Here is a 72,089-nt window from a genome sequence, read left to right on the forward strand (position 1 = left end):
ACATAATAAGAATAAGCCTGTAAACCCTAACACTATAATCAGATTTTCTCAAATGGAAAATAATGCTGTGCTGAAGACCCAAGCTTTTAGAGAACTGGGAAATCTGCAGTCAGGAGGCCACAGTAAACACAGGCCTGTCATGCCCTATCTGCTACAGAGCTGTTGCTAAAATGGCCTCTGTTGCAATTAAGGAAACGAAACGCTCAGGCTCAACGTAGCACTGATGACCTTTGGCATTCTCACCAATATACTGTGCCTAACTGATTTTAACAGAAGTAGACAATGGCATTCAAAGCGCCAGCAGTTTATCAGCAGCAAATAGCAAACACTCCTGCCACCATCAGCTCTGCATTAATGGTCTCTCCCTCTTGTTCCAACCAGTTCATCTCTACTGATAATAACTACAATAGGAAGTACTTGGGGGAAAAAGTACACACTGCCATAGGAGCCGAAAGCAAAATTCCTCTAATCCCAACCACGTGGCTAATGCCTAAAATTAGCACACAAAAGCTACATTAGTGAACACAGAACTGCTTAAAGGGCCCCTGCACAAGAAAGTGAGATCCCTGTCAGTATTATTTAAATATGGCACCAAATTGGTGAGTAAATTTCATGTGTGTGGGGTTTTTTTTGTTTGGGTAATAATACAGTAAGAGGTAGCCAGTGAATCTGACTCTCACATTACCAATTACTATGGTCACCTGACCGCTTGCAATCACTAAAGGCTAAAAGACATAATGTTTAATTTTGAGTGGAACATCGGTAGAGCATAAATGACATATTTTATTAAAATAGCATAAAAAAATAAAGAGGTATGTGGACATATACACACACAAGACTAAATTAGGTAAGAAGGACTAATTTACAGCTTATTTGAGAGAGGTAGGGTGTTAGTGAAAAGTAAAAAGAAACTTGTGCTGTGACAAAGAGTGTCTAAATATTAGGTGAAAAATTAAGCAGCTGTTAATTCATTTCAAGCTATCTTCACCATATAAGTTTTCAAAAAGTACTTTTTTTTCTGTTTTTTAAAGACACTTGGTAGAAAGAAGTTTCTTGGCTGTAAATGAAACACACCTGAAAGCTGTTTGCTTTGGGAAAATTATGAGATTTGTAGTTATATCAGTCAGGATACAAGTAATGGAGGCAGGGAACAGATATTCTTCAAGGAGAAAACAGTGTTAATACAGCCTGCATAGGAAAAATCTGCATCTTATCAAGTAATAGAAACAGATTCCTCTACATAAACCTCAGCCCTATAGTCTAATTTTGTGACAGCATTAGTTTGTTGTACTGGCTCATCAGTCCTCAACTGCTCTGCAGGGATATTCAGATTTCAGCTTTGGTAAAAGCAGTAAGACGCACGAAAAAGCAAAGAACAGTTAAATGTTTGTCAAAGCAGGTCACAGAGATTCATCTGTCTTCTTTAAGGTAGGAATGGAGCTAAGAAAGTGTAGGAAATTAGTTCAAATTGGAAAGTTAGAAAGTTGACATTGATGTGTAGTCACCTTAGTAGATCCTAAAATGCTCCAGGTTCTTGTGCAGTGGTTCAGCATTGCAACATAAGGCCTGAAAAGGAGAGCAAGTAATCCTCAACTTGCAATATCCTACCTCACAAAGAATTTTTTTTAATGAAATAGGTAGAGAGAGAAGTACAATGAGGTATTTTCCAAAACTGCTGCTCAACAAACCACTTAGAAAACTTTCCAAGCCCACTGGTTAAACTCTATGATCCTGAATCTCCCAGGACAACGATGAGATGACCAAAGTCCCAGAATTATTGGTTTCTTCCCAAAAAAAGACATAAGGGTTTCCTTGCTTCCAGCCTGGCTGCTCTTTCACTTGAAATCTTAATTCTAACAAATCTTACATGGTATTGATCACTTATGTTTACATTTCAATTAAGGTACTGTATATGGCCATAGTTTTCAAAAAAAACTGTCCACCACTGCTATCCAAATGTAATGCAGCTTTTAATCACAGAAAGCTGCAACACTCATCAATAGTACATTGAAATGACGATATTTTTTTTCCTGGTTCTAGTCACTGGTAAGACAAATGAAGCTTCTCTAGTCTTCAGCCTTCCTTCAAATGATAACAGTCTACTTAAAAAGAAAATATTAAACCTTGTGCAGAAAGTCTTCTGATTCAGATTAAAGAAGCATTTAATAGCTTACCCTGCCAATAGCAAAGACCTCTGGAGGAAAGGGGGAGAAAAAAAAAAGAGTGTAACGAGACAAAAATTAGTTTTCATTGGCTTTTAAGCTGCTGAATGTAACAAGGCTCTGTAACACTTTCATCAGCCATCAACAGCTTGGCCCTGGGGTAAAAGACGTTTGATAAAGAGAGATTTCTCCCCAGTCACATAAAATCAGAAAAATGCTAAGGAAAGTTCACTTCAAAGATAATCTGCTGTTGTTGAATTTTAAGGAAACTGTCTTGTAATTTATCACTGTTTTCCAGAACTTTTACTCATCATGGTAGAGGGGTTGATAGATAATCCATCAGTGGCTTCACAACATGAGCCATTGTTTAAAAACAGAAAACATTTCAGAAACATATGCTAAGATACCAGTGCAGTCTCCAGCTACTTTTTGCTGGCATCTCAGTTCACTGTGCTGAAATATCTACCCTTGTGAAAGACTGTATCATAAATCTCAACTATTCTTTGTCCTAATGGGAAAATATGGTGAGCTGCTGGCTTTCCTAAATCTGTGGAGCTGGATCTATGATTAATTCACTTCAGTATTCCAGAATGTGGGTTTTTTTTTCCCCTGGACATATACAGAAGAGTAATACACGCATAGAAATGTTTGCATAAATTAGCAACTTAGGTTAATATAGTTTAAAAAAAAAACCACAAAAAAAACCCACCCAAAAAACCATAACTTGTTACAAATTAATGATACAAAATGTAAGACTTCAATTCACAGTTCAGATCTGATCCATGTCAGTAATATTCAAAAGCCATCACCAACTGATGGCTTTTTACTGTTTCTATGACAGCTATATCCCCAGGACAGGCTGAACGTCACCAGTTCCATCTGGTGGAAGCAACATTGGATGAACAAATTTTAATTTAGTTCTCACATGCACTGACACTAGCATGAACTAGGATGAAAACCACATTTTAAAATTTTAGTAAATCAAAGGCAAGATCAAAAATACATTGCTAGCCTCCAGGGCTACCACCAGAAGTACTCATTAATTCTGTATGTTTCCAGAATTAGGCTTCTGTGGGACTCCCTGCTTATACCTAGCATAAACAGGGATGTGGGCCCACATTGATGATGCAACTTATATGATGAAATCTCGTCTTGTTCAACAAACCACTGAAGCAAATTCATACTTAGGAATTTGTATTAGTTCATCTTATAATCTTTTCTGACATAATTTTAAATGAGGACTTCCTTCTCTTTTATATTCAGCCCTCTTTGTTAAGAGAGATTCTGCATTGAAAAGTACCTCTATTTATCATTTTGCTATAAATAGATATGGTGACTCACCACCACACTTTAACAGGAATCTATTGTAAAATTACCCTTGTCAAACATTCTTTCACTTGACTCATCACCCAAAGAACAAATAAAAATACTAAAAGGGAAGTATTTGATCCCTCCTCTCTAAGTTGCCCAAGGGCTCTCAGCTTGGACTGAAGCTCATAGTGTCTACGAGTGCATGCGAAGCCCTGCTTTCTGACCAGATCCCTATTCAAGCAGTTCCAAAATATGGGCTGAGACACCTAAGCAAGTAGCTGCTCCTCAGTTTTCTCTGGATATGCAGCCACATAAACACACACATAGTCCAGCCTATAAATAACAAAACAGAAAGATAAGGTGCCTTTAAACAGTGCATAAGTCAAGGCATTGTGTGCCAAACCTCCCTAGGTTGCATATTTGCATAATGTGGTATTAGCTATATAATCAGCCTCTTTTAATTATTTATTTTTTTCCCCCAGAGAGCCAAAGCAATTCTTTCTCACAGCAAGCCTTATTAAATGTACAGAGATTCACATAGTTATGCCACAAAGTTATTTTCTCATACAAAGTGGTTCTTTGTTTTTCTACAACATACTATGGTCGTCAAAAAAAGAAAAGTGTTCAACAATAAACATATATATCATTTCATATGTTTGTACTCCCTAGAGACATAAAACATACAACAGACATGCCTTTCCTGTTACAGGTGTATAAAATCTGTCTGCTAACCATACATTAACATTTTCAAAATGTGCTTTGGTCCAAAGGTACCTGGACTCATCCTGTTTCTGGTTTCACTTCTGCTCACTTAATAGTTCCAAAGGATATAGAAACCATCCTGTCTTTCTGAGGGGTACCTCATAGCCATCGTTTCAGGACAAAGGTGAAACACTTTGACTGAATAGCTTTGAATTACCAGCCTTCCTATTCCTTATAGGTGGGTAAGGAAATTTACCACCAGCTGTGAAAACCAGGTGACTGCTGATTGCTTTCAGCTGTAATTAGAATTGAATGTACAAGATTGCCATGATCACCCAAGGGCTGACAGAGTGCATGTTCCTCAATTCATCATGTTTGAGGGATTTTTTCCCAGTTGGGTCATCACAATCTTGTGTAGGGCAAGAAAGGTACAATCCATTCCTTTTTTTCTCTTCCTTCCCCCCCCCCCCCCTTTTTTTTTTCCACCTTCAGAACTCTGCAGTTTCTCAGATTTAACAGGTGATGGAACTTCCTCTTGTAAGTTGAACACCAAAGTTGAGCACCAATGTTGTGCTAAATAAGGAGTCTTAGTAATTGTATTGGTAATCAGACCAGGAAACAGATAGATGTATATCCAGTATCTTCTAGACGGCATCCACAGATTCAATCAATAACAAAACCATTCTGTCAAAGTGGCTTTTTTTGTAATGGATACTGAGGCTTGGCAAATATAATGTGTTTACAGCATTTACTTCATTATTCACAAAATTTGGGGAAAAGAACTTGCCCTTCCTACTAGACCAGTTTCTCAGTGAGCCAGAACAAACCATGAAAAGAAGAGTGGCCTTCCTTATATCACAGGTGCAACCTACTGTGTTTTCCTTCTTCTTGAGCATGTGTAGAGTGGAAACAAAAGGTATAGCTCAATAAGTCATAACACCAAGCTATCAAAACAGAAGACAACTTTGCCCATTAACAAAGCATGTTGTACCACCACTGGCACACCCTTCTCTTTTGCAGTACTCCCTCCTTTCCTGCTACCTCTAAAATTCTTTTGTGTCGGAAGTATTAATCATGTGAATATGTACTAGTGTATAATATCCTGTTAACTTTGCTTAGCAAAAAATTCTGCTGGGAGTTTTGCTCGAGAAAGGAATGCAAAACCCAGCCTTCAGTGATGATACTTCCTACTAAAATGAAGTGTTGGAGCCAGTTAACAGATGACCTTCAGAATAAGATTAACAGCTTGGTGTGTTGGCAGTTCCAGGAAACTGCAAGTGTATGAATCTGACTGCACAGCCTAATGTATTTATTTTTCATAAGAAGTATTTGTCCCAAGAGATTCTGTTTCTATTTCAGTATTTTGTTGTATTTCACTCAAGTGAACACACCTTTCTAAGACTTCAGCTGCCTGGTTGTCCTTAGGAAGGCAAGTACATTTCCCACATAAACGAATAGGTACTTACCCCAGAGATGCACGTAAAGAAAAGAAAGATATACTTCTGCCTGATGTGGAAGCTCAGGACATACTGTTTAAAGATCTGAAAACACTAAGGTGGAATGTATTTTTATTTTTAGTTGAATGTGACCTTTCAAAGTACCAGTTATTTCTGCAGATAGCGTCAAAATCTGACAACTCTATTATATAAGTACTCTTCAAGAATCCAGAGATTCTCCATGGCTCTACTTGGGGGGGGGGGGGGGGGGGGGGGGGGGGAGGGAAGGGGGGGGGGGGGGGCGGGTGCGGAGCAGGAAAGAAAACAATTATTGTGAAATATCGCATAAAAATGAGAACAAAGACATATGACAGAATATTTTAAAAGTTTCTGGAATATACTTTAACATCATTAAATATTTCTGAACCACATAGATGTGTCTACCTACTCTAAACTAAAACATAAGCCACAAGATTATGAAGAGGGCATGATTACTTTTTAAACAAGTCAGTGTGGTATAGGCAAAGTTGAGTTTTTATTTGTATAAAATCATCTTTTCTAAGCACAGTGTTTAATAAATACAGAGAGTCGACCAATTATTTCACATGCAAAAATAAACAGATAGCTATTAAATAGATCAAATATTTGGTTTAAAAAAAGAAAATATTTAAAAATATTGCATATATTTGCAAATGTTGTACATATTTACTTATCATTGTTTATCTAGATTATGACCAAATTTAAAATTGCCCACATTCAATTTAATTTCTTGTTTTAAATTCAGATAAGCAACATTGAATTTTCCTAATGTGTTTACAGCTGCTGCTTTGCTTAACTGACATAATACAGTAACCAGCTCGTAACCATCTCCACACTGCAAAGGTATTAAGGAGCTGAGGATGCCAGTGAAAATCTGGAAGAACAGCATATCTTTTCTATGCTCTCAAGTTATGTTGTAACAGGAAGGTCAAGCTGTAATAGTTTTTTTTCCTGTCCCATGCACTGATTTCTCTTGAAGATTTTCTCTGTTGTATACCCCAATTTGCAGGTTCCAGTGCAAGACTAACCTGATGGAAATTCATTAAGGATGATCTATGTGAAGTGGAAAATTTCTTGTCCTTTTTATTAGTATATTCATAATAGTTGGGGTTTTCATTCATTAGTATTTGTACCATCATAGCAGTGATCCTATGCAGGGTCTTGCCAGGTAAAGAAAGACAAACCTTGTCCTTCAGACATCTTTCATAGAAAGTTCATTGGTGATTGGAGAAAAGGAAAGAAGGCAAAGTATCAGAGCAAACTATTTCCCAAAATAAAAAACAAAAAATAACAGAATATAAGATTTAGTATATCGGTTATGCCATAATCAAAAAATACCACTATAATCACAGTTGAGATTAGCAAGATAACATTTTCTAACTCACTGAAGTTAGTCAAGTCATCAAAATGGAAGCATCAACAATAGCTTTACAATCAAAAGCAAACCAAGAAAGCTGATGCATGAGAGAAATAAACTTTGTTCATCATGTGCAATAGTATAGATGTACTTCCATGGATAGTGGTTTCAGTTATGGACAAGTATCCAAATTGCATAAATCATTTAACTTTTTAACTCCTGTTTAGTAGTTGATCTGCTAGAATTTTTTAGAAGTGTGAAGTTAATACCAAGAGGAAGTCCGGACATAGATATGATAAGGCAAATTCCTGCTTCCTACTCCAGAAATCTTAGCACTGAAATGACTGCAAAGCAGTCTAAAGTTAAGAAATAGAAATGCAAGAGGGAGGTAACAAGGAACTGAACAGGTTAGTAAGACAACCAAACAATGAAACAAAACAGATCCAGGTCAGTTGAGATAGTCTTTAAGTCAACCTAAAGCAAAACATCTTCTGTAAGAGAAATTTATCCTCAGTTTGATCTGCTCCTTCTAAAACATTATCAGAACTAAATTTTATTCTAAGATGGAACAGCTGAACTGATACCTGCCCTCCTGAATTTCACATTTGTATTTAGTAATTCATCATTGTACACATGATGCTGAGACTGTTAAATACTATCACACACCAATGGAGATTTTTCTGCCAACTAAAAATTATTAAAGAAGATGCTTTTAACAGTATTGCTATGGTAGGAGACTTAAGAATGCAACTGTGAAGTAGATGATCAGCTACTGATGATTTTCAGATAAATTTTTGCTAGTTGTTTCTCTGTGTGCCTTCAGGAACCATCACTGAAAAACAAAACTCTAGGTTGCAAGATTAGATAGCAGATGGTTTCTGTTAATATAATCAATACAATCAGTAAATCACATGCATTTTTATTTTTCTGATAAGAAAGTATTGACCATTCCTCAAATAATCCAGCTGAATTTCTATTAAACCTTAATACAGTTCATTTTTTTCTAATGACTTTATTGATTTCTTTGTTGGGGGTTGGGGAAGGGGGTGGGGTTTCTGTTTGTTTCTTTTTTAAAGGAACAGCATAGGAAAAGTGCTAGTTCAATATTTCTATGCTGAGTCAAAATTTATTACATTTTCTTGTCTGTTTTATTTCCTGTATATATTTGTGTCATAAGTTTTCAATTAGAGTTCATAGGCACAGTCCTTTCAAACCAAAGAGATAAAGCTGGTACTAACCTGGTTGCAAATCCATGTTCTGCAACAGATTTCCTATTATACTTGACATCTAAACATTATAGTGGATCCGGGTTGAATTGACTTGTCTCTTCAGCTCATAAAAATTTAATACACATCAAACTAATTGCAATGTGTCAAGGAAGAATAGGGGAATTACTTGGGATAGCTCAAAGATATTTTCTTCTCATCATAAGAAGCATGAAAGAAATGGACCCAAAATTAATGTTGAAATACTAACTATTGAAAATCAAAAGAGTAAATTTGTACACAAAAAAAGGAAAATATACTTAATACATTTCTATATACATAAAATTTACATATTTACACAAATACATGTACATAATGTACAAATTAATTTTAACATAATTATATACCATTGTCTCTTCTTCCTCTAGTTTATGGGGTTTAATCCCTTTTCATAAGTGGAATTGTAACTCAGGGGTTTCCAAATACAGAAAACAAGAAGACTATTTAGCCACCAGAAAAATGTCTACATAGATTCACTAAAAAGCCTTAGCTAGAAAGAAAATGAATGAAAGACCATGATAAATATATTAATACAAGCTATAGTATAAACACTCCTAGTAGTCCTTTCTCATAAAGCAGTCCGCTAAACAGCAATGAAGCATCCAGTGAAACTGGAGAGAGAGCATTTTTTAGATGTTGAAAGGAAATCCCCTATGTACACAAAACTCACCTGTAGAAGTCTTTGCCACAAGGGTGGCATTGAGGTCAATATCTTAGAGCAACCCAGCATAGGACCGAGCATTAATAAGATGACAATGAACAGCCGCACTTCCAGTTAATTTAGACTAACATAGCTACCTTGTTAGTAATCCTCAGGCTTCTAAGTACTAATTGTCACCTGAGTGGTTAGGATCAAGAAATAAACTTTCCCTGTAAGGCGGTTATTGACCATTGCAAGTTCTTAGACCTGTCTCAAACACCTGATAGTGTCCAGTTTGTAGTATGGACTGGTTTGAGCAAGTATAGCATGTCCAAAATTATTTTATTTGGAAGTAGGGTATGTATTTAACTTCAGATTACAACCTTCATTATTTAATTGTTGCTGAAACTCATGTCTTTTACTTTCAAAACCCAATACAAAATTCAATGTCTTTTTATCTACCGCTTTAATTACGATAGGCTTCTTATCAGAAACATTTTTTATGGTATGGCTTTAATCTCCTCTAGTAGTATTACATATTCAGATTAAATCTCATTTTATATTTACCCACCTGGATTAATTTAGTATACATCTGTACTAAATATATAGGAGAAATAAATGTAAGGAACTTAGTTATTATATATCCATTTCTTACAGTACCCTCTTGGTCAGAACAATTTCCATTAGTATTTTCAAGGGGAAAAAAATATAAATAAAAGTCAAAACATGTTTCTACCATGATTTTCCAAAGATTCAAAGTTAATGAAAAAGTACTGATTTCTCTATCAAGTATTTTAAAAATTTCCCCATTTAACAATTATACTAATAGAATTTAGGATGGTTAGCATCTAAACTCTTCTAGACTAACTTTGAGCCTGACAGCGATTTCCTTCTCCTACACATTCTCATATTACACCACTTCCTCTATTTTTTTGAGCCTAACCTGTATATTTAAGTAGTACAACAGATCCTGGCCACTAATAATTGCAACCTATCTGTGGCTGCATTTACTGACAGCCTCTGGCCCCAGGGGATGACTGAAACTTTACCACCAAAACCACAATACCCATCTCTTACCAGTTGAATTAAAGAATATCGTTAGATATGAAAAAGTAGTAGATTACATTTAATGTAGAAAGCAAGTCACGGTCATGTGAACAAGGTCAGTATCTTGCATTTCCCATGACTTAGTACATTCTCGTTAGCATGTCCTAACTGTCTCTGTGTTCTTTAAGAGCTCATGTCACTTCCTGAGACCAACTTTATGAAGTGCAGCTTGGAAAGTGTGGCACTATGGAAGCCATTAGTTACGGTAGAATGGCATTGCCCATCTTCTGACCAGTGCTTTAGCTCCTCTCATTCTTTCACTGGCTGCCGTTCAGTGCCAATGAGATTTCCTATTGCTTCCTATGTGCCTGAGGAAGAAAGTTATCTTAAAATGACTGCAGAGCTTCTCCTGAGCTGGGCCAGGCCACAGAGCAGCTTGAAGCAAAGGTCAAGAATTGAAACATGGCTTGTTGTTCTGTGAAAAGCTGGTCTCAATATATGGAAACGTTTCATTTTTCTTGAAACTTGAGCTGTTGAAGAAAGACAGGGATTTACTCCCTGATGACTAGGTTTTCCTGAAAGCTGACAGCTTCATCATAGGCTCCTCCATGCTTTGGAGCTGGTTCCCACTGAGGAACCTATTTCTCGCTCTGTGTTCCCCCAGACACTGCATGTTCCAAGAGACTCTTCAGGGATTGCTGTAATGGCCCTGCAATTTGTCATGAGATGGTTTTAAATCAAATAACATTTTTTTGGCAATTCCATAACAAAAGAGAGAAAAGAATAAAATACCAGACAAAAATAATCTTGTCTGAGTGCATACTGTGAAAAACATTGCTAGGCAATGCATGCTATGGAAAACTCACCTACCCGGTGCTGACATATGCACTTGGACGTGCAGCATGCCATAAGCCAGTGCTTTTCTCAGAATCTTGTCAAAGCAGCATGACATTGTCTGAAGCAAAACCAATCACATGGTTTGCCTTCAATATCACCTGTGCTAACAGATGTTTGGGGCTTTCGAAGTTCTCACGGCATTTTGGAGTTCTCACAGCATTTTAGAGTTGCAAGTGGGTTAGCCAGGTTAATTCCTTTGGACCACATCATTCATAAAGAAAAATGACATTCCTAATCAAACAGCTGAGGTCTTGATTGTTTTGGGGTTTTTTTTTTAAGTCCCTTAAATGTACAGGCGTGGATACATCTCTTTTTTATGAGCCTTCTGGGTTTCACAGTAATACTATTACAATGTTCTTTGACAACTGACATTACTAGCATACCCAGCTCATCGTTGTTACCTTATGAGTTTTCCAAAGTGACATTAACCAACTAGCTGGACAAAGTGCACAATGCAATTAATTACATAAAACTTTTATATCTGTATGAAGATAGACTGTGAATCACAATGCCATAAATACTGTCACTTATGTTTAAATACCTTTGACTCTTAGACATAATCACAATGGACATTCAGTTTCATGACCCTGAAATATAGCTATGATATTTACAGAAACTGTTGATAGACTTCCACAGTTCCCTTCTGGTTTGTTTGTAATAGTGGCAAGGTGCTTGCTCAAGGGCTGCTCAGATCCCTATCCCTAACATAAAATGTACCGGGTTCGCATAAGTGGCTTGCCAGAATGGGAAAAAATGTCTTTCTGGTAGTGTCCTATCGTGTGCCAACCATGCCACATTGGTGCCACATGCCTGTTTTCAAAGGAATATATCAGTCCATATTTAGCTACAGAAAATAGCTTACATATTTCTTGTAAACAGCATATTTTCAAACCAGAAGTGTTGTGTATAGCTGGTTAACACATAATAATAAGAATGGCAACTCCTAAATAAACAGCATATGAGTATTTACCCTCTACCCCAATCAAAAAACAAATAAGACCTGAGAAAATGTAGGTGCAGAGATTAAAACCTGTGTCAATAATTGTAAAGTCTACCACTATCCCACATCTTGTGGTTAACTTGCATCTTCACTTGCCTGTAGTTTTGATGTGGTATTCAAATTGATCATTCATGATCCTTTTATGCCTTCCTCTCCTTGTGCAAGGTACATCCTTCAACCATTTCTCATATTCTTAGATGAAAAAATGAACAATTAACAACACCTGTACTATTGAAGAAGGTGAAGGTGAATGTGAATGTGTATGAGGAAGGAACCTTCTTTAATCAAAACATTACGAAAGCAAAATTGCAATTGCTCACAGTCTGTTCTTGGGAAGAAAACAAGAAAAAAAAAATTAACTACAGCACAAGGTAGTCACCCAGCTTGATGGAATACTGGATAGTATTCAAATATTTGGTGATGAGCGTAATTGCAGAACTTATATAACAAAATTGAGCAGGTCTCTTCATCCCTGGACAAAAGGAGCTGACCAGAGCTATGCCAACATACAGCATCGATGTAAGGCACTAGCCTTGATCTCAAGTGTTATCTGCACATTATTTATGCAAATTATATGAGTGTACATTTATATTTGGAACAAACACAGTCTTGAGGCAGGTGAATGAATATCTGAATGGAAGAATGAGTTATATAAACATTTACATCAAAATCCAAACTTCCTGCATAAAAGGCAGAGCATTTGACTCTTGGTTTTGAGAAAAGTCCTGTCTACTTTAACGCAGTACAAATTTTGGCTGGGATCAGGAAAAAATTGTTGCATTGAAGTCTACAACAAATTCATGTTGGTCAGATGCTTCCAGAGGAAGGAAGTAGTTTGTCCCCAGACAGCTCAATGTTTCACCAGTCCAACATCACTGTAATGATATCATTTCCTTTATAGCATTGCAGCTGTAACTGCAAGAAGATAAAGTATTTGTTTACTGAATAGTCATATAAATGCTGACTACTGCTTTACATCTTTAGTCTTTAGACCTTTTTGTTCCTTCTCTGGCAGATTTCCAGAATATCCCATACAGTATCTTCCAAAATGTCATCTGGCCTAAAACAAAGTTCAGTTGTCCATCTTTTCTCCAGAACTTATTAAACTATTTGTCCAGTATAGATATCTCACTAACGCCCAAGTGTTTTAAGAGTTAAGAATGAGGTCTCTAAAAGGCGCCACTATTTTTAGATATTACAAACTCCTATTACACAGTTTCAGAAGTATTAGCCTTATCAGCTGTTCTTTAATGGAAGCAGCACTTATACAATTATGTCTGCCTTCTCCTAAAAGCTTGCAATCTGTATGAAGGAAAAAAAACAACCCTGAAATGCTTGCTTTTTTTTTCTGTCCACCATTCTTATTTCAGTAAAACTGCATTGTACATTAAATTGCAACAATTACCACACGCCACTGAAAGGCCAGACTGTAACCGTTATTTTTTCAGCTTGCATTAAAATTTTAGCACAGGTACCTGAGCAAAACATAGGTTTGCAACTGTTACAACAGGTGCACTGGGTGCAATGGTCTATTAAACGAATAAAGATTACTAAAGTAGGTGCAAAATTGTATAATGCTGTAGGGCTAGTAAAATGTCTTCTAAAAGTATAGTACTTACGATGCTGTCAGCCTGTTGACTGGTGTGAGATAATCACTACTTTTCCCGAAAGCTGAAAGTACGCAGCTTCTCCAAAGTCCCAGATCTTGGTGAGACAAATGACAAACATCTGGATTCAATAGCAACTCTCTTCTCCCTGAGCATCTGAGACATTAGTGCAGGGACTCCAGAAAATGGAGAAAGGGATGCTGGTTTTTGGTTTTCTTTTCCCCACACAGAAAGGCACATGCTAGGCATGGCTGAAAGCAAGTCATATTAAAATAATGGGCATCTTTTGCTGTGCTTACAGCTAAGTAGGAAACCCAGAAGATATATTCCTAGTGTAGAAGATAGCAGTCATATTGTAAAACTTCCACCAGTACTTTCTACTGCAAATAATCTTGCCATGGGTATATTTACTAGAGTGTTATTTTATTGTAAAAATTATACATGTTTCTCTTTAGAAGTGTAATGTTCTTTCTAAATGTGAGATTATTTAAATTATCTTAGTTTGCCTTAAACTTTGCTTAGGAAGGAGGCGCTGCATTTTTTTAGCAAGTCTGCTTCTTCTCCTGTTCCTCCTTATCTGATTACTAACCTCTCTGGTACGGTCACTTCAAGTGGTAGCCCCTCATTATTACAGTTATATCTTGAGGCGAGCAGGAACAAGGAGCAGACAGAAACAGCACATAAGGCACCTGTGAAAGATAGGCCTTTTACTAGGGATCAGAGGACTTAAGAGGGTCCATGCCGGAACAGCAACACCTGTGACATGTAATTGCCTCCAGCACAGACAGCAGACTGTGAGAGACATTCACCTTACGCTCTCCCTGCTCCTTTGGAGCAACCACATCATCAGCCTAAAGCCAGTAAAATAGCTGAGATAACCCACAGGTTCTGGTTGTGTCTTTTCTTATTATTGCACCTATTCAGTCTGAAATTGCAGTCACAGTTGAGTATGGAACAACGTATAGAAAGCCAAGTCTCATAAAGACAAACCAGTAGACCTTCAACAAGCTGACAATAAGCTCACTTCATTGGAGCTCAGCACTGAACTGGGGCTTTTTCAAACCATCTGCAACTCATTTCTGCAGTCACCTAGTTTCAAAGTGTTTGCTTCTCTGTTTATACCAGCCTTACCAGAGCACCAAACAGATGTGAGACAGCTGTGGGCCAAGCTGTCGAACGGCTGCCACCTGTTTCTATGCCGTGCATGCGACTATATGTCCCAGAACAGGTTAGTCACTAAATTTCAGAGCCCTCTTTATGGCATAAACAGAGTAATGGGCATTATTCTGGTACAAAAGTACCAGATATTATAAAAAAAGTAATGGCAAATGTTTCTTGAAGCTGCCTTTAAAATTGTGTCCTGCATTAACTTAGTAGTTAATTGCTTTGTATAATATGGATGTACATGCGGCTAGGCACACAGTCCAAATTTCAGAGGAAAAGCTGACATGAGTTACTATCCTAATGTTCAATCTATCATTCATGGAGCAGAACTCTGTGCGCTAAAAACACCTTTCACACTTAAGGAAAGCAATAGCAATTTGGCTGATTAGCATAAATGTTCAACTGTGTTCTCTCTTAAGAGTTATTATCATGGTTTCCAAATGTAGTTTTTTCAGTTGTTAAATTTATGAATTCTCCTGATTTTTTATATATAAATCTTGGCATCTCTATCACGCATGCTATGATTCCCAGTAGGCAGAAAAGCCCTGAGCAAATATAAAATGAACTTTTAAAAAACCCTATTAATCTGGGGGAAAAAAATACGGCAACCCAGAAGTGCAATTAGTGTTGGTAACAGTCTCAAATAAACTTTGGATTGGGAAATTCACATAATTTAATCCAGTGAGATTTTGTTATGCCTTGGTACAAACTACATAAAGCAAATAATAAATTAGTCTCTCCAGTCTTTCAATTCTAAAATAAAATAGTGTCCCACTTCTGGTATAGAATGACAAAAAAAAAATTATATTGATGTTCATAAGATTATTCCACTTCTAAAAAAGCCTAATAAATAATCAGACTGTTATCACTGAAATTCAAATGCACCAATCAGCTGAATTCAAGAGGTCCTTTCCCATGAAAAGGCAAAGAAGCCTGGGCACAAGTAATTGAATTGACTTAAATAGAACCACTTGAACAGTGAGAATCTCCCAACTGGGCTAGAGCTTTCTCAGCACTACATTGTAAATTATAAAAAGATACACTGTACTGTATCTGTGCCATTAGGCATAGTTCAGCTGTTGAAAATTGTACTGTTGGTAACTCTTTTATCATCCAGGGAGAATGTATCTAAGATAATGAAATCGTACATTACCCTTTGAGACTTACAAATGTGACACCGCGTGCAATATCTGCTCTCCCTTCTTTGAATTAATATATAGGGAGACATCTTTTTGTATGCTGAAAATTTTTTCTCTCAGCTCTCCATAATTTTAGAGGTCATTTAATGAACAGAGTCATGGTTTGATAGAATCTTTCTCCCATTGTAACTAATCTAATAAGTATCTAACATTTTAGGTAGTACTGTGCTATCTGTATTACTGCTCAATGAGGCTGCTGCTTATCCTGAAGACAAAAACCAAGACTGGCAGGGAAGCAGCAGTTTGGCTTAACTTCACATACTCACCTGTTGGAGAATTTCAAATCACTCTTCATATCTTTAGTGAGCTCATTCATTCAGGAGAAACAGCCTGGGTTTGGCAACTGATTTGGGGAGTATATATTTCTCTGATGATCTAGGGAGTACTAATTTGTGCCTTGTAAATTATGCAAAGTACCTATCAAGCAGTAAATAGGTAAATGGAGGAGAAGGTCAACAGTGTTTGAATGAATGTGCTGATGAAGTTTTCTCCTCTGATATTTTAATTGCTCCCCTCCGATGCATTCAAAAGGCATGACTTTTTTAAAGTAATGCTGAAAATATAGACCCTTTTTTAGCTCCCTCTGCTTGATCAACCAAATCAAGTTCAAATTTTGTGTATTTACCTGTAAGACTCTTCGTAGCTCTGTCCTGCAGTACTAACTTATTTCTTCTCTCTCTCCTCTCCTTCCCCTTCAGACCCATCAAGCTGCTGGGTTTTTTTTCCTGATCTTCTCCCATTTTCCATAACCAGCACTGTATAATTTTTCAGTTTGCAGAACAGTATTTTTAGCAGTATTCTTACTTTAGTCATAATAATTTGCCTGGTCATTTACATGATATACACATGAGGCTCTGTTATTGGATATGTTTTGCCCAGCAGACTAATGTTACCTATTGTTTCCACTGCTTACAGAAACCCTTTGTCAAGGCTTGATCCTATTTGCAGGGCAAAGCAGCATTTTTTTTAATGACAAGGGAACGAAAGGAATAAGTTAGCAACTGTGTCCATCTTGCAGCTCTGCAAATCCACTTGTACAGTTTACAACAGAAGGCTGGAGTGTTTCAGAGTGGTTTGAATCACAGCTCATGGCTCTGGGGTTTTTATAAGAAGTTTTGAGGAAGAAACTACAGAATTTTTTTCTGGAGGACGTTCACAGCCACCTCTGTGTGGGGATCAGTCTTAGGATGGAGTGAATTTTGTTTAGGTTCACAGCAGTAGTCCACTTTAAACAGCTTATGGAGCCCTAGGGAAAGACCTGGAACTCCACAGGTCACTTTACTACTGCTACAGAGAGTAGTGACTGAACCCCCCTCCCTGGAAACCTTGAAGACATTTGTTTTGAAATTTCTGATTTTTAGTTTTTAAGAGGCTACTAGTTGGGTAAGGACAATGAGTTCTGTCCTTCCACCTGTTTTATAGATGCAGGTTTCTTTTCAGTAGGTTGTAAATTAAATTCCCTGACACAGACAGACTATTCAGTAATTCACCACAGCTTTTTAATCATAACTCACAGTATGTGAAGTAGTTCTCCACAGGAATGAAGGATTTTCAGAAAACAAAGTACAGATACAGTTTGTTCTACTCTTGAGCAAAGGCTGGACATGATGGCCTCTTGAAGGCAAACTTTTTACGATTTGTTTAAAATATTTACTCATTTTCCATCCAGTATATTTTGCAAATACAGGACTTCAAAGACTACGGTTTCCCAATAGTAAAAATATTCATCAGGCAGCTTCCTTTCAGAGTAGAAGATGTTACCCAATTATCACACTCATCAGGACACCTAACCAGAGGTTTGAAGCCTGTAATAAAGATAATCTGCAAGACAAACCCTCACGCATTCACCACTCACTGTAGACGACTTCTGCTGTGAGCCACTTCTTTTTCTTTTGATACAAAACTTCCCTGGGAGACAAAATAACCGGTACACCTACTTACATGATGATTGCCTACATCAGCTCATTGATACCTGTGGGAGCAGCACAAAAAAATTGCTTACAACAAACAAGCTTGTTAAAGAAGTCTGCATAACTTCCCTCTTATTTCTCACCCACTTCCCCACATACTCCTCTCCAGTATGTAAGTGGAGCCACTAGATTACAGGGAAGGAGGCCAGGGAAAGTTTAACAAAGTCCAGGATTGTAAAACTCTGGATTTCTAAATTGTCCGCTCTTGAAGATTCAATACAGACAACAGCCAGCTCAAACTCAAAATTCACCCACAGATACTATTATCAGTGCACAAGTTGAAAGGGAACATGGAGATAACCTGCTTTAGACAGACAGCGGAATGAGTAGCAGAAGACAAGAAATGAAGTGCACCTTCAGGAAATACCCACTGGTGGCCACTGCCTTCCCTGCGCCTGGTGGCAAAGTTATTTATTCCCAACCCGATTCAAAAAATGTAATATAAATTAGAGGATTGAAATCAGTACCACAATTAGAAAAAGAGGGGAAGAAAAGCATTGTATTATGCAGACTGGACTGCTATAATTTAGTCAAATCAAGGCAATCCAGATGGTTTCATATTGAGGGGAGGACTGCTGGTTTGTTTAAAGAAGAGAATGAGTTCTCAGCATTTTTTATTTACTTTGTACTTTATTTACATCGATATGCACGAATTATTACATGAAAATCTTGTACCTGCAGTGCTGAAGATCCTTTGCCTGGGATAGTTAAAGAATGAAGTTAAACCCAAATAGCTTTTTCTTTTATTAATCTTAAAATAAAAATTCACTAAAACATTCTGTGTTTACCTTAAGATAATGCTGTATAAAGACTATTTAAAATGACATAGGCAGTCTTTCCTGGAGATCTCCTGATGGCTCCTGACATTTCAACCCCATAACGTATGAGGCCAGTTTATTTTGTTTGTGCAATTAGTCATGTTACTCAGCAGTACAAAAAGTGCTTTTTACACTAAACTCTAGGGAATAAAATATGCAGAATTCATGAGATACAAAACACATATAAATTCATTTCCTGGGCAGAAGCACTGCAAAATTGTGTAGCAAAAACTATTACTTTTTTCATTGTGTTTGTAATAAAGAACTCAAGCAACCATGCCCTTCAGGGCTGGGCTCCTCACCACTTCACTTGAACTCAGCCTCAGCATTCAGGCATGGCATGTGAAGTTAATTACTCTGGGCATTGGGGCTCTGAACAGAAGAATGACCCTATTTGCAGCTCCGTGTACTATGTACCACGCTACAGTGAATTCTTTCAGTACCTACACATTGCACACTCAGTGACTCTGAATGGAGTAATAATTCTAGCACTCTGGAGGAAAGCTCAACTGTCATCTTATTTTCGCAGGGACACTTGTCTTCCCAGGTAACCATTTAATGGGGTCTGACATCAGTCCACATTCAGTCACTGTCACCCTCCCAGTTCAAAAGGCATGAAAATGCAAAGGTTACAGCTTTCAGAAACCATCATGCAAGAGGGCAGGCTTGAAACAATGTCTGAGCCTAGATCTGATGATCCTGAGGCCTTTCTACCAGCTTTCATTATAAGGACATCACAATTATGTAGATTCAAAAATCTCTGTTTGTAAGTGACTTCTCATCTAGAGAACCAAACACTGTATGCAAGAGATCTGGTTTACATAATTTGGCAAGATGGCTGACTCACCGAGGAACTTAACATTTTCATAGAAATTGCATAGCTGGGGAAAAAATAAAGTAATTTAATAAAAAAGGCCCATTAGTCAGGATTGCTTGCCAAATAACTAACTATTCTCAGTTACTGTTGAGGTGAGAAGTTTCAGCAGCCTTGAAAAATACATGAAGAAATAAACTGACATTCTACAACTGAAAAGAAAATAACCTACATGTGCTGAGGTGGCTGGCTTTATCTGACATAATCAAAAAATATGTCAGATTGTGTGATGTATGTCTGGTACACAGTAATATTAATTGGAAGGGGAATAAAATAAGTGAGGAAAGATCTCTGCATGATAAAAACCTGTTGCAAATCTGACTCAAAGAGTAAAAGCGTTTAGTTTCTTTAGCACGATTTGTACTATATTATTTGTTAACATCATGATACACCTTCAGCTTGAAGTGAAGTTCTATCACCCAGCATTTTGAACAGTAGTTGTAGGAAACTGAATTGTCACCTTGAGGCAGAAGATGGGAGCTGGGCAGTTATTTCTTGAGGTATTCTTTCACTTTATACAAATGTAAGGCAATATTTTTGCAGATTCTTTTCCTTTACCCCAATCCTTCTTGGCTTCTTTTTTTATTTCCTGATGTTGATTCATTATTTGATTTGTTCATTCATTTACTTATGTCTAACCTAAAATAGGTTCTTTTGCAGCTTCTAACTTCAATTAATCAGATACCAACTTTGCATAATCATGTAGAGAGAACAGAGCAAAGATAAACTATTAATTTGCTTTTGAATATTGCCTTAATTCTATATAAGATAATAAAATAAATTATAGATTCCATATTTAACTGATGAGGTCTGGACTAGTCATCTAAGTCATTTTTAGGCATGGCTACCATCTACTAATATTCATTTGCCAATATTCATACAAGACTTTTGCTAATATAATATCCAACTCTAACAGAAGAAAAGGGATTTGACTGGGTCCAGACAAAACCACGCTTGATCTCTTACTGATACATATGTATGTGCTGGGATGTGTTGCATTCAGAAGTGAATTAGGTGAATCTAAAATGAAGAACATTAAATGTTCTTCTACCCTTTGGAAACTTCCTGCTTTTGTACTGCCCATATGAATTAACTGCCTATGACTTCCAACAGTATAAGGATGTTCTTGATATGCTCATTTGGGTAACCATGTGCTCAACAGCTGAAGAGAAGTAGATCAGTTTGTTGCAATTAAAGGGCGCTTCTTTTCTGATTGTTAACTCAGCTATATCACCATTTATTTCTATTATAATTTTCTGGGGGTATTGCGTTCTTATCAGCAAATATTTTGCCTGAAACTTTCAAAAATTCTAAAAATCGTCTCCCAGATCTCCTGGAGTATCAGCAGGGACAGAATACTCCTCTTTCCTTTGTGCATTCATTTGTTCTTTTATTCTCAAGCTCTCAGCCACTTTTTATTCCCCAGTGCAAAATCTGAAGCTTCAAAACAGAGAGCCATGAAGGTGTCGCTAAAAAAACTAGAGTAGGTGAGATCTGGAATGGTTTTGCTTGAATTTACAGTTCTATGTGCAGAACTTTCATGTGACTCAGACACAAAAGGAAATGCTGAGTTTTTCCTGACATGTTCTGTGAAGTCACTAGAAGGTTTATAAGGGGATAATTTGCCTACTGAGACACATGTGCTTCCATAAAATATTACTCAATTGCTGCAGTATTAAAAGAACTGAAGTATACAATGGGAATTGTGGTCTCACTCTTTTTCTCTCTGAAGCATAAAGCTCCTGTAATTTTTTTTCTGCTTTACTAAGGAATTGCTACAACAATCCAGATTACAAAGTATCAAATTAATCTCTGTAATTTTATATCTGGTTTAGTCATGAATTGTTATAATCAGTGCTGATCGCAATAAGTACACTTTTGAGATAAACAGTGTTGAATATGTCTCTTTAAGATGTATTCTTTTTGATTATTTAGTGGTTGTTATAGTGCATAGTATATAGTTTCACCTGCATGACTAAAACATTAAAGCTAGAGAATAAAGACTAGAGGGTTGCAATTTACAGCATATGCTACTTCTAGGAGAATTTTTAAGATTAATACTGATTTGTGAATACACTCCTGGAAGTTTTGTATCTTTGCACATTTCCAAAACTGGCAGGCAGTTGTCTGAATAATCATCAATACTATTGAACCGGTTGCATCATCTGACTGATTCTAGCTTTCCCTATTTCTGTTGGAAATTGACCTTTATTTCTAATGTATTTCTAACTGTCCTAGTTTACTTGTAAGAAGCCAAGAATTTTTTTCTTACGAAATCAAATCTGATCACATAAATAAGTATCATAGTCTGTCAGGCATAAACCATATTACTCATTAATTAATACGAATATTCTAGCCATTCCAAAGTTTTTCAGTGCTCCAATTAAGATATGTAATCATTTGGTGGATTTAGAATGTGTTTAGGATACTTAAATTAATGAATTTGCTGTGTCACTTATCAGCAAATTTTCAGGGAAAAGTCATCTCATGGGATCTAATTACAAAGAAAATCATTCTAAGTACATTGAGATGAAGTGTTTGAAAACTGATCAATAACTTCCAGAATTAAATTCAGGTTATTTCACACTGTGTGTGACAAGCTCACCGGATCTTGAACTCTGCAGAGTTTTGAAACATTGAAAGGTTAACTTTAAAGAAAACACACTTGCAAGCTTCCCAGATTATAGGAGAAAATCAAATGCCATCTCTCCATAATATCACAGAGCAGCTACTGTATCCAAATGAAAGGCAAATTTACTGGTTTAAGAAGCAGATGATTTGTAAGTGTGTTCTGCAGCAGTACAGCAATCGCTGATGGAAAGATACTTTGTAGTTTTGCTCCTCTGAAACAGCAGTAATTGACCTTCAGAAAACCAAATTCTGGTTAATATTCTGAAATCTTTTCATTTCCACTAAAATAAAATCAAATTCTTAAGAAGCAAGTGTAGAGAAAGAAGGAACTCACAAAGCAGAGTCCCTGCTAGGGCTCTGAACTAAGATTGTGAAAGTCCCCTCAGAGCACCATATGGACATGCAGTATCCCGTTCCCAGTATCCTATGGACTGTTTACCCACTTGAACTTCTTTCTCCCTTCTGTTCTCATGAACTTTGCTGATGAAAGGCAAGGAAGGAGCATTCCACTTTAATACGCCATTCACACAGCTTTAACTTCCCAGGTGTAGAAGTTTGTAAATAGAGACAGAAGGCCTCTCTTTCTAATATGTGTTAAAACATGCATTAAGCCTAATGACTCTGCTCCCAGTGAGAAACCTAGACACAAGGGATCAATTCCCAAGAGAGTAGTGGAGACTCACTCTTAGATCAGATCTGCAGAATTTGTTCCCCCAGTTTCAATATTTTAATACCCACACAAAGTGTAAATATGGTAGCATTAAAAGTTGTATAATGACAAATCTTTATTGAAGTATACAAATCTACCACTGATTCATGGAATGCGCTATTTCTGCTAGGAAGGAAAATGATGTGTTGATTTCAATTGAACTATTCTTACTTGCACCAGCTGCAGACCAGGTTCAGGATATGTAGAAGTGCCATTATTAGGCATAGTGTTTGCTTATGACATGTTTTGATTATTGCTTATCACTGATGCATATACCCTTTCCTTCTCTACTGCTGTGTGTTTACAAAGATGAAAAATTAAAACAAGTAGCCGTTTTACTGTTGTTACTCCTTTCTCTCTTTGTTCTTAAGAATAGTGAGCAAAATGCTTTTTTCTACATGCTTTTCAACTACTATCTGTAGAGCATTAAGTTATATTCACAGAAATTATAGTCAAAGAGACAGAAATAAAGTCACTAGATGTCAATAGCTCGGCCTGTCTCTGAAAAAAATGTACATCAAAACATCAAAACAAAAAAGAAAAAAGAAAAAAAAATAAAGAAAAGAAGCTGTTGACAGGTGACTGGAGAAAATAACTCGTTGTAGGAAGGTTTTAAGCCCTCAGGATTTATTTGTACCTGCTGGGTTAGAGAAGGCCAAAGAGCAGAAATAATGATCAGACAGGCAAATACACAACCACAAATAAGCCTGTGTCATTGCTCCCGGCAACTGTTCATTATTTAAAACAGTGCTGCTTTGAAGAGAAGCAAAATGCTTGAGACCTGTTCTTTGTATAAAGGTAATGGAAAGTTCCTTTTAAAGACTGAGCATCCTGAGAGATCTTTGAAGGTAAAAGGCTGTATTCCAGAAACATCTCGCCACAGGTATTTGGAAACAGGATGTGATCTGTTTGAAAGTAATTGAGAAATGTTCAAAAAACTGTAGGTCCCTATCTATAGCAGTTCACAAGGGGTTATAGGTATCCATGTCATTTTGGTGCCATTGACTGAACCTAACCATTCAGTTTAAATATTGGTATGATTTACATACTCCGTGGGCCAAGTTTATTGAAAGGATGTAAGCAGTCTGTTAAGTGCTGCACTTTGTTAGAACGGAGGGGGGAAATGGCATACATGCAAGCTTTTCATCATATCCACCACAGAATGAATCAGAAGCAATAGGGACAACCTTGTTGTGGGGTATGTGACCCTTCATACATTCAAAAAGGTTGTTTGAATATTCCACAGGCACAAACATAACTAGCCTGTTCACTCAGGGAGTAAATAGTTTTTGTGGTGTCATTTGAGCTGCTAGTCACCTGTTTTCCACCATCAAAAAAAGCACAGAGAGCTATTAGATTTGTTTAATCTTTTTATTCTGGCTACTCTCTATTTATGTTAATTCAATGTGCTTGCTTGAAGAACAATAAACTGCCCAAATACAAGAAAGGATCTTGATGCAAAGAGATAGGGCAACAACATTTGCTACCTTCTTCCTTTTCTTATTCCTTTTAACTTTTGAACAACCACAATGTAACCCAACAGTTTATAGACTGACACATCTAGTTGTGTTACTGCCTGATGTGATGTGGCACAGCCCATTAGGTACTTGAGAATCAAGTTCTGCTTCCCCATTTTGACAGCAGCCACTCAGCCTCAGCACAGGTTGCTTTCAGTCTCTTTGTTTGCTTTGCTTGGTTGGTATTACACTAATACTTATTTGAGTGTGAAATAGCACAAGCAGAGCCAAAGTCACAAGCTTGTGATGACACTTCCAGTACCCTCTGTTCTCTCTCAGTGCTACATGACTACACTAATTTCTGTATGGTTTAGTTAGACCCTTCTTTTTAAAGAATAACAGAAGAACCATAGATTTATATTTTTTCACAATACCGTATCATGCTTAATAATGTGTGTCAATTGCACTGTCATCTCCAGGCAAGTGCATATACAGAATTTAGGTTAGCAAAAACAGCAGGTCTGCAGCTCCCACAAGAGCATTCCCTTCCAGTTTCTTTGTTCAGCATAAGTCACTAGCCATACACTTCCACCCCAGACTTATCAATGAGATGCTCTGCAACATTACAATGGTCTTATTACACACAATGACCAGCACTTTTCCCATAACATGAATGTCTATTTAAAACTCATTTCCTCCAGGTGATACTGAATTTACAGTCACAAAAACTTGTGCAGTTGAAGAGATGGAACTCCTCTCTCCTGTTGTTTGTAGTTTTCAGTTTTAAGTGAATAAAAAGTCTGTGTAGTTTGAAGTCCCTAGGAATTCTCTCAACTGCAAAGAAAGAAGCTCATGTTGCTTAGGTGACAGCATACAGATAAAACCTGTATTCAAGAGAAAAAATGCCAGAAGAACCTCAAATCGTTCAATTTGTTATATTATTTTTATTATTTGCAGCTAAGAATGGTGTTACATAAATCATTTATACCTAGTATTTTTAACTGTAGTTTGTATCTGGTCCCAATCTTGGGTCAATGTCCGTCAAAGTATCACTTTTGGCATATGGTCTAAAGGTTTCTTTTGAGTGAATAAAAATATATATCCAAGCAGTATTTCTCCCATTAAAAACAAATATTTAAATGATTTTGACCTTCTCTTTTACAACGTATAACAGTGCCCACTTTCATCCTCAGACAAGCCCATACTTCGAAGATCAGCTTTGTACAAAGTCTGCAGGCAATTCTGAGCAACTGTTTGAAGACCCCTGAAAATGGGCCTAACATTACTTGCCTCCAGGGTGGTTATCACAGTTACACTCTCATCTAGTGCTTTTGCTAAATAATCAACTCTATAATCGTACAGCAATGACTTCTGAGTGGCTGCAGCTGAATCAAAAGAACCAAGGGAGCTGGATTTTATAAGCTTTGTCAGGAATTTTAGTGAGTCAAATGTGGGGGCGCGGGGGGGAGGCACTGATATAATGGCATAGATCAGTTGTGTAAATAAGGGAGCATAGCAGGTTACTTGTTTCCAAATGTAATTGCCTCACTCTGGGAAAAGAAGTTAGAGTAATGGTTGCAATGGAAGCATTTTTTAGTGAAATCCTTTCCCATCCATCAGTCTTTTCCTCAATAATATGGGGAGTTTGTTTTTATGAGCTCCAAAACCTGTTGTAAAATCATAAAATCATAGAATCATAGAATGGTTTGAGTTGGAAGGGACCTTAAAGATTATCTAATTCCAATCCCCCTGCCATGGGCAGGGACACCTTCCACTAGACCAGGTTACTTAAAGCTCCATCCAGCCTGGCCTTGAACACTTCCAGGGATGGGGCATCCACAGATTCTCTGGGCAACCAGTGTCAGTGTCTCGCCATCCTCACCATAAAGAATTCCTTCCTAATAGCTAACCTAACTCTACCCTCTTTCAGTTTGAAGCCATTACCCCTTGTCCTACCGCTACATGCCCTTGTAAAAAGTCCCTCTCCAGCTTTCTTGCAGGACCCCTTTAGGTACTGAGAGGCTGCTGTAAGGTCTCCCTGGAGCCTTCTCTTCTCCAGGTTGGACAACTCCAACTCTTTCAGCCTGTCTTCATAGAAGAGGTGGTCCAGCCCTCTGATCAACTTTGTGGCCCTCCTCTGGACTCGCTTCAATAGGTCCACATCCTTGTTATGGGACCGCAGAGCCAAACACAGCACTCCGGGTGGGTCTCATCAGAGCAGAAAAGAGGGGGATAATCACCCTTTTTAACCTGCTTGCTGGTCACACTTCTTTTGATGCACCCCAGGTTATGGTTGTTTCTGGGCTGCAAGTGCACGTTGGTGGGTCATGTTGAGCTTCTAATCCATCAACATCGCCAAGTCTTTCTCCTCAGGGCTGCTTTCAATCCATTTTCTACCCAGCCTCTATTTGTGCTTGTGCTGAAATGTAGAAGCAAGGCTTACTTAGAGTATGTTTTCATTTGGTTTGATGTGTGGGTTTATTTTTTTTAAAGAAACAAACACTTCAGCCTTTCTTTGCCTCGAGATTGCCTAACTTAACTGAGGTCACAAGGACAAATTGAGATTTAAGAAGGAAATGTATGTAGTTCTGAGGATCTGAGCACTGCTGTGCAGCTGCATGATCTCATCATCCACAACCTCATCCTTTCCCACAGCCCTTCACTGACTTTGCCACTTCCTCCCGCTGCCCTTGTCAAGGAGGGTGTAAGAAGAGGACAGGCTCACATTCATCCCACACTCATCCCACAAAGCACAGGGACCATCTCCAGTACCATGTGCATCATGTAACAAAAAGGATCCTTCTTTTCTCTTCCTCTCTTCCTTCTGCCATTTAATTATTAAACTAATATGAATAAATCAAGCAATAAGTACAGCAGGAGTAACTGGAATCAGGTTATTCCGTGTGCCTTCATCAAACTTAAGTTATATGAGGAATGAAAGCAGAAGTAGACCCATGTAATAAGAGTAGTTCAATTGACTTCTGGCTCAAGATGTGGCTCTACTGCAATTTCATTGTGCTTTTGCGGTGTTACCCCACAATGAATATGGTCTTTAGAGAGATTAGTCCTCTAGGAGAAAGCACCATCTACTCAATAGCCCCTATGTTGCTTTCTGGAAAAGAGGCTATGGCTTGGAGCATGGAACAGGGCATGAAAGAAAAGGAAAAAGAGCAATTACCAGTCAAGGTGGATATAATTAGGCCTAAATCAATGTGATAGAAATTAAGTGCCTCTTTTTTCTAAGATAGGAAACTGTGCAAGACATAAACAAATTAAATTATTTTTTTTTACAGTAATAGAGGCTCCTCGGAAAGTAAACAAACCTAGGAAGGTTTATGTCACAGCACTAATTAGAATCCCAGCCAAGAAAGAGAAAAATACCTCAGATTTAACAAGAGCAATAAAAACATTTTTAAAAGGACATATGGACAAACCTTCTGACTAAATGCTTAGTTTATTACAGGAAAAATATGGAATAAATATGTGTGTGCAGATGAAGGAAAATAAGTCCTAAATGAGAACTTAGAATTGAGGAACAAAGATGCCAGGACAGTTTTAGCAAATGCAATAACCAAGGATCTTTTTAAAGATTTGACTCTTCCTAGTCACAGTCTTGGAAACACTCTCATGGCTCCAGTACAGACCATTAATGGGTCAGATTCTCCATCTTTACTGACTACATCTGGAGCTGTCAGCCTGTGACTTCTCCAGGGGACAAAGAAGGAAAAAACATCACAACTCTCAGTAGACCTAAAACAGTAGAAGCCTTTAACATACATTTGTTAGCTAAACTGGAACAAGGGAGGTGCAGACAACTATTATCTACTCCAGCTGTGCAAGAGAGGTGCTACTGTCCAGTAGGAGGACAGCAGCAGCTACCTGGCAGGGTTTGAGGCAGGTTAAACTTTTCCACCATCTCAGCTCATTGCAAGGATTAACTTCAGGTGCTAAGGTGGCATAAAACTGATTAAACAGTCACTCATTTGAACCCAAAGTCCCCACAGTTTTTCTGAGGCTAAATCTAAACCAAGCCTTTACCACTGAAAAGAAAAAAAATTGTCAAAAAAGAAGCATGATATTGGTAGTCATGAAATTCGTTAAAAGGCATGATTTCATTAATGAATAGCATTTCTTATTTTAATTGATCTGCTTAACATCTTTAAAGCTTTTTATCATATATTGGTTGAAATTCAGCTATCGGTCTATGTTGTCTCATTGTGATTGTCCAGATGAGTCAGCCATTATTAGCTTTGGTTGGATGACCATACAAGAAATTCTTTATTTTTATTCACAGATACCAAGTTTAGAGCTAGTTCCCTCAACACTTCTTCTTTTTTCTTTTTTTTTTTAACTTCTGCAAAACCAGTCTTGTGAATGTTCCAGTACTGTAGACACTGAAAAAAATGTGATCTAATTAAGATTTTGTGTGTGTGTGTATGTGCTGAGTTACTCTCCTAGTTCTAATCATTAAATAAAAAAAACCAGAAATTTGGGGTAGCTGGACTGTAAATCACATAAACATCAGAAAATAAAAAATGCTGGAAATTACTTTGGAGAGGGAATATTTGGATCAATTTCTCATTTTTTTATCAAAGAACCAATAACTCTTAACTAATGTTAACTCTGTATTTATAAGATGAACACATCATTTCCAAAACATAATTATGTTTCAAAATAGAGTAAAAATGATTAAGTGTAAGATATGCCAGTTAGGGAATTACTTCTCCTTGATATATTGATCATAAAACATTTGACTAATTGATGATGAATAAATGGGAAAAAGAATAGTCAATTAAGTAGGGATGATCAGGTAGGGTAAGTACATATGAAACAAGTAGGAGATGCTTGGAGAACCTTTGTTTTACATGTACTGCCTGAACAATTTTTGGATTATTCAAGGGAGGAGTCAAAGACTGATGCCAATAGGCTTAGAAAAGGAACTTCTTAATGAGGGAGAGATTTACTAGAAGGAAAAGACAGAACGAACTTACAGAGACTTACATCAGTGTCACCAGAACTCACTGAAGCTTTTTTGTTCCCCAGTCACATAAAAAGGCTGGCTACACTGTTCCCCAGATCCAAAGAGCGTTTGGATCCAAACTGGCATTAACTTTCTTTCTCCCCAAGCTCTCTTAACATGTTTCAGTTGCCCAGATACAGGTCTGTACTACAGTTCAAGGTATCTTAGAATATAAAAGGTATCCACATGGAACTAGCAGACATGAGACCACTGGAAGACCTACATCCCTCAGGATGATGGCTGGAGGCAGGGGTGTTCAAGGATGTTTGTTTATTTAGCTGAAGCAAGTCTATTGTCCCTATAGTCTTTCAAGGTGTCCACATTAATGTACTAGGCTTTCTTCATTTCATTTCATTTCTTCATTTCATTTCCTGCTTGCAAAAGTTCTGGCCTCCTTTTGTTATACTCAAGGGTCGTTACCCAGGTTTTATGATGCACTGAGACTTCTTCCTCACACCTTTTCAGTAAACCTTTCAAAAGGTGCCGCATCAGAAAATGTGTATTAATTCCACATATAATAAGAGTCGCTAGTGATACATCCTTAAGTATATATGTGTATCTTCTATTGATAAAGGATGCTCAGTATAATGTGTCACATTAGGGAGTATGATTTTCTTGTATCACTTATTCTAATTGTCTTGGTTTGAGCTGGGATAGAGTTAGTTTTCTTCTTAGTAGTTAGTACAATACTGTGTTTTGGCTCTGATGTGAGAACAATGTTGATAGCACACTGATTTTTTCAGTTGTTGCTGGGTGAGGTTTATGCTAAATGAAGTTCCTTTACAGTTCCTTGGGCTCTGCCAGTGAGAGGGCTGGAGGGGCATGGGAAACTGGGAGGGGACACAGCCAGGACAGGTGACCCAAACTACTCAAAGAGGTATCCCATACCATGGGATGTCATGGTGAGCATATAAACTGGGGGAAGAAGACGGAAGCAGGGGACACCTGGCATTATGGCGTTTGTCTTCCCAAGTAACCGTTACATGTGATGGAGCCCGGCTTTCCTAGGGATGGCCAAACACCTGCCTGATGGTGGGAAGTGGTGAAGGAACTCCTTGTTTTGCTTTACCTATCAAATTGTTCTTAACTCAGCCCTTGAGTTTTACATTCCTTTTTGATTCTCCTCCCCATCCCTCTGGGTGAGGGGGAGCAAGCAAGCGGCTGCGTGGTGCTGGGCCAGCCGGGGTTAAACCATGACAGTACTGCATGTCACAGGGGCCACAAAGCATTAAGTAGTTGAAGCCTGTAAGTTGAAGCTGATTAAAATATCTTTATCAGAAGATTTTTATAGAAAGAAAGAAAACTGTTTTCCCAGGGAAGATGTATTTTCCCAAAACTGAAAAATAGAATTCATTCAGTTGAAAATCCCCAGTGCTTTTAACAAACAATAAAACATTAACATTTTTACTAAAAGCTAAAGCTATTTTATTGACAGCTTAAAGTATCAAACTTTTATTATTTTTTTCTTCATTTTAATAATTAGAAATCAGTGTATGTTCATGAAGACCTTGTCTTTTCTTTCTTTATCCTTTCCTCACATCTGTGTCCACCAACATAAAGTAACCTAAAAGTGAGACCATCATTTTAATTTCTAAGCTTAGATTTTGACAGATGTTTTGACCATCAGATGTATTTTACAGTTCTTTAAATCAAGGTAAGGCTAAACAAAATTGAATATAACAAGTAAGAGGCAATGAGCAATACTTTTCTTCCTTTTCTGTATTTCAAAATTTAGTTTGATCCTGGTTCTTTTGCTAGCACTTCAACCATAGAAGAAAACAAAACCCAAAGTGCTTATGTACGGATTCAGTTTCATAACTACATTCTCAGTGTTTCCTGAGTCAGAAATGTGGGAGGTTTACCCCGCTTAGCCTGATTTGTGCTGCCATTATCAAGTCTTTAACCTCAGTGAAGACAATGGAACACAAATTAAGGCAGGGATGCCCTGTTAACATTTTTATGGTACACCTCTGAGGGGTCCAGCTTTAATCAAATGGTTACTAACATGATGAGACAACACATGGCAGTTCATGCTGCAGAACTTCCCAGCTCTCAAGTTCAGACCCTGGAAAACACTAACATCTTCCAGGCTTCAGGCTCCTGGCCAAAGGGACAAGGCTGCAGTACTGGTCTATAGCCACCACTTCCAGGGCTTCTTTCTAGGGTCCCTGCATGGATGTAGACCAAGGTCAAGATATTCTTTTTAATCCTTTAATAATCATTACTTTAACTACACATTTTTTATAGATTCATAGGATAATTTAGGCTGGAAGGAAGCCATAGGTATAGTTTGGGTCAACCCTCATCATTTAAAGCATGACCAATACCATACAATAAATTCTTTTCAAGAATAATACCTGGTTTAGACCTCTGCTTGTAAGGACTGTAACTTTCATCAGTTTTATAAAATTAAAAAGATAAGTTACTGTTTTAGTAAAGTATGAGAGAAGGAGAAATGAGAGTAGCGAAAGCAAACAACAGGAAGACTGGGTTTTCAGAAAGCTGCTCTAAGTTCTTGTTTCTCCTGAAATATTTGCTTCTTAATAAAAATTTGCAGCTATTCCAAAGTATTCTGGAGTCTGGTTTTAAATTTTTCTTTGGAAGGGAGTTTACCGCACTGTTGTAATTTAACAACTAAAACTTCCACACCAGGAAGAGGCCAGAGGCAAAGTTGCTCCGATTTTTACACTGCCCCAGCACTGTGTTTTATTATTGCATCCCCTCAGGTCCCTAGGCTGCAACAGATATCAAAGTCAACTTTCCAAATCTATTTTTACAATAATTCAAGCTGGTTTACTGCCTTTTTTTTTCCATATTTTCCATCTGTAGCACATTTAATATATGAAGCCAATTATATGTGAAAATGTAAAGTGGTCTGAGTCGATGAAAACAATACAGACCACATGTACACATGAGAAGTATAAGCTGTGTTATTCCTTGCATTTGTCCTGTGCTGCTGAATATAAATACAGTTTTTTTCAGCTTGTTCAGAAATGCTGTTGGTACTATTTACTGCATTCCCATGTCTCAACTTTGCTCAAAGTAGATGTAAACGAGAAATAAAATTATTGCTAAGATTACTTTTTTTTTTAAGTGGCTGTTATAATCAGAAAAGTGACGCTATAAAAATGATATCTCAGTGTTTCACATTTATTCTCCCTCAGTGACTTCTTTATCAATTGTGCTCATTTTGCAAGTCTAAACAAGATTCTTCTCACTTCCAGTACTGCAGCTCCACATTACCTGGATGCAGACAATATTCTTCTCCTCTCTTTTTCAGTGATAAAGATTTTAGAATAAAAACCAGGAGGTAGAATGCAAGGCTTTGGGGTTCTACTTTGCAGTGCACATAGTGGAAAACATGTACTTATAGTTAAATGTATGAAAATGATACAAAAACCTGATGCAGGTACTTGGGCTTCCATTTTGTTATTGTCTTTCTGATGACAGTGCCTTGACTCCAACAGCAGATCTCAAGGTATGGCAAGCATAGGCACTAATGGGGCAGTGATTTTGAATAAGAGTAGCAACGTTTAAAATAACTGAAACTATATTCAATAGATGTGTTATTAGCCAGCACTTCTAGCAAACTGATTGAGAGCTCAAGTCTGGATCTGATTCAGAGGATGTCCCCTTCCCTCCAGTTGGTAACTGGGAAAGCAGTGTACAAAATCATTAAAAACTGTTATAAAGGAACAAAGGCAACTTCTGGAGTCAGGAGTCAGGTCTTCTAGCCACCACAGGTATAACACTGTAAAAAAAAAACAAGAAAAGAAATTAATTTTATGGCATAGTCTTCAGCAAACTAGTCAGGCTCTTAGGACCCTATTTAGCTCTGACTGTTATTTCAACAGCAACAACTGTAAACGTAAAAAAATTCAAACCTCTGTTAAAAGTCTGTGTTGTGTTGGTTTACATGTTTTCTGTTCGACTTTTGGCATATGTTTAGAAAAACCAAGTGAATTTATAATCAAGATTATAGTTTTCTACCTTGAATTGCTTTCTACCTTCTTCAAACCAGGCCTGTTTTTTCAGATTTCTTGTTGGTCATCGAAGGTGAAATTGTGAAATAGCATGTTTTGTTTATAGCCGATATGGTACACAGTGAATTACTGCTGGAACAGAGGCAGAATTCAGGCTGCCATTAAAATCCTGCTTTGCCTTGCTTTACAATATGTTAGTGTTAGCATTTCTTGGATTTTAGGTTGCATATTTGACGTGTATTTATGGTATTAGCTGTTTCTTGGTAAGAAATTATGTCTTCCTGTTTTACATGGACAAGACCAGAACAGACTGCTTGTATGAGCCTGAAGACTTCTGTTAAAACAGTGAAGGGGAGGGAAAAAAAAAAAAAAAAAAAGAGAGAGAAAAAAAAAGATAAATTTAGCAGTCTTTGCTTTGGGAATGATACTTTTTTTCTCCCTCATAAATTTAACAATAAAAAGCCTGTTCTTACTACGGGTTTAGAAAATGGAAAATTTAAAAGAGTTACAAATAGCTGACACATCTCATTTAAAAAAAAAATTATTTGCTCTAACTTGCTTCCTTTGGTTTACTTGGAGTCATTAAAAAAGCATTCTTTCTGCTACCTATTAACAATGTAACCTGCAGTTTGTTCAGCAGCCAGGATCAATTTACAAATGTTTTGTTTAAACAATCGTTACACAGAATAAATTAATGGCACAATATGTGCTGCTTCTGGTAATCCAGTTAAGACAACAGCAATACGTATCTAATAAATATTTTTAAAGTTTCACTGAACTGTCATTGGAGCAACTGTTATATTGATCATTCTCTCTTTTCTTCTGCACCAAAGGGCTAACTTTATACGGCTTTTATGTCTATCAAAAGAATAAGCTTTTTTTCAATAATCTTTATTTTATCTGAGCTTTTAGCATATTTGTTGGACTGTTCCTTAGACTCCAGAATTTACAAATGGCACTTTGAATGGCATACACAGATGCAGTGCAAGCTGCCTAAACTATGCATTTATTTAACTATGGAAATCCTGTCTTCCATGGGTCTACTTGTGACTCCGAAACTGTACATGCTCAAATACTCTGTTGAATGCTGTCTTAGAGAGAGATGCTAAAGCCTTTTGCACTGTCAGTCTGTGATTATCACCAAAGATCTTCTAGGTGTTTGTTTATATACATGTCACCCAAGCAAACCTCTCAGGGCTTAACTCTTATTTACTTTCTCCCACCCCACCCTCTCTACTGAGCTCTAAATCGGCTTGCTCTTTAAATTTCAGCAGATGAAACACATTGCCTCTCACAGACATTGGTGCAATTCACATGATTTGCACCAGAATAAGCAACAGTATTTAAAGCGAATGCATTTTACTTTGGATGTTCAGCCTTGGGCACTGGCAAGTTACCCTCAGCATGTCCTCCAGCTTGCCCTTTCCGCAACTATTTTTTTTCCCCTGGCAGAAACCTCTGAATAAGCTTTTCCCGTCACTATTGTTTTTTCTTTCTTTGCAGCTGCTTCTCTTTCTTTCTAATATACAGCTCGCTCACCACATATAGCTGTTCTAGCTGTAAATAACGTAGGCAGACACCAACTGGTAGTACACAGACCACCCAAATTAGCTGTAGCTCTAATCACATTTCACCTTTCCTGTCTGAAATGAACAACGACCAAAACTGGCTGCTATTAAAGTTCTGCAATGCATATTAAAGACAAACTTACCAATAAAGTTTCACAATGTTTTTCTAAGCCATATTTATCTGGTTCAGATTACTGGAATTTATGATGTCTGTGTAATGTTGGATCTTTGCCCCCTACTTTGATTTGTTTTCCCCGTAACTGAAAAGCTAGCCTAGGTTAAACAAAAAACATAACAGCTATAATCAGTAAAAAGAGAAAATCAGATGCAGTGTGAGATATCTGAGTCAAGAAGCACAGCTAGAAACTCAACGTAGAGGTGCTGTTGATTCAGTTTATTTGTAATGCAGAATAAGCTGGAAGCTGTTACCAGGATCCTTTGTTTAAAATCTGAGTACCAAAAAAAAAAAATTTAACCAAGTACTGTCCCACCACAAATGTAAAAGTAATTTCATCCCTTTTTCATTTCCTTAGATTACAGGCAGTCAAGAATCGTACAAAGACAGAAAATCTATTCTTAGATTCACTGGAATGGGTGAATCAGTTCAGATTAAACAAGAAATACCACAAATCTTTGACACTTCATCCAGACAAATTCATGCAGTCTAGGATACAAAGTAGTTTAATTGGCTTTGTGTTACTCTTTCTAGCTCATCATTTCATCATTTCTAGTGAAATCAGAATTGGAAATACTAAAATAACAGAAAAAAATATTCTCATGTTTTTTCCAGAACCTAGAGGCTTTTTGCAGATATACACCTAGGTGTATGCAGGGTATTTTTCACGTCTGGCTGCTTTCGGAAGCAAATGAATGCACAACAGGAATTTGTCAGAAATAATTTTAAAAATATTTAAAATTGCATGCTGGGGCAAATATGCAAATTAGTCATTTGTAAATGAGCTTCTTGGTAGAGTACTGGTAGAGGGATACATACCTCCTTCCTTGCTAGAACTGACGTGCAACACGTGTCATATTTAAATCCTGCTATCTAAAGAAAAGCTGTGTTTGAGTGTCAAACAATTAATCTATTTTGATTTGAGTACAATATATTACATATGAAAATCTAGTAAATCACAAAAGCCAGAGCAGTGCATGATGTAGGATTGCCCATTTGCAAACATTTGGGACCTTCCTGAGCTTCTGCTACTAATGATGCTACTGTGTGCTGCTGGAAGCTTTTTTCCAAAAGCTTCAGGATTAATTCGGTATCAAAATGGATGACAAGCATTCACACACCGAATAATGATATTTTTAATTCATAATTTATCATGTTATGTGATGTCATAAATTAAATAAGGCTATATTAATTCTGAGTGAAAATATCATTTCAGTGAATAGCAATCAGTTCCCACATGACTCTGCTTTTCAGACAAAGGGAGAGAGTGTGTGAAATATTTCTCTTGAAAGAAAAAAGTGTTTTCAAATCCTGGTGAGGGAGTTTGCATGAAGAAACGTCTGAAATGATAAACTGAATACAATCACTGTTAAAACGAAAAAGAGCACAGCAGATTAAAATGTTTGTTTAAAGTGCAGAAATAAATCTGACATCACTTTTTAGTCTCCTTCATTCAAACAAGATGATATTTGTTGCCAGCAAGTTTTGTTCCAGTGGGGAAGGGATAAGAACTGAGGGCCACACTGAACACTCCTTGTTATAGTGGAAAACCTGCAGATGAAATCATGTGTGAAAACTAACATAGAGAAATATTCCAGAAAGTCCATCCTGTTTCTTGTAGGTTTTTTACTGAAGTCAAAGGGACAAGAAGCAGCATAAGCTAGACAAAATGACAGCAGGCTGAACATGTCTCAAACTAATTTAACACGGCAGATCTAGAGACCCTAACCCATGTGTCCCTTACCATTAGTTGAAAACAAAAAAAGGCACGTCAGACTTCCCATTTACACAATTAATTTTTATTCTAACACAAAAGTAACAAGCTAGAAAAAGCTAGATCTGTCAATAGTTGAAATTTGTATCTGATGAGAAAGAGACACTTATGTAAAAGGCATGAAGACAGATCTGACAGTTGTCCACTAGATCCTAGCATGGTGGACATCATTTCAAGCAGTTCTTTTCATTACAGAAATGCATTACAGAATTTCATTACAGGGATGCATTACAGAAACTCTGAGCAGCTTCTTGCATCAGGCAAGCTCTATGCAGACCCTTCTGTGTTCCTATAAAGTGGTCTTTATTTCCATATCCTTGGAGTTTGATCTCTGCTTCTGCTTCCTGCTGCACGTTGGGTCCCTGTACCATTCAGGGTCTTCAAGGAGGTACTCACACTAGCAAGTTTCTTCCTCTTGGGTTTCTCCTTCATAGCCCAAATCCACCTTCCATGGTTTGAAGAGTGGCTCCATTATTTTTTTAATTCAGGGCAGGAGTACACAAAGTCACCCTTTTGGACCACCTGAACTAACTCTCTTTGAGATGAAATCAGAAATTCTCCATGAATGCACCTCATGGGTTCCAAACAACAAAGGACATTCAACCTACAGAACTAGACTGGAGTTCATGCAAAGCAATTCCTTGCAACGTGGACAGCATGGATGTTGGGCACTCAGTGCTAACTGTTTCACTACTGCCCTGGGCCACACTGCTTGCTTAGAGAGATAGGCCTTCCTCTGCTCTGGTGAGAAAAAGCAGCCTAATATCGTGCATTCACTTAAGGTTTCAGCCTGCCTCAAAATATTCAGGAGAAATCAGTGAGGTAAGTAACCGTCCTCCCATCTCTAAAGACAGAGCACAGCACACTGCATTTCAGTAGGAAACTGAACAAAACCCAAGAAGTTCTAACAACTCCCAGCATCTGTTGCACTTGTGAATATCACAGTGCCTCAGAGGGAAGGCTTCAGTGTTGGCTAGAGGATTCCTTGGGAAGTAGGACTTCTGGCTCAGATCACTCTCTTCAGTTTGCTTTCCCTCCCCTTGCTGGCTGTCTTCTTTCTCCTCAGAGAACTCATAGGGAATCAGATGTTGTGGGAGAGAGTATAAAGCACTATCTTCCTTGTTCCAGGAAATAGCTGGGAAGTTGGAACTGAGACACTTGACTGTATTTGGACTTGGGTCATTATGAGCATACCCAAAACAGGCATGGAAGAAAAACTACTAGCAGAATTTAAGGTGCATCTAGATTTTTAAGGGCTGAATGGAAATGTAAATGCCAATGAAACACAAAAGGACATTTAGTCACCTTTGTACTCATCTACCATGTGCAAGGGCCAGATACAAACTCGTCAAGCTAATGGTGGTCAGACCTCTACATCCACACATTTTGGTTCAACATGGTTCAACATGTTTGGTTCAACAAAGACTCAACCTAAGCACTGAAAGTAATGACATCTTGCTGATGCATAACCCTGACTGTAAACAGTACCTATTAAGCTAGACACTAATCTTACAAAAAAAAAAAAAAAAAGGAAATGTAGCCTTCCAGTCCTAGATCCAATGCAGCCTTTTCTAGTCTGGGTCTTCTGATCATGCTCTATATAAAGAGTGTGCATACTTTACAACTTATTTGTGAATGTAACTTCCAGTATTTGGATTAGATTTCCAGATCTTTTAAACCAGAGAATTGTAAATGTGCAGGTCATTACAGATGAAGACAGATCAATACATTCCATGTTTCCAGCTAAAGGGGATTCAAATTGTCCCCCTTCACCTGAATTTCATCTTAAGTTTAGTCATTCTTTTGATGTTCTAAGTACCATTAATGTAAATACAATGAGAAGATTTCTGATAGTAAGATCATTTTTACCTTAGCAGGAAAAAGCATAACATGATCTGAAGGCTGGAACTCATATGAGGTGCAGAGAATAAGTGAAGCAACATGGTACAGTTCAGAACTAGGTCTCTGGCAATATTTGTACAAAAACTTGGTGTATTTGTTCTAAAAACAAACCCCAAAACTTGGGATGCATGATTGAATGCATGCTTAAGGCAGTTGAATTCTCCCCAAAGAACTGAATTCCATCTCTGATTCTGTCAATAAGATACTGTGTCAGTTAAGTCACATATATTAAGCTTTTCATAAATGGCTCTTCTAATTTCTTATTTTCTGGGTAACCATCTTGAGAATCTAAGTTCAGTTTTACGGTGATCCTGAATAAATTCAGGTGTAATTAAAAACATGTGAAACACTTACATACAGAAAATTGTTTGACATACTAAAAACTTTGGAAAAATCAATCGTTTTGTGTTCCACTGTTTGAAAGTTTAAGCTGCAGCTTCTTGGTACACTTCTTACTCATATGCAAATGGAGACTATCTTCTTACATTACCTCATGGGCATTTTGAAGATAAATTCATAACACATTTAAAGCAAACATTTTGCAGTACTTGGCTACCTAAGAAAGCCACATGGAAGACTGATAGGATTTTTTAAAAACATTTCATGTCTCTGTGGATACACATAAATTCTGCATCTGGGATCACCTGGGTATATATGTCACCTTCACATACCAGATGGAACAAGATCCGGAACTGAACCATCTTTACCCCTGTAATTTTTTCCCCCGTTTCTTCATGCACCGGTTTTCATGGAAAAGAAATGTGGTTAGGCTGATCACACCAGAGCCTTGAAAAGTTCCAGTCGGCAAAAGTGGATGGAAAATTCAGACAGGCAGGCAAGCAAGCCAAGAAGAAAACTATTCTGTCACCAGAGCAAAATTATACATGGTGTGGTTAATAGGACATGGAGCGTATACTGAAAATAAACCATACATTAAATAGAACAACAGACATTATCCATGTCTGTAATGAATGACACCAGCACCCTACCAAAAATAGCATGGTAATAGCAAGACCTGTGGAAAACCATGTGTGCAAAGTAGACATTTAATGCAGAAAAAAAATCTCATATTTCTTCAGACAGTCTTGATATTGGCATTTTCTAAATGTTATAACCTGATATGTTTTTCATATATGCATATACATTAATCATAACATATTTTTTAAAAATTTTACATAAGTAGGACAGTGCTCAGTAATTCAGGAAAGCATAAGGCTCTCCAGTTTCATCAGACATATATTCAGCCAGACAACAGCTTGTAGCAAAGAAAAATATGATACTCGGACAAAGAGCATTACATTCTGTCCATATTTTGCTTGAAACAATAGTCAAACACATTGCTTTTAGCAGTCATTTTGGGCATTGCCAGGGCTCTGGAGAGAGATGGGAAAGTTGCTGGGCAGAGCCATCAGGTGTACTAATGAGATAAGGGAGCTGGAGAGCTTCTTTGAAAATAGTTGTTGGAGAAGTTAGGAGGGGGAATTTGGGGTTTGGGGTTTTTTTTCTTATTTGGGCCACACATGTTCCAAGAAGGATTTGTATTGTGTATCTCAAAGGAACCCACATAGTATACCTGCAAGAAATACCAAACAATTATAAGCAATGCCCAGCAACTTCTGCTCTCAATGGATATATGTACAGAGATGATGAAAAGGAAGCTAAACACCAAATTGAATAACACAGCCTCTAAAATAAATCACTGTATTCAGTTCAAGTGTAACCAACATTCTCAACATTCTTTTGGCAAAATAATAAGAAACTATTGCCAGCTCTGCACAGTCTTGCAAATTCACTTCATTTTTTTTTAAATGTTGCATTCCTTCGCTTCTAGAGAAGAAAATCAGTGTGTGAAGAATGTATCTTCTTTACATATCAGATATTCCAGATATAACTGACCTGCTTATTCTCTTGGAAAAAAATAAATCAATGAAAACTATTAGTTAAGTGGAAATTATATGTTTGATGGTTCAGCAAAGTTCAATTATTTCAAAATGTGGATATCCTAACCTTTGTTGATGAGTTAAACTAATCTAAATTATTCATGCAAACTAGAAATTACTCAGAAAAAAATACTTTTGACTTACAAAGTGGTTTCAGCTCATATTTTTCTCTTGATTATAATCTCTACTTGCTTAAAACATACAGATTGTTCCAAAATCATACATCATACAAAGAACAGAGATCTGAAGAATTTTCAGTATTTCCTCATTATCTGGAACCTTTCTGTTACGTCAGTTCATGCCCCTTAAGCTTTGTAAGTTTTTCCTTCCACTAAAGGTGACAGAAAAATATGATTCATTAAAGACATTGCGCTACATTTCTTCAGTTCAATGGAATACTTCCACTATTTATATGAGAAAGAAACAATATGAATATAAAATTTGCATGTGTACCTTTCAAAGTTAATGCTCTTTGGATCTTTTGTCTCATAAACCTTTGGGGTTTTCTGGGGAAAAAATCACACAAATAAATGCTCTGTATATTTTAAAAAATAAAAATAACTCATTATGCTTTTTTATGAACATAAGTTGATTATATATCTTTTGAAACACCTCTATGCAAGTGTAAACTACAAAATGCTTTCAGATCTTTTGGAGATCAAAAAGCTCATAGCTTTGAAAGTCAGCCTCAGTTAACTGCAGAAACTTCTTCACATTTGGATACTTTATGATTACTAAAATTTTGGATATTAAAAGTCAGGACTGAGATCTACAGAAAGTGGAACAACACTTCTTGTATAACTTCATAGTCATATGGGTTCAAAGGAGGCTGCAAACCTGCTTGTAGAAGAATTAATTTTGGAGATCTTAGTCAGCAAGAACATTAACCTTTTAAGGCACTTATATAGATTTCTTCAGAAATTCTGTCCCTACTGATCTCACTAAGACTTTGCTTTGACATAACTGGAGCTTGTGTATCAAGCTCTTGAAGACAACTAGGTTTGCTCTCATTCTATCTGAGAAGGGATATTTTCTTCTTCTGTCCAAATAAAGTCCTCCCAGAACAGTCTCTTATGCAGTGAAAGCAGGAATATGGTCAGCTAAAGAGGACAGAAATGGCTATCAAATGCCTTACAAAACTAATTCATTACAAGACCTTCCTGTCCAGTAGATCTGGTGAAAAAAAAAGGATGGATGAACACATTTTCCCTTCCCTTCCCTTCCCTTCCCTTCCCTTCCCTTCCCTTCCCTTCCCTTCCCTTCCCTTCCCTTCCCTTCCCTTCCCTTCCCTTCCCTTCCCTTCCCTTCCCTTCCCTTCCCTTCCCTTCCCTTCCCTTCCCTTCCCTTCTCTTCTCTCTTTTTCCTAATTAAAGATTAAGATTTAAGAATTATGTATTTGAAAAACAAAGGGGAGATTTATACCTGTCTGTTATCATACCATCCTGGTTTTGTCTGGGATAGAGTTAATTTTTCTTCCCAGGAGCTGCCACAGTGCTGTCTTTTGGATTCAGTATAAGAAAAATGTTGATTACACACTGATGTTTCAGTTGTTGCTCAGCAGCATTTACCCCAAAACAAGGACTTTTCAAGCTTCCATGCTCTGCCAGTGAGCAGGTGCACAAAAAGCCAGGAAGGAGCAGAGGCAGGACAGCTGACCAGAACTAGCCAAAGGGATATTCCATATGATAGAATGTCCTGCTCAGTATATGAACAGGGGGGGCTGACCAGGAGCTGCTGATCACTGTTCGGGGACTGGCTGGGCATCGGTCAGCAGGTGTCAAGAAACTGTACTGTGCATCACTTGGGGATTTTTTCCCTTGAGTTTTATTCCTCTCCTGTTCATTATAATTATTATTGTTGTTGCAGTTGTTGGTTTTATTATTGTTGGGTTTGTTGTTGTTGTTATTATTATTATTCTTTATTTTAGTTATTTTTTTTTCACATCTCCAAATTATGTAGTACACAGTTTTGTTAGATTTGAATCAACAGTAGGGATTTGGGGCAGTATAACCAACTAACCTGTTTCTTTACTTTATAAATGCCATCTCCTAATACAAAGGAAAACCTTGTATAAAACTAAGACAGAACAAAAACACAGTAATGGGAAGAAGCCAATGGAAAACTGAATGAATGAAGCATCAACACAATATCTTAGAGTTATATTTAGGCACACTCAGCTGGGACATGGGGACAGAGACTAATTATGGAGGTTAGATAGGTCAGAAGTTAGGAAAACCTTAGATTTAGATGCCTTGCATTCTATTCCCTCCTGTGCCACAGACTTTCTAGGTGGAACTGTGGTCAATTCCTTTTACTTCTGCCTTGAACTCAATTCTCCACATGCAAAACTGAGGATAATAACACTTCCCCAATATATCACATCGATGATTTTCAGTATTAGAATATAACAGAGGCTTAGAGAATATGGATTTGGATAAGGGCAAACAGAGGGACAAAAGAAAGAGGTTTGTTTGAGAAGCTGAACTGTCTCTAGACAGGAAGTGCCCAAAATAATTATAGCCATTTAGACAAAATCTGCCTTCAGTGGGCTGCAATTCAGATTGCCAGAATTTATGCTGTAAAGTCACCCTGGGTATTTATTCCCTTAAATCTCCTATTTTTCTTTGTTTAAATCAGAACCATAACATTATTTTGGCCCAATTTTTGTGTGGCAATAGAGTGGTATTTATTAATACGTTGCTCTTTCAGTTTATGTCTATAATTTAAAGAAAATACAAAAGTCAAGATTCAGTAAAACCTATGTCCAGAAGTTCACAGAAGCTCTGGTAAGGGTGGCACTTTTATTGAAACTGGTCCTAAATTATATCAATTACACAGTTTGTGGTATTATATAGACGTAACTATCAGAGGTTGTTTCCTTTTCTGCTGCCCTGAGCGCACAACATTTTGCAAAGGCCTAGCTGATGATTGTATCTGTTTCCGTGCATTAGTTTCATTTAAATTTATCTTCTAGACATTATGTTTATTGTTCACATCGTGAGCTGATGAACCCCGGAGGCTGAAATATATAATGCTGCTCTGAATCCAGCATGAGCAGGACAGTCCTAAATTGCATCAAATCATGAGGTTCCTCCTCAAAGGAGGCAGGCCATGAAAAGACATTTCATGGAGAAGATTAGCAGTGGCAAAAATAGTGCAGAAGACCAGCCAATAATTTCATTTATATGCATACCCACAGTCGCTTTCTTCCTATAGCAGACAGCCCAGCTGTCTGCAGCTTTCTCATGCCTTTTGAGTACCCTTGTATATCACTTATTCACATGGGTGTTTCATGGGGTATATGGGAGTAAAAGCAATTAAATGGACAGTATAGCCTAATGAAGTTGTAACCTTTGTTATTATGTTCCCCTTATTTGCAACACCTGTACCAATAGCACTTCTTAAGAAGCATCTGCAAAACCGCACAGCCCTCTTCCCCACTTGTGCGGGTCATGTTTTTGATGTGGCCTCTTAAATGGAACAATTTATCCTCAGGGAAGTGAGTCACACTTCAGTTAATGATGATGCTGAAACCAGTAGGGGACAATGTAAAGGTTAACATGAATATTTTGAGGCTCATATATTAACAGAATCATCCAGTTTTCCTGGGAAGAGAACAATTGCTCTCCACCAACTTGGTCCTGCTCTTTATAAATGGCTGTAAAATAAAGAAGGTCCAAAGTATAAATTTGACTTGGGCAAGAACGCACTAAACAGTATCCAAAAATAAAAGGAAATCTTTTCAAATATTTTTAAATTGGCTTCATCAGCTATAAATATTGGTCTCAATTTCATAGTCATCCCTTCATAACACTCCCAGTGACTTCCTAAGTCAGTTAGTCAGCTATAATTTACAGCTTGTTAATGGCTTTAAGCTCTTCTGATAAAGTCTTAGAGTTACAGACCACTGAAATCAATTAAACTGCTTATCAACAGGATTTAGAGTAGGCCATAAGGACAATGGAACAATTCTGAGATTTAGTTGTTTGTCAAAAAGCAAGAATAATCAAGCATTGATCAGTAAGTTACTTCCAAATGTTCTGAAAATACCTACATACATAGCATTTACAGTGGTATAAGAGGTAGTGTCAAAATGGCATTTTGAACAAATGAAAAATAATACAGTTTAAAAACACTTAATCAAAGATTGGTGCTGTGTTAATGTATTATAGAGATGTAGCAGATTCCCATTACCCTATGAAGAAATCTATCAGTAGGATTTATAAAGCAAATTCCACTTTCTTAACTGAATTCATGGCTTTTACTGTATAATAGGATAGTAAACAAAAATAAAACACAGAAATTCAACCACACAATGCATATTGCAGAAACAAGACTTGCATACCTATGAAACCCCACAAATGAAGAGTTTTAATCTAATATCCTGCATACTACTCCGTGCCTAACACTTTTTCCAGTATGCTATGTGAGCCCCAAAGGACCAAAACCAAAACCACTATTAAGTGTCTTTTCTCAGGAAGATTTTTAAACATGTTGATAAATCTTCCTTCTAGCAGTTGGGTTTTTTGTGTAACTGCAGAAGCAGTACCTTGTATTGCAGCATTCACAGCTGTGACAGCAGCCATCCATAGTAGTATCTGCATACAGCACTTCCTGCAAGGGAATTGCAGCTTTGACCCTGGCACAAAAGTCACTCATAGACATATCAGCCACTATTTAAACAGCAGGCAGATTGGGAGGAGTGGGAAATGATCCCACTCCCACCTTTACTTCTGCCAGAACGTGGCTGTGTCACTTGGCTGTTGAACTTGGCTGTGATGGCTGCCACCAAAGGGAAGAGACAGGTTGTGCTGTCTGGTGGCCTGGAGCACTGCAGTGCAGGGCTGCGAAGCCCCTTCCAGAAGCAGGAGTCATCCTCCATGGTCCCTCCTTGTACCCTATATGCAACAATAGCTGCCAGGCCAGTTCCCAGAGTGGGGTTCCCTCTGCCCATCCCAACATCCCAACAACAGGGACCTGAAAAGGGTCCTTGAGGCCATTTCTGAGTAAAAGCAGTATTCTCTCAGCCTGCTTTTCCTCTTTTCCCTTAGTTAAACTCATCTTTCTGAGTTGAAAGGGAACATGTCTTCTGGTGTAAATAGGAATCCAGCCTAACATTTCTCTGAAGGCACTCATAATAATATAGCATAAATCATATAGTTAACCTTTTGACACAGGAGTTTTAATTAATTCACTTTTAATCATACATGACAAGATATATCTGCTAATGAGTGATGACACAGGCTAGAGAAAGGAGTACAGTATTGAGCCTCAGGAATTCCGCATTAGGTGTGACTCTGTTACTGACCTGTGTGGATTTCGGCAGCTGGCTCACATCCCCGTCCAGGAAAGCTCCCAAGCTGAAGTTTCAATATGAACGTACAAGTTTTCTATAGACATTCTAAAGTAGCTTTTTTAATCGAAACCTTCACATCCAGTTAGTTTTATCTCAATCTGGACAATAGGGACTATTTAATCTAATTGTACTCCCACAAGAACAGAAGGATAGTTTAGAAACTCTTTGGGACTAGAAGATGTTGCTCACATCCTCATCCTGAGATAGTCTGTTTACTTACCTGTTCAGATGAGCTTTTCTTCTTAAACACAACAAAGGAAGGTGAAGGAAAAAGGCTTTATTTCCATGTAATGTTAGTGATGTGTTTGATGGTCCAGTAGAAGATCAACAGCATATGAAGATTTCCCCAGAGACCTTCATCATTACTGGTGTAGTTCTCATCACAGTTCGACACATTTATTGCTCTGGTGCTTTTCACAGATGGCTGTGACACTGCTTTTCCTCCTTGGCTTTTTTAACAACTGTACTTTAAAGAAAACAAGCTGGACTAACAAATCTTGTTAACATTCTAACATAAAGCACTAAAAGGATAAAAAAAAAGTCTCAGTTAAGAGTAAAATGTACCATATGCCCTCCAACAACTACGCATCATGTCGAACCGCCTTTGTGACTGTCTTATTGTTCCCAATTGTACCTGGATGTGTGTAGAGATAAAACTTTCACTCCAAGCTATAAATTTCTTTCTTTTCACTTTTTTTTTTTTTTTTTTTTTTGGCCAATTCAGAATACCTTTTTGGCATAGTTTTTTGTAAGAGATGTTATATAGATAAATAAAGCTAGGTAATAAATAGCTCCATAGACATCTTCTACTATGAAAATTTTTAGTTCAAGAACGCAAACCTATTTTAATTAATGGGGCTGAGTTTTTAACCTACTTGCTTTTTATAGGACTTATTAAAGATTAAAGTGATGTATGGAGAGTCACTGTCTTTGAGTGTGTTATAACCTCTATTTGCATAATAAAAGAGACTATGCATAAGCTTAGTAGTAATCATAAATGTATATTAATTAAGACATTTATAGACACATGAAAATGTATACCACATAGGGAAAAAGAAAATCTAAGTTATTAATGTAGACAGATTCAATACAGATGATGTTATGTATGTTAACATTATTATAAATCCTTATTGTTATTCATAGCCTTACATTAATATTGTCATTATGAATCATATTCTGTCAGTTCCTATGAGAAAATAAAAATACATGATGACAATACATAGTGGCAAAGTGGCATTATCATGTTTATATTAATGTCAAGTTCAAATTAAAATTAGTTCTAAAATTAGTGACAAAGACATTGTTTCACATTTTCAAATAATAAGCGTTTGTATTAATACTGCTAATAAATTGATATTGAAATAAGCAGCTTCAGTAACTATAGAATGAATGGGTTTGTTATTGCAGTAAATGGAAATATAATCTTTTGAAATTGTCATTATTGGCCAATGAATAAGGAAAACGATGTGCGGCATCTTTGCATGTGAATGTGATGGTCCAGATTCTTTTTCCTGACATTTATTTTGCCCTAGAGTTGGTTTATGGATTTCACCTTTGTTATTTTTGATCCTTTTGCACAAAAGCCAAGTTCAAGATTTGCTGAAGGGCTTGGGTGGCTCTGGGATCCAAACACAGGGTAGTGACTGGGTAGGGTTCACTGGGCAGTACTTCACCTTCCTTCACTCCAGCTTCAGTTATGGACCACATGCAATGTTATCTTTGACCCACACTACTGCTAGAAGTTTCATGATACTTGCTTGCTTAGTGCATTTCTACTCATTTTCTTAAGAAAGCTTTAAATAAGAACTTACAGACATACTTAATTTAAGGGGTTTATTAACATGATGACTGAAATTTTTTCACCTTTCTTCTCTAACATTATGTCAGCATGGAGTTTTCTTTATTGCATGTATAGTACCGTCAGCATTTTTGTACTGTTTTCATCAGACAACATAAAGTCCCTGAAGGCTGTTGATCACAGACAGAAGGTTAAGCCTTGCACCATTTTTTCTCCTCTCTCTATTCTATTTTGCTTGGACCAAAAACATATGGAAAAGTCTACATGGAAATAAGACTCAGGTTATTGTTATTTCTCAGTCAGAGGTTAAAACAGTTTTTATACACCGTGACGTATAGTGAGCATCATTCATGAGAATTAGTGTTTGGACTGATTTATGTTGCTACTCTGAAGAGGATTTAAGAAACCCTCATAACTGATCCTTTGGGAAATACACTAGCTGCACATGGAGAGTTTCATTTTGAAGAAGTTGAGTTGTATATAGATTCTCATGGACACACTTAACATATTTCCTATAGCAAGCAGCACGTGCAAATAGACATCTGTGTTCACAAAGGACTTCAAACATATATAAGAAACTATCTCTTCATTAAATCATTTAATTTTCATGTTTCCTTGCCATAGATACTTCACAATTTAGGTAGAGTTTTTTCATATTAGTCTACAGATAGGTCTTGTCCTCAATTTTTTAAGTATTTGGGCTTAACTAAGGATACAAAAATCTACACAAGAAACTGCACAGGATATACGGATTAAAAGTTACTTCTATCTCTTTTTTCTATTCCCTGACAGGTTACCCTTCATTCAACCAATGCATTACCAGCATCATACTAGCCTTGATAAAAACAGAAAACCTAGACAGATGGAGCAACCTTCCACACTTTTTATCCTACTTGGGAAGACAAACCCACTGTCATTCACATGTTTACAAACTCTCTAGATTAGTACAGCTGAGCTGAACTGAGTTACTCTGCAGTCACTCCGGTCAAAACCTGACTTAATCTACATGGGAACATTATTTCAAAATGAAGGTTAACTGATCATCTGCACTAGTACCTGTGTCCAATTCCATAGGTAACAAGTATGCAGAAAAATTCGTGAATGATGACAAATCCAAGAAGAAAATGTAACTTTAAACTAAGCAAATTCAAAATGAGAAAGAAATATTACATCAAATCCATGCAATCAGAACTGATAATTCTGTCTGCAAAGCCCTAATCTTGTTTCCTGTTCAGGAAAAGATGATCTCAGTAATGCATAGGACCCCATTTCAGACAAATACTTTAATGGTGTGATTAGTTTTAATAATGTAAATTATCCCATAAAAATCTATTTACCAAATCAGGGAGTAAAATAGCTCAGAGAGCTGCATCCATCAGTCTCTTTTAGGAAACCACTCTTTTTTAGCCCAAAAGCACAGAACTTTGTATGGATGTCTTGGCAGAAAAGTAAAAGAGAACTGTACTCTAAAAAATGTTTCAAAGCTGAATTCTCCACTTAATGTGCAGCATTAAAATCAAGGGCTTTCCTGTAGATGTATATTCAGACTGTCTTGATTTGTCTATGGATAGCTTCCACAGAAATCAGTTACACTTGGATCATCTCTTTCTGATACAATCAAAACTGGAGAAAAAGATGTTGTTTCCTCCCCTCCTTTTTCTTCCCTCACACTTTTCATTTGGGAAGGATGAGTAGCCATGTATAACCCAAGGAAAGGAATGAAACGCAGACAAGCTACATAGCAATCGGCAGCTTAAGCCTGGCATGAGATCAGCCTCTAAAGTGCTCCCTTTCAGAGAAGCAGCTTACCTACCTTCCATAAGTATGTGAAAGTCTGTTTCTTTTCTATGTTTTGTCAACACTTGTTTATCTCATCCTACCAAATCTCCTTGAATTGAGTTGCGTGTCTGCAAAATGAATCCAAGGCTCAAACAAGCTATTGACATTCTCTGCCCCCACCCGAGAAGTTTCTTTTTTCTGTTGGCAGTGATTCATGGCATTTAAATTCTGTCTTCCACAACAGGCTTATAGAAAACTAAAGAAAGAACTACAGTGCCAGTGAAGGAAACATAACTTTATCATTCTTGTTTAAACTAATTGGCAAATCCAGTAAGGATAACATGAATTTTCCTTACTAGCTTATTTCTTGACTTTTTACATGACTAACTTTCCAACACACTGTAGTGTGTCATCTTCAAGATCCTACTGTGGGTTGCCAGAACAACAACAATATCCATGATGGTAAAAGAATAAGGGTCTTGAGACTATATCTGAATTTGTCAAGAATTAATTTGAAACCCATTTTAACCAGGCTAGCAGCTGCTTTTTTTAGATGGAAGCAAAAAGGTAACAAACTCCCTCGATTAATCCAGGCTCTCAGCTGGCTTCTGCCCAGCCATGTTCACGGCACCACCAGTCTGGAAGGATTCCAGATTGGACAGTCTGGCTGTCTCGAGTATTTCTTCTCACTAACTTTTAAAGTTAACTCAAGGCAAAGCTTTCCTTTGATGTGTGGCCTTTAAGAAAGCAGCATTACCAGAAACCTCATCTCTGGGGTCTACAGATATTCAAGCTGTAAGGAAAATAAGTCCAGACTTCTGGAAAATGCATTTCCTTGAAGAGATGTCCCCACAAATGTCACCTGATAAAGTTCCTATGACTTCATCGCAGAACTGTGAGCACTCAGACCTACTTCCCACTGACCTTTACCTCACACTTTGCCTTCCATATTTTTCTTTTTATTCCTGATTACAAAGAAATTAACTCTTGCAATCACTTACCAACCTGATGAGGAGCATGTAACTACACCTTTCCCTCATTCCTCCCTCTTATTTTTAACTGAATATGATTCCTAGAATAATAATGATAATGATAATGAGAAAGACATGCTAAATGCATTCTTTAACTACTAGTGCATGATTGCGCTCTGACACATGCTCTCTAGTGTTTTCCCCAAGCTTGCTGTAAAAATTATGATATTCCCATCGGGAAAACACTTCCATTAAAAAAATGCACTGTTTTTATATGCAGCCTATATTTATTTAACCATAATGTCATTCTAAGTTTGGCTCATTTCCTCACCCTGTTTCATAATTATATTTGTTGTATATCAGGTCATCCATTTCCGTATTTGCTGTTTGGCTAAGTAAAACGGTAGGGATCTTTCAATTGTTCCTCATCTTTAACTCCCTCCTTCCATTCTTGTAGCCTGGTATCTATCAGTACCTTTCTGTAGGTGGTACAACTGAAGGCAATAGGCCACTTGTGATCTGACCAGAGGTGCAATAACAATGCTGCTGTTCAGAATGATTGTTCCATTGGTTTACAACACAAGATCACACTGCTTTTTATTGCCACCGCAAGGCGTTGCTAACACCTACCTAGCTATCTGCCTGCTTTCAGCCCCAGATCTCTTTCAGTGTGAGGCATCACATATACTTCCTTCTGGAATATCTGGGCTTTGAAAGCATTTTGATTCTGTTCTCTGAACAAATTACATTTTTCTGCCTGGACATGTGTCAGAATATCCCCTTATAGGAAAAAAAATATTTTAGTTGGTACATCTAGGGACATAAAAATAGTAATACGTCCTCTGGCCAGTTCTCCTTTGGTGAGATTTACTTGCTTTCTCATCATCCTTCAGAAAGAGAAAAGTGTTAGGTTCCACATTACACAGACCCAACAATCCAAGAAGACACATGTAGCTTAGTACTTGTCTGCTCCTTGTATACTCATGCATTAACACTTAAAGGTGGTTGATATCACAGAAGACCTCACGTAAATTAGGCAGCATTAACTTTGCAGTTACCCTAGTCTTGAATCCTGTCTACCTTCCAAACTCTTTTTACTTTCCAAATACCTAGAGTTTTCAAAAGTGCAAGGAAAAGGAAGAATTGTACCGAGAAACTTTCTGACCCCTTTCTAAATGTCATGCAAGTGATTCTGAACATAGACAAATCCCTTTTCTTTTGGTTCCTATGGAAACAACCACCTCTATTCTCCTTTATCACTATAGCTTATTTCTTATGTCTCTAGGTATTTTCTTTGCTTCCCAAAATGCTTGAATTTAATATACTTTCCATATTTACTCCTTATGTGATTTGACACTTTTCTTATCACTGATAGAAGCATTCAGCAAGATCTGAAGAGAATCTTTCCCCCACCCATTGGCAAAAAATATTCATAACTTCACTAGGGGAAAGGGTGGACAGTCAGGATTTCTGCACAAGCCTGTTCTTATTTTAGATGTGCTTCTTCCAAAGAGTCTATAGATGTTCAGCACTAGGACAGGTAGAATGGGTGGTTGAGGATCACATGCAGCCTCTCTTCAGCATTAAAATCACATATTTGTTTGTAGAATTAGTCAAGGTAACAACTGTAAGCATCTATTTATATGCAGGCAGAAATGTGAAATACAGGTTGGGCAGGCAATTGTCAATACTTTGCTCCTTTTTCTAGAGCAAAGTGATGTTTGTGATAGATTCAGTGCATTAAAACTAATTGTAACTTTAGAAAAAGCATAAAGTCAGAAGAAAACATTACAGACTATGAGTGATATTACCTTCAAGCCATGAATAGATCATTTCAGTCTTCCTGCATTTCTTAGTAAAGAAAAAGGAAGCAGGCAAGGGAAGAAATAAGACCTTTTCTGAATGTCTAAAACCAAAGTCTGGAATAATATTATGCCACATCTGGGAAGTGAGTTTTTACATCACCTGGTGTACAGCAAACTTTTATCTGACCTCAAGATTAATGGTTCTCCACATCTTTAGTTATAACACTACTTCTAGCTCCCCATAAAGGGAGCTGTTCTTAACAAAGATTATATGATCAGTGAAAATTACAGTGTGGTCTCATTAATACTTTTATCAGCAAAGCTGGGATGCAACAGTCTCTGGGTACAAACAGAAATGTACCTCTGTGAATGAAGAGCAGGGAGAAATGTTTTAAACTGGTTCTAATACCAAAGCCAATTCTAACACCAAGTCATGAAATTACTACTAAACAGCAGTGATGGAACTGCATATTGAAGCATGATAAGAAAGTAAGCTAAAGAGCAAGCTCTGGGCATATATCTAAAACAGGAAGGCCCAAGTAACCTTCGAATACAAGCTGGGGTTTTTTTGCACTCTTTGCATTCTTACTAGATGATGCACAGAGAAGAAAGTAACATTTATCATTTTAAAACATGAATTTCAGACAGGACTTGCATTTGGGGGCACATAAGTCTCAAGGTTGTCTTTTTGCCAATGTGCTATAACATTATTGCACTCAGGGTACACTGCTGACAGTCACTGTTCTGCAAAAATGACAGAAAATAGGGAACAGGCGTAAGCAGTTTCACTTCTTGCACACAAAATGTCAACTTAGCTGTTATCTTATGGCCTAAGTGATTAGCAGATATACACAATCATTTCTGAAGCTGTTTACTATATCTGCCACAGAGGCAGCCAAATTCCCAAGCTATCTGGAGTCTTTTGCTTCCAGTTCTCAGGACTGCTTGCTTACATTAGGGAGGATGCTTCAATCTCTCACAGTGATTTTGCTGCCAAATTTTTGTGTGTTGTTGGTTTATTTTGTAACTAATTCACTTCTCTTTAGGTAATGTTTTCTTTTACCAGAGGGATGAAGTGATCAGACACTTTTCAGTACAAAAAAGCCACCAATCAAGCATTTGTTGCATAATTCAAACATGTGGTGAGGGAGAGACTACTGGTATAATTCCATTGTTTACCCAGAGTACCCAGATAATGTCCCTGAAGGCACTGTAAGCGTACCAAAAAAAATAAAAAATCACTTTTTTTTGTCTTTCTCTTTCTCTTACTCCCTCATTACACACTGGGCTTTCTTCCAAAATACTGGAGGTCAGTCCAAGGGGCTTTTTATAACTTAATCCTTAGAATCTGGGATCCACACTTGCTGTTTCTTCACATAAAAGAAAAAAACCAAACTTTTCTTTGGTTTAGATTTTCTTTTCTTTCTTTTTGTTTTGTTTTGTTGTTGTTTTTTTTTTTCTGAAGAGACGGTTGGATTCTCAGTTCTGTTGGGAATTACATTTTCCTTCCCTTATTCCAAACGGCTTTCAAAATGCCTTTAATTATCCAATATAAAGTTGCCTGGTTTGTCTGTTCCAATGTCTCATATAATGCAGAATGCTTAAATCTGTCCCCTCTGACAGACTGTAGCTAAAGTAATATTTTATATTCTAATTCTGAGAAAATTTATTATTATTAATAAATTACTTTAGCATGGTAGTGAAGTACGTTGGTAATTGCCATTATATTGGCTTCAGGGATCGTTAAAAATATATGTTTCTGTTGAAATAATGATTTTGCACTAATGTAACTTAGTACTGTGCTTTTTAGAATATATGTAATCATTGTAATAAAAGTACTGCATTTATGTATTATCTTTCACCAAGGAAGAGACTAAATCATCTACAATATATACTTGTGATTAGATACAGAGACTCTGCAGAGAACTTTAGGAGGGAAAAAGAGGTTACTTTTCTTTGGGTGGTTATGGAACAAACTCCAGTAAGAAGAACTCTGACCCTGTATTCTTTAAAGGAAATTAGATCCAAACGCCAACTGTCTTCCACTAAAAGACTATTTGGAAATTGCATCATCAAACATTAAAGAGATGCTTTATCTATGGACAGCACAGGAATTGTGTATGAATATTCCATACTCCAGGGTTTCTCAAATTATGGTCCCTGGAAATCATAGGTCAAGGGTATCACCACACCTTTTTTTGGAGATCATACAATTTTCCTGTCCATTCATAGCAGGGATAAGATGAAACAGGCAAAAAGTCAAACTTTAAAAACTGTCTGCTGTAGAAAGGAAATGCAATTGCTGTGTATATTCACATAATGGCAAAGTGAAAAAAGGTGTCATCCTGCAGAATGCATCTCCCACAAGTGCGCATCTCACTTATGAATTTTACACTGAACTAGATGCAGCTGTGAGAAGAGGGGAAAAAGTACTACTCCAACTTCTGAGCTTTTTGGGAGAAGTCTTTAGCAGGTAGTGTGCTACATTTTGATTTGGTAATGATAGAAGCAAAACCTGTGTGCATGTTTAGCACCTATGTGCCACAGTGGTATTTGTTCTGGACTTAAATGTGCTTCCTACTGACTCTGATTGACAACTGAAGTCAAAGATGCCTAAGCCTTTGCCTCCCCTTAGGCCTGACCAAAAAACTTTGATATATCTTCTTTAGACAGCACAATGCCCGTCTCAAAGAACCTGTCCCTATATGTATCATCCAAAATCCGGAGCTATGAGCTGTGCTACCTATATAATATGAAAAAATCAAGTGTCTTAGAAGTATGATTCAAAAGGTCATACCCTCACCTTGAGAAGGAATTGGCCAGTCAAACATATAAATCGAAAGGGGTAAACTCCTCATTTTCTTTCACATTGGTGTCTGTGAGCCAGGAATGTCCATAACACAAGGGGATTCGCACTTGCATTACTCACTTCCTAACACTTTTTCTGAGGGTGAGTTTGTGGGCTGGGGTGTGAGAACTCTGTTTTGGGTTGGCCAGTTTTCACATGTACAATAATGTGACATCTCCATGGCATGTGATGGAGTAGTTGCCTAACTGCCTCAGCCAAACAGGGAACCAGAAATGAGGTGGTTTCCACACAAAAGTGCTTGAGGCTTACACTGGACCTGAAAGGAAAAATATTTTTCAGTATGCTGTCTAAGGTTTGGAAATCTTCTAGAAATAACTAACCGACCTGCAGGGAGCAATGTGGGTCAGAGGAATATCTTGGTTCTTTATTAGTCACCTCCTGACCAACAGACTTAACTGCAGAAGTGGCAGATGCTATGCTTTTAGCTTTGCAGAGAGTGCCACTATATAGGTTTGGGAGCTGGGGTGGAGGGCATCCCAGCATCATCTTCAAAGTTAAAATAAAAGTTAAACAGCAGCAGTAATAAACAGGACACACTTGCACATTGATGGCAAGCTAACTGTGAGTTTTTTAGTAACTATGTTCAGTGGCTACGCCACGTTTCCAGCCACCAAAAGGCAAAAAAACCACTCTGCAAGTCTTGCTCTGCTGCTGAACAGTTCTCAAGGAACTGAGACTGCAGACTGCTGTTTCGTCACCAATTACATTCTGCAGTGCTCCCCAATTTCTGTCTTAAAAGGCAGCTGTCAGTTCCTATTGCAAATTCTTCCCTTCCACAACTTTGCAGCTAATGTACTGACTCCTGAACTGACCTGGACTTTGCTTAACCATAATAAGAAAGTTTGTTCGCAAGACAATGTTGGGCCATCTCTAACTCATCTGATAAAATCACTCCCCTTGCAATGACGGAAACATCAATAGGTACAGACAGTAAGGAGAGTTTTTAGTGTTAGTGAAACATTAGCCTTGGATGCTAGGTTTTCGAATAAGAAAATGGTTCTTTTCCTAACAGTGTTAATGATCTTAGGGGAGAAGGTATTCAACATGATTGCATTGCCAGCAAGAAAACTGACATAAGGTTTTCTGGCTTTATAACCTATATTCACTTAGGTCGGTAACCTAGCTGCTAGCCTGCTGAAAATTAGTGTGTTTAGTGGTAGTCAGTCATAACTGACAGCTAATGAAGAAGTGTATTGCACTTCTTACTTTCAATATCTTTCCTGTTTGCTTATGGTACTGGTGACGATTTTGTTTGTCTAGTTCTTTTGCTATATTTCATTTCTAAACTTGAGACTCACTGGAACAGAGAGTCTCAGGTTGAAAGGAATTGTGACCAGATCTCATCACATAATATCTCTGCCTTTCTCATGTTGCCGCATTAAAAGACCTCACCTAGAAGCTGAGGGTCTAAAAGAAGATGGATTATTAGTGCTCCAGATTTGCAGTTATGGAAATCTTGGGGTTTCTTCCTCCCCAAAAAATCAATTCATTTAAATCATTAAGTAAGAAAAAAGTTTAGCTTTGAATAAAGAAGTATTTGTTATGACTGAAATTTATAAAATCAGACCAGTGGAAGAAGAAATATGACAGTAGCACAGATTTGAACATTTTAATGACTATAAAAAATTGCTTCACATTATTTACTTAAATAATGCATGGGCTAAAAAAACTCCAAACTCTAAATATTTAGAAAGAAATGGAAAAGGTTAAAAATGCAGTGTACTAAAGTAATATGAGTGTGAAACTGTGATTCCTAAATTATGATTTTCAAGTACCGTGTGCTACTAAGCCACCAGTATGCACACAGTGCTGCTCTCCACCAGATCTTCCAGGAGATATCCTCACAGGAGCTCTTTACTGCAGCCAGTCTTCTGAGGGAAAGTTTTAAGGGAATAAACTCCCATTCATTCTTCATTCCTTGGATTTTCTAACAAGCACCAGTTTCATGATATGGATATTTGTCTATTAGGAACCTGATGGAAATTACCAAGCTTTTTCACATATATCACATAGTTCAAGGCAGAGATTTATTTCCTGGCATTTCTGATAGTTAAAATGTGCTAAAGCAGGAGCTGAATTTTTAATGAGATAGAACTGCATTCAAGTATTCTCTATGAAATACCATTCTCTGTGTAGTTAGGGTTAACTTTGAATTCTCTGCAAGGTCAAGAATTTCTGATCAAATTTGGAAAATAGATTAACAGGCACTACTGGGTTTATCATTAATATTTTTGTCCTGTTTGAATCTGATTCAGATTTTCTGGGATCATTTTTTCCCAGTTTTTTTTAAATGTTAACATGGAAAAACAAAAAGTAAATGTGTCTCTCTTAAGTTGCTGTAGATACAATTTCCAGATACATCAAGGATACATAGAGCATATTCTGTAAAATATTCTGGGTGTAAAATACCTAATGGGTTTTGGGTTTATGATTAACTTTCTAAGTTGTTGCATTAACTGGTAAAGCAGTTGATGGGTGATGTGAGAAACAATGCCAGCACACGTTGTTGTAAATGTCAATATCACTGAAAGACAGAAGAGTATGAAGGGGCATCCAGTTTCTGCTTTATAAATAAATAAACTCCAATGACATTGTAGGAAGAAAGTACTGGAATAAATTTGCCCTTCCCAGTAGCCCTCCTCTTTCATATATAACCTGATCCACTTCTGTGAAACCACAAGTCCAGGCTATTCAAAATGGAAAATTTCCATCACTTGTGATTCTAAATGGCTTAGATGTTCTTGAAAAATTCTACTACAAGCCTTGTTTGTCTTTTAAACTGAGGTGAAGGCCATTAAATCACTTATTAGGCATCTCTGGCCTGAAAAACATACCTCTGTAGAAAATAAGATAGGTCTTGTAATCTGCTACACCTTATGAAAATGTTATATTTACCTAATTTTGCAAAATAATGGACATTCTTATTTTAAAAAAGCCTTTAGTAATGCAGGAAATTGTTCGTGTAATCTAAACTAGAGGCCAGATTCTCTACTAATGTAAAGGTTTTTAGCCCCATCAAATTCAAAGTAGCTAGCCAAGGTACACCAGCTATGGATCCAGTAAAGCTGTATGTTAATACACATTCTGTTTATTGAAACAAAAAGATGAAGATATTACATAGCCAGATTGCTCCTTCCTACCATTGTCAAAATCGTATTGATGTTGGCAATACCAGTCTGACCAAACAGCTTAACAAAGAGGAGAGATTTCTGTAAGCCAAGTATGTGCATGCCTTGCAGGCCTGTCTCAGAGAAGGTGGCAATTTCCTCTTGCCCTTTTTCAGTATGCTTTATACATGGCTTTATGAAAAGTTATAACGTTCCCAGAGACATAGAAAAGATCCAGCTAGTCTTACTTACTCAGAACTGAAAGCTTTAAAGGTTAGTCTTCAGGGACATTATTGCACTGCAGGTCAATAATGCCTAGTAACCTTTGCCATGACTCATGAGGTTGAACACACGTATTATGATACCCATTCTGCTACAGATGAAAGCCTTTGGAAAGGCTGGCTTAAGGTTAGGAATCATATGGAAAAATCCCCCAGAGGATGCTCTGTAAGGGGACTGAGCACATGTTGAACAGCAAGCAGCACGTTTGCCTCCCCTGCCCCTCACTCTGATATCTCTTCACCTTCCAAGCAAAGGTTCTAAGGGGATTTTTGGCTCTAACAGAAACTGATAAAGTATTTTAGATCCATGCTTTCCAGACCAGATATTTTAAAGGGAAGCATTTGAGACTTAGCTGCTGCTGAACACTACATTTCGAAGCATGTGACAGAAAAGACTGGGTGAGGGGTTTGTTTGGGGTAGAGATGTCAGTTTAGGAATTTTTGGGGTCGATTTTTTAAGATCTGCTCAATTCAAGATTGATCGTGCTTTTCTTCACTCAGAAGTCAAAGTTTCTGCTCATTCCTTTTTGCAATTTCTCAGCTAAGCATCAAAATTGCTCCAGGAAATTTTCAGTGTAGAATAATTTAAATTATGTAATGCATTTGTTTCAACAATCACTGTGGCCCTTATCTTAACCACCTGAATTACAACAAGTTTACTAGATTTTGCTTCTGTGACAGGCTATAGTGTGATAAACTCCATTTTTAAGTTACTATCTATCAGATTGTAGTAGTCAGATTAAACATTACTATTTGACTTATTTGAACAATCACAGTTAAAGCAAATTCTTGAAATCTAGAATTAACAGCTGTAATGTTTTGTGCTTATGTTTTCCCTACTTATTGTGCATTTTGGCAAATCAAGTGGTCACATTCCTTTTTCAGTTAAAAATTATTTTATGATGTTGAAAATTAAAAATTAGTTTTAAATAAAAAGGAAAAGAAAATCTGTCTTACCTCAGAAATCCAAAAAAAAAATAATCAAGGTATTTAAATTAATAACCTCTGCTTCTGCTTATAGCAGAAGTCTGGCTGCAAAATTAAGCCCCCTGTGTAGTCTGTATTTGTTAAATACTAGAATGCTTGTGTCATCCATTCATTGTCACTGACACAAACCCGAAAAATTAACAGCGAACACCGTATCTTCAGCTGACATAAAGAAACTGCACTCAGGTGAAGTATGTTGTTCTGCACTGATCTGAACAAGTTACAAATCTGGCCCTTTAATGCATAGGAGAAGTTCAACAGTGCAAGAATTTCATATTGCAGCAAACCTTTCTGTTTCAGAGCTGGTTCTGCCTCCAATTTTTTGGTTTGGCCCCAAAAGCTAATAACACAGTGCATTGCACTTCCAAACAAAAAGGTTTAAAAATAGTTAATCACTTTAAAAGAGCACCACTGTCATGTTTTTTTCTTTTGTTTTGTTTTTACTATGGTTTTATCCCTTTTACACTCCCTGCCTAATGGTTGGCTTTCAAATTTGGAAGACATCCAAGATCCAACCTATCTTCATTTTTCTCTGCATTTGCAAGGTCCATTTCTTTCTTTATCTAAGGTGTAGCTTTCATGCATTCTCTAGAATCAAGAGAAATCCTTGCAGAAATGAGTACAATGAGGAGCATAGCTGGAAAGCACGCACAGTAGAAACAAAGGCCTGTTGACATAGTGTTGCATTTTCTTGTCCAGATTTCAAGGACTGACAATTTGCTGTTAACAACATCTTTTCTATTAGGATTAATTACTCTTGTAAAACCACTTTTAGGCTCACACAGGCACATTCTGATTTTCCAGGTTGCTGAGCACTGAATCAGTACTATCATGTCTCAAGTGCCGAGTGCGTGTCGTATAATCGACTATTCTCCGTAAGGGGTATACACCTCATCCACCTCTTTGCCAAACACCACAGGGCGTCCCTTGCTCTTCACATCACATATCAGATGCAGACGTGTTCTGCCACCTACAAGCCACATCTTCAAAACAGTCACTCTGTGTGGTTCACTCCCTGGGTGCAGCCTGACACCACAGCCACTGCAGGTAGAGTCTCACACATCAGAAAAGAAGAAACTCAACTTTCTTTTTTAATGGCTCAGTGGGACATAAGTAGGCTCGGCACTTCAGAAAAGCAGGCCACTTATTTAATCACCTAAATGTGGATTTAGGTTCCTATTGTTGAGAATCTAGGCCACAGCATATGGGCCATTTTCACTAGGACACCCTGGCTGCTTTTTCATTGCTCTAGCAAACAAAGCAGCTGTAAATCTGGCGGAGTTTATGGCTGTTTTGCATTACTAGAGAAGCAGAAAGTGATCAGAGAACACTAGTGAACTTCTCCATATATATCAAATGCCTCGACATTGTCCTTTTTAACTGTCAGATCGTTCAGAGAAATAAATCTGTACCTTTTAATGTCTGTTGTATAATGGACAAGGACAGTTAAAGAGCAGATTTCTCTCCTTCCTTGGCTTTCCACTGCTGAACTCTTAACTTTTCTAGCAAGAATTTCTTTTCCCTTCATTTAAACAAAGCTACCCATCTTGAACTTCTCATTGCAAAGTGGTGCAATATATAAGTGAGTTCACCTTTAAGTGCTTGTTATAGAATCATAGAACCATAGAATCGTTCAGGTTGGAAAAGACCTTTGAGATCACCTAATGCTGCCAAGTCCACCACTAAACCATGTTCCTAAGCACCACATCTACATGTCTTTTAAATACCTCCAGGGATGATGACTCAACCACTTCCCTCCCTGGGCAGCATGCTTGACAACCCTTTAAGTGAAGAATTTTTTCCTAATACCCAGTCTAACTCCCTTGGGGCAACTTGTGGCTGCTTCCTCTTCTCCTGTCATTTCTGACTTGGGAGAAGAGACCGACACCCACCTTACTACACACTCCTTCCAGGTAGCTGTAGAGAGGAATAAGGCCTCCCCTCAGCCTCCTTTTCCCCAGGACAAACAACCCCAATGAAAAGTACAGCTGTCCGAGCCATGAGCAGCCAGATTCTCCAGCAGAATGTGGTGGAAAATGCTGTCAAAGGCTTTACTAAAGTCTAGGTAGACAATATTCACAGCCTAACCACTGGCTAACCTCTGGTCAACTGCCACCTCCGCAGTTAGCCAGGACTGCTGACAAATGGTTGAAAATGGCTCAGTGAGTTCTTCCACCAGCTCCCTCAGTACCCTTGGGTGGATCCCATCCAGACTTGTGTATTCTAAGTGGTGTAGCAGATTTCTCACTATTTCCTTTTGGATTACGGGGGCTTCATTCTGCTTCCTATCCCTGTCTTCCAGCTCAGGAGGCTGGATGCCCTGAGAACAACTGGTCTTACTATGAAGAACTGAGGCAAAGAAGGCAATAAGTACCTCAGCCTTTTTCTCATCCTTTGCCACTATGTTTCTTCCTGCATCCAATAAAGGATGGAGAATCTCCTTAGCCCTCCTTTAATTGCTAATATATTTATCAAAACATTTTAAATTGCCTCTTATGGCAATAGCCAGATTAAGTTCTAGTTGTTTTTTTCCCTTCTAATTTGGTCCCTGCATAACCTCACAACATCCTTGTAGCCCTCCTGAGCTGCATGACCCTTCTTCCAAGGGTCCTAAAGTCTCCCTGTTTTTCTGAGTCCCATCCAAAGCTTGCTGTTATGAGTAGATAGCACAATATACACTTTCATTATCACCAGCCAAAAAGAACATAGCGTGTAGCACTCTGTACTTTTCCAGCACCAGAAAAGGTGGCTGCATAAGTTAAGGTATCACTAAGAGTTCTGTGGTGAAAACAATAAACCAGGTCTGTGACACAGCTGAAGGTTTAGTAAGCCATACTTATCATCCTTTCTGTGATGAAGGGTGTTCATATACACTTACACGGGCTATATATATGGGGTCACACTGTGAGAAATAGTCCGTCATTTGGCACTTGCTTGACCATCTCTCCATCAGTCACTTGCAACCATTTAACTATACCTATTTACTCCATTCATGAAGAAAAATCTGATTTGACAAGTACATTCATTGCACACACAAAGATTTCAGGTGAAAATTTTTAATCTAAATAGACTTCTACCTTATTGTACATCACAGCTGTCAGACGACCCCACTATTGAACATGTCAATTCTGTAGTTAGAAACTGGTTAGGAAGTGAGCCAAATCACAGAGCTATACGTCGAAATGCAATAGATGTAGTCTGACTACATAATAGGTATATTCTGTGCTGGGAAGAGTCACTTCACAGTTACTTCATTTTCCACTTGTTGGCAACCCTTCCCTAAAGAGTATTTCAGTGCAAATATATTCACAATAGAAGCAGGCATAATAAATAATAAGTAGTAATAAATCACATATAAAACATAAAAATGTTATAACAAACTATGATTTTCTGGAAAAGTATTCTCATTGCAATATACTGTTGGAGGCATTAAAGAGCTAAAAATCTATTTATGCTAATTATTTCTGTCACTAGCAGGGAAGCCAGCTGGGAATTGTCACAAACATTGATAGGGCCTATGTTTTCTCCCCTAACAGAACTATGCAATGGCCTTCCCACGGGGGCCACTACGTGAGTCACCACAACTGCGAACAGCAGCCAGCAGGTACATTTTTTGAAAATGTCTATATGTATTTTGTTTCAAATCAGAACTGGTGTAGTTACTTCTGTTGCGTACAGGATATTTCCATTTGGTTTTACATTGATCTGATAGTCTGACTATTTTGCAGACACCAGAATCAACCAAGTTTTTACTTCATCAAAAAGAAGTCAATGTGCAACCATGATAGTGTCACTTTTTGATAATACCTTTACAGCCTTCTGGCCTACTTTTGCAGTTTTCCTTCAACTAAGATTTGCTGAACCTCCCTAAACATACTTTAATTTTCTTTCTTTTTTAAGCCCAACCAGCCTTTTCTTTGCAGCTGAAAGGGGGATTGGTGTAAAAATATTTACAACTTCCTCAGTTGCTGTGATAGTTTGAAGCAGCCTCTTCTTGGGTCATCCGCCACTGACCCAAAGAGCTGAAATCAACACAAAAAGCTTCCTTTTATTCATGTTTCTTCTAGTCATGCCTCTGACATGTCTTCTCTACCAAAGGCAGTGATAGGTCCCTGTGCAGGAGATGGGAATCCACCAAGGGAAGTCAGAAAAAAAGCTTTAATCAAAGCAGTTGGAAATGTGTGAACTTCAGTATCAACGCATAGCAACCAAATTTCTGAGTAACCAGCAACAGCTGATATAAATGACTTAGTGCTATGTGCCAGCACACCAACACCAGTGATAGGTACTATACATTGGCCATAAATAACTGTTTAGTGTTCAGTGCTGTGAGGTGACGGGGTTTGGGTCAACTCTGTTCCACTTCTAAAACTCTCATGAGGCAGAGATAGTACAAAAGGGCATTTATTAATATAAAAGTAGCATTCACGGGTTGCACTAGGACCCCTTCGTTTATTCAAACATAAAACTAGAAACAGTTCCTTCCCCACAGATACAGTAAATCATGGCCTTGATTTACAGCATATCTGTAGTAATGTGCCCATGTGCATGGTTTTGTCCCACTGTAAATGTGAAGTTCAGAAGGAAAAGGAGGGAGAAATGCATCCTACAATTAGCTATATATTTCAGTATGGTCTATATGATATTCTTCTTCACCTTGTATAATACATTATTGCTCAAGTAATACTACTGAAATGCAAATACACTGCTATAATTTGGAGAGAGAGAGAGAGAGCGAGAGAGACAGTGTGTACATGAGCAAGCCTAGCTCAGTTAGAACATTATACTGCACAAGGGAAAAATGTGCCAGCTATAATTCCATGAGCTGTATTCAAGATATCCTTGCTATTTTGAGGACTCAGCTATTAATAGCTATATGTATATTTAATAATATGCTCCTGTTAGCATATGTTAAAAAATCCAAGTCATCTTTTTGACAGTAAAATTGACATAAATTTACTTGTTTAACTTATGTGAGGAAGGATGAAGTCTGAAATAGCAGTGGTGTCACAGGTTAAATCTCCTCTAGTGTTTGCCTGGTAGCTAGCTCTGCCGATCATCAGCTGAAATTCTGGGGACAGGATGAACAGTGAACTGAATTTTTCCTTTGTTGTCTTTCCCAAACATATGTGTTGCATAGTAGATGTATCCTGGGTAAGGGATTTGCCATTGTAAATGCACCAAAAATACACTGCTGATAAAGAAACTCAGAATGCCTTGTTGTCAAAACAAATCCAGACTCTTTTGGGGAAATATTAATTTGGGCTTTGAATATTTTATTTTTAATCTATGTAAGTTCTTCATTGTTTTCACATTATTTTGTAACATGGCAATTAAAATGCACAGTGAGACTATTATATCAATAATATTATAAAGCTAATATTGTATCATTATGTAATATTTTAAAAGATCTTATTTATTGCTTTATTGATTAAGCTTTCACATAGTTCTGATTAAAATCTCTTTTCCAAATTGAAACACCATTAGTTTATTAATTTGGCTTAAAGTTTGCAACAGCATATATAATTCTAAACTTAAAAGGAGAATTTTAGGAAGGGAGTCTCCTAAATAGAGATGAATTTCCATTAATTTTATGGGCACAGTTTATCAAGTGGAAAAAATACTCACTATTTAGAATCAATTAAATGAATTTTGTCTTTCCTTTTTCTGCTTAGAATGGAGATTTAGCAATAAAGCAATTATACATTTTGATATAGTGTCTGTTGCAATCCTAACCTTGGTATAATACATACAAAATACCTATTACACTCCAGCTCTAATTTCACATAAACTGTCTGTATTTTCCAGCTCTGATTTGATATGTGTTGACCACTGCTCGGAGATGTTGCCTAAAGAAAAATGCATTTCCTGACAAAATCATCAGAAATTAGCCTGATAAGAAATGGTACATGAAAAGATAATGTTGGCAGAGAAGTGGTCTCCCTGTGACAAATTCAGCTGTTGAAACAGCTTGATTAAATGTGGGTTTCAGTGGAGTAATCCCCAACCTTGTTCTTAAACATTTATTATTCTGTATCACCCCCAATATATGCATAATGGCTCCATTTTTCCCTCGAGAAAAGTTGGCCTATTGACAGCAAGACATATATCTTAATACCTCTAATCAGAAGGCACGTATCTGGTTTTAACATCCACAGACACCTTTTTCCACAACGTGTGGGAGTTGTCCCACTCTGAAACATGTGAGTGGCAGCATAAATAGATGTTAACATCAAACTCAGACACCATTGCTCCATATGTTTGAAATGCTAAAAGTTACTTTTAGTTTTCTGCTTGACATCTACAGATATTAAATGTCTCCTAATCATTTGTTGAGTTCATATAGTTAACGGTCCTTACTCAGTATATTAGTTATGCTGCAGTCATGATGGTCAAACAGGATGAAGGACAGAAGCTTTGTAGCTTTAGTTAGACTAACTGACATCGCAGGAAAGCTTTGAAGAACATAAGCCTTCTTTAGTTTGTTTTCATCCAAATTAAGCATTGCATTGACAACTCAAGCATTTTGAATGGATGTTAACTAATGAAATATTGTGGCAGGGAGTCAAGGATAACCTCTCTGTTTCCTTTAACAAGGAAACTTAAAAAGACCTGTAGTGCAGCTTATTGCCTAGAAGAAACTTCTACATCATTTCTAAGTCATCCATCACACAGGCATCTGAATGTTAGCAACAATTCAGCTGGCTACATAAAAAATGTTAAATACTGTGATTACACTCATTCCATGATAGGAACTTTGTTTATTAATATGTTTTTTCAAATGCCACTCCACAAGTTAAAAGCTTTATGTGCATTAAAATACAACACATATTTCTACACTGGGTTTCGATATGCATTATTCAGCACTTGTTAGCTAATACAGCTCTATTTTTTCTTCAGTGAATATCTTATTTTCCATAACTACAGATTTCTGTTTATTGGGGAAGATGAGGAAAAAATGGCAAAGCATAGGAAACCTTAATGCTACCTCATGAAACTATTTAACAACACTTTCCCTGTTATATGGGCTTTAGAAAAGGAAAAATTCTGTTTCACTGGCAAAACCTCGAACAACATTCAACTTAAATTAAGCAATGTCATTCTTGCCTTTTTTTTTTTCTGCACATTTTTAGGTTTTCAATTTATTATAAACAGCTCTCTTTCTTTCTTTCTTTCTTTATATTTGGATTCTAGTTTTGTAAGTGATGCTGTCTTGGAGCATTGATGTTCAAAACTGAAGGGTGCCAGACCCAAATCCCACACTGTGTGGTAGTCTGAAAGATTATCTTCCACATTACAGTGATTAAATTAGGCCAGAAAGTACCACAGCCTCTGATGTGCATGCTGTAATACTTTGAAAGGACAGAAACAGTTCCCAACAGCTTCAAAATTGTCCAGCACAGAGTAGCTGCTGTGTGGGCTTTTATCCTCCTACAGATAACGTCAAGCATATCTACTGCTGTGTGCATTCTGCAGCCTTGATAAGCAGCAGAAGAAAACTTTTCAGGACTACAAGACACAGTTAAAACTAGAGCTTTCTCTCTATCCACTGGCAGATATTTGGGATTAAAATAGCATAACTCCAAGGTATTTTGTTAGTTTTGTAGATATTGTGGCCATAAAAGCATTTGGATTTTATTTTTCTGGTAGTTCCTACTGAAAAAGATTATGCAGCCATAATAGATTTAATAATTCCAGTAGTCTCAAACAACTTGAAATACAACCACACTATACAGTGACCTTAGAGATAGGTCAGATAATTACTGTGCAGTACCAGAGGAAACTTCAGGCAGTAAAAGTTGTTGTTGCTGGTGTGGCTGTTAGTGGTGATAATGCGACATGTTTAAGTTATATAATAGATTTATAAGTCAAATTAATCTTTTTCTCAGCACAATCCTAAAGCACCTTTATTTGTACATACCCTCTAAAGCACATCCCTCTGTGAATCATCAGGCTATGTTATTATTAGTCTTCTGCATTAACTGTATAACATTATGGAAGGTGACTTAAGCAAAGCGACCTGGAGCACTGCAATGCATTTCATGAGCTTGAAAACTCCATTGGAAGCAGAGGAAAGAAGCGATCTTTTGCAAATGCTCACCTATGCTTTATCTTATTTTGCTTTGCTTTGCATTGCTTTGTTTTTAACATAGGTTTTTTTCTAAGCAGATGAAGGTTCTTTGGCAGTACCATTGATGGAGAATAAGAACATGCTATGTATTGGAAATTTAAACACACATGTAGTGAGTGCAACAGGAAGACAACTATCCATATTAAGAGGCTAAAATTCGCAACAGACCTTTCTTGTGCCTGAAGGTTTGTCTTGATTGTATGTTTTCTTTGACAGTGAAGGCAACTTAAGAAGTTCCCATGTTCCCAACAGTTCTCCTACCAGTTATTTATGTAGCAGGTATAAATGCTTGAGGAGCTTTAAAAAGTTTGGAGAGTTTTCTTTATTGTTTTTGGTTTTTGTTTTTTTTTTGGGGGGGGGGGGGTTAACCTGCAAGACTTCAGGGTCTTGGCAGAGAGCCTGGCACGCCAGCCTGCAGTAGCACAGCTGAGGGTGGCAGAAGTTGAACAGAGAAGTGGGAGTGAACGGCAATGGTCAGGGGAAGGAGAGACCTCAGCTAAGTGACATAAACATGTAGATACACCACGAGTTTATGGCTCCATGTTTGGCAACCGGTGCTGGACCCTGGGGATGCCATCAGGCTCTGCAGACTCTCCTCACGCAGTGGCCGGCAGCCTGCCCTCAGAGCCAGTATTGGCATGGCACAGCTGCCCTGGGACCTGGGAACAGGACACTGTGAGAGGGCTGTGCAAGATGCACTGGGAGAAGCCTTGCTGGTCCCCACCCCTCCCCTTTTGCTCCAGAGCTGCATTTACACTCAGGTCCTTGACTGAGCAACCTGTCAGTTTGTCTGTGCTGGCCATGCACCTCACTGATCCTGACCTTGACTTGATTTCCAAGCTTGGCCCTGGACCTGCCCATCCCTATGGACCCTCATGGTGATCTAAGCTGTGGCTGACCCTGGTACTATCATTGGACCTGCTCTGCTCTTGCTGGGGCACCATGGGGCTGCACCCTGATGAGTGAGGGCACTGCCATGCCAGCCATGCTGTCACCCCCACACACTCGGCTCTTTGCATCTTGTGGCACAGCTGGCCCTGTGGTTCCCAGCATCCTGTTTCACAACAGTTTCAACAGATCTACATTTTGCCTGCTGAGAGCCTGTTTTTTTTTCATGCAGTCCTCTCTCTTCTTCACCCAAGCTGTGGCAGTGATCTACCATTATACAGCCCCTCTTCTAGGTACTAAGGCAACTCCAAGAAGAGATGGCTGGTTTTGTTTTACTTGGGGTTTGGTTGGGTAGAATTAGTTGTTCAATTCCATGAACAGTCTCATCTTGGGAGCAGATATGCCTTGATATTGGTGTAAGGGACAAAATGCACAGAAGGAGCTCTTAAGATCAGCTGGTCACTTCTTAGATTCCTTTATCTGTGGCAAAGAAACAACATTTGAGGCTGAATGAACGCTCCTATGCAGTTATGAAAGTCCTTTGGTCCCTAATCCAGCTCAGTCCTTAGTCAAAAAAATGAACCAGAGGAAAAGAGACTGAACTTACTGCCTGATTGTTAAAGAACTTCTGTTCAAATTAATATTTAATTAGTTTTTCAAAACAGAACAGCTGCAACAAGATCTCCTACATTAACCCCGTAATACCTCTAAGTAGAAGGTTAGGGCAGTAATATATAAGCAAAGAGGGCTGGATTAAAAAATGCTTCTGAAGAGACAGAGAACACTCTTTAAAATTAAAAGTAAACACTATTTTCTCTTTTTTTTCTGCCAAAACTCCTTAACTAAATTTGATCCAAACTCATAAACTATTCCAGTCAAACTTGAAATGATATTCTGCAGCAAAATAAAAACTAATTCAATTTTCTCTTTGTATTTTCAAGATTTCAATGCTGCTGAAATTATCCTTCATGGATACATCCCTCTTAAGTGAGGTCTTCTTCACCAGCAGTTGCTGCAGGTGGCAGCTGTGTTAAACCATTGGCAAGGACTCTGATACATGATTCCTTCCAAAGTCAGCTGAGGAAGTTATCTCCCCAGCCCCTTTCCCTTGCCTCCCTGGCAAAAGATCATCTGATTATAGAGGCAGCAGAGTACGTAGTAGATCTACTCCTGAGGTATCCATAACCAAGGGCAGTAATTTCATCTATCATATATTTCTGTTTTGAATTTCAACCACCAAGTAAACTCAGGTGGTAACTTCAACAGGAACTGGTAACTGGGGTCATAACCTTTCCAACCACTGTACCCAAGTCCGGCACAAGTCTGTAGGCAAGGTAAGACAATTTGAAATCATCAAGGTAGCTAGTTATAAGAAGTTAATACTTTTCATTTGAGACAGACACTGATCATTTGTTTACTTCTAGCTAGTCTTCAGTGGTGCTCCAGTTAGATCATTTTATTTTGCACAGCAAGGACTTGGGACCTTCCTAGCCCTTGTGGGCAGCCACCAGCCTCTTAGCTGAGGTTGTTTAAAACAGCATAAGGCAAAGGAGACAATGATCCTGCACCCTCTGATCTGCTAGCACTGTTTGTCAACTGACTGGAGAGTAAGCCTGTTCAGTGAGTCAAACTAGGCCTTTAAAAAAAAAATAATCTTTGGGATGATTTTATTTCCCTGAACTGTTTTATCCTGAAAGATACACAGATGATGGTGCTAGCAAAAGAAAAGGAGCGGCAATATCTTTCAGGAGTTGCCAGTAAAGGCAGAACCATGGACATGCTGACTTGGACTGAAACTGTCACTGGACTGTCCCCTCTGGGGACAGTACTTTCCAGCTGTAGGCAGTAGTCTCTTAAAAAACAGTAGTTCAGTCACTTGTGATTCTGTGACCATAACCTGAGGTTAATGGCTGACATTAACTGTGTCATGGTTAAAGTCATAATGTAGCTGGCATTCAGTGTAAATGACAGCAATTTTAGGCAATGGGTGTTTGAGGCAAGTAGATATTTCTAGTCTAGGTCTCGATTAAGTTTCTGGTTTAGTAGCCATGACAGAACACCCTCTCAGATTTATTAATGAGTCTGATGGATATGAGCACTAATGAAAATGGACAGGTAGATAATGAGGGAGGTACAGTCAGAACATAGGATTAAAGTCAGGTACAATTAAAGTTCAGCTCCCTAGTCAAACACAGGCTCCTTTGGGGCCCTAGGTAAATCATTTATGCACAGCCTCTCAGTCTTTAAAGAGAGGATAATAATATTCATTATCTTCACACATACACCTTGAGAGTATGAGCAGTTTTGCTGCTGGTTTGTTTTGTTTTTTTCTTAATTCTCAGAAGTGTCCAGTAGATTACCAATATCATGATTACTATACTGGGCAGAGCTGGAGCAAGGCAGATGCTGTGCAAGTTTCTTCACAGAGCCCTACTAATGTATTGCAGACATCTTTACCCCTTATCAGTTATGCTATGCTGCTCTAAGCTTAAGACAAGCTGCCAGGAAAATACCTGTTACCTGCAGGAGCGATGCCACATCATGAGACAATCAGTGCCTCTCTAATGCTATTCCCAGCAGAGCTGCCTTTAAACACCATGTCTCTGGGAGTGACTTGAGAGACTCAGCAGACAATGGCAGCACAAATGTCAGGTATCCGGTAAAGCAGAGAGCAAAATACCTGTCCTATCCAAAGGCTGTAAAAGAGAACCAAACAATGCAGACAAATTGCAGTGTAAGGAGGAGAGGGAGGGAGTTAGTGAGAGGGAGACAAACCACTACAGCAAGCCATCTGGATTAAAACCAGATCAGTCATTCTAAATTGGTGCTTGAGTGCTGAGCAAATGAGCTAGAGGAAGAAGAAAATCTGTGTGTTTGTATAGCTGCATCGCAGGGCATTAAGGAAGTGGTGTTTTACATTTTAAGCAGAGGAAAGTCTGTGCAAAATCTATTAGCTCTGACTGATATTATGAAGCTGTTACAAAGAAGTCAGGTGTATTTTGGGATATCCCCATGCACATGTACTGCTGACCAAGGTCTGCATTACAGCCTTTCCAGAACTGAGACAGCAGTTAGTAATTAAATCTTAATGGTTATCTGCTGAGATGAAAACACTTGGGACAGCGAGAAACTGAAGTTTAAGGCTCACCTCTCCATAGAGAAGGAGTTTGGAGCCAGAAAGAGTTACAAAAGGCAAAACAAAGATATGGAAGAGAGTAATAAATAATTTTTCTTAAAAAAAAAAAAAGGCTGAGAAATAGTGAATGAAGAAAGAAGAGATGGGTATGTTTGAAAAGAGAATTGATGATTTACCTGGGGACAAGCCAAACAGGAGTTAACTCGTGGGCTGCAGAAGCAGCTTAGGTTGTCACAGAATGAAAAGAAACTCACACTGGGAATATAACAAGGTGATGTTATTTTAGGTAGGCTTGAAGATTTTCTTTCTCTATTTAGCAGAGAATAAAGATAAT

General features: G+C 37.7%; 1 long non-coding RNA gene across 6 annotated transcripts; it reads right to left on the minus strand.

Moving 5' to 3' along the window:
- Window positions 1-35,153: 35,153 nt before the first annotated feature.
- Window positions 35,154-55,311, minus strand: LOC130146251 (uncharacterized). 6 transcript variants are annotated; one of them, XR_008820838.1, is made up of 5 exons: window positions 55,160-55,311; window positions 46,224-46,464; window positions 45,197-45,261; window positions 42,070-42,145; window positions 35,156-41,820 (listed from the first exon to the last, which is right to left on the minus strand). It is a non-coding gene; the product is annotated as an uncharacterized LOC130146251 (long non-coding RNA). The 6 variants fall into 6 exon arrangements; XR_008820836.1 differs by having other exon boundaries at window positions 35,154-41,820; window positions 42,086-42,145; window positions 45,197-46,464; XR_008820834.1 differs by having other exon boundaries at window positions 35,154-41,820; window positions 45,197-46,464.
- Window positions 55,312-72,089: the final 16,778 nt, after the last annotated feature.

This window comes from Falco biarmicus, chromosome 3, assembly GCF_023638135.1.
Source record: "Falco biarmicus isolate bFalBia1 chromosome 3, bFalBia1.pri, whole genome shotgun sequence".
Lineage (NCBI taxonomy): Eukaryota > Metazoa > Chordata > Aves > Falconiformes > Falconidae > Falco > Falco biarmicus.